Source organism: Arvicanthis niloticus, chromosome Y, assembly GCF_011762505.2.
Source record: "Arvicanthis niloticus isolate mArvNil1 chromosome Y, mArvNil1.pat.X, whole genome shotgun sequence".
In the NCBI taxonomy this organism is placed as follows: domain Eukaryota; kingdom Metazoa; phylum Chordata; class Mammalia; order Rodentia; family Muridae; genus Arvicanthis; species Arvicanthis niloticus.
This window is the reverse complement of record NC_133431.1, coordinates 4,723,619-4,795,707: the sequence shown is the minus strand read 5'-3', so window position 1 is coordinate 4,795,707 and position 72,089 is coordinate 4,723,619. Positions and strand designations below refer to the sequence as shown.

The 72,089-nt window shown below is 39.3% G+C and overlaps 1 protein-coding gene and 1 non-coding gene across 2 annotated transcripts; one reads left to right on the top strand and one right to left on the bottom strand.

Annotated features, from left to right (window-relative positions):
• Positions 1 to 49,073: 49,073 nt before the first annotated feature.
• Positions 49,074 to 49,230, top strand: LOC143437407 (U1 spliceosomal RNA). Its single transcript, XR_013106898.1, has one exon. It is a non-coding gene; the product is annotated as a U1 spliceosomal RNA (small nuclear RNA).
• Positions 49,231 to 54,833: 5,603 nt separating this feature from the next.
• Positions 54,834 to 59,698, bottom strand: LOC143437270 (uncharacterized). The gene is made up of 4 exons (XM_076922093.1): positions 59,684 to 59,698; positions 57,408 to 57,534; positions 57,148 to 57,211; positions 54,834 to 55,991 (listed from the first exon to the last, which is right to left on the bottom strand). Exons 1-4 carry the CDS (start codon positions 59,696 to 59,698, stop codon positions 55,355 to 55,357), a joined length of 843 nt encoding a protein of 280 aa, XP_076778208.1. The 3' UTR covers positions 54,834 to 55,354.
• Between the last annotated feature and the right edge of the window lie 12,391 nt (positions 59,699 to 72,089).

The window sequence follows — 72,089 nt, the reverse complement described above, 5'->3', positions numbered from 1 at the left end:
AAAAAGAAAAAAGAGAAAAAAGGAATAAAAAAAGGAAAAAGAAAAAAGAAAAAGATTGAGTGCCCCCCTGTCTCAGTGAGCAGTCTCAGTGAGCAGTGATATGTCTTTGGAGATTACTGTGACATGAAAAGGCTTTACCACATTGATTACATTGATAAGGTTTCTCTCCAGTATGTGTTCTTCTATGTCTTTGGAGATGACTGTGATGTGAAAAGGCTTTACCACATTGATTACATTCATGTGGTTTCTCTTCAGTATGACTTCTTTCATGCCTGCAACAATAATGGACACATGTGAAAGCTTTACCACATTCATTAGCCTGATCAATCATTTTATCAATATGAATAAGTTATGCAGTTTGTGTAATAGTAAAGAACACCAAGATCTTAAGGTTTTATCACTTTGATGTTCATGGTTATACTTGCTCACTGTGGGTTGCTTTACCTCTTTGAAAACATTTGTGATGGTAAGAGCACTTATTACATGGCTCACAGTTATAACATCCTGTTTCTATATGAGATTTCTCTAAGATATATTTCACATGTCTGAAGATGTCAGGGCAATAAAATACTGATTGCTTTCTTAGTTTTTCCTGTAATGTGATTCACACCACTGCAGCACTGTGAGCCAGAATAAACAGAAGAATTTTCAAACTTCTAGTACCCATAGAGGTTTTCTGCAGTGTGATGTTGGGGATGTTCCCAGTAAAGTCAGAAAACCAATTAGTTGCAAATGTCTACTGATTCAGAAAGTCTACCAAAGGCAGAATACTGCATATCTTCTCATTGTTCTGACGTAGATAGAGGTACGTTGTTTCTATTAGTATCTCTATGCTCACATGGTTTCATCCATTCTGACAATAGATACACCCATTAAAAAGAAGAACAAATGAAAGGTTTCCACATTGAATGCACACACATTGACTTTTTGTTCATTGTACACATGATTAATGTTTTTCCATGACAACATTCTTGACTCTAATAAACCGACCTCGCTATAAACTTAAAAGTTTTACTACAAGTATATGAGTATCACCAACTTTATCATGGAGTGTTTGCTTATTAGAAAGTTATGGATACATGTTTATCACTATTCAGTGTGCAACATGTAAATATTATGAACTATACAAATTGGTAGTTCCACAACATAACTCTAATGGAGATACAAATCAAATAAACTAATTACATAAGGCATTGTTTCCTTCTCTTCTTTCTTACAGAAATGCCTTGCAAACACAATTCAGATAACTGACATTGAGGTACATAGTTTTGGGAAAATATAATCATAGCTGCAATAAAATGACTGATATTTTACACACTTGCTCTCCTTTAGAGCTTTCTCATCATATTAAACTTTTCTCACAGGCATATTTGTATTAGCTTAAACATTAAAATTACCTTTCATGACTTCTAGAAGTTTGATATTGTTCTTCAGTATGATGGACTTCCAAATTATAGCCTGAAACAAAGGTACCAGAAAATGAATGATATGGTATTGGAATTAGGCAAAATCCAAGTTACTCTGAATTTTCACAGCAATGAACTTGATTTATTAAACTCAATATTACTTGTTCTCTATTGAAATAAGAGATGATCATCAGTAATGCAGAAACATTTTTCCCTTATATTGAGAAGCAAAAGAAAATTTACATTCTTACCTGTAGCAGTGAGGTTCCAGTAGGTCTCTAGCATCACATCTTCGTAGAGATTATTCTGGGAAGGATCCAGAAAATTCCACTCTTCTGCAGTGAAGTTCACATGCACATCATCATAAGTCACTGCATCCTAAAATATCACAGATATGTGTCCAACACAAAGTCTGATACTGACATCACTACAAAGTAAATGTATGCTTCCTAGACAATGTAATCATATAATTCAGGTGATTCCTCCACTTATTTGCTAACACATGAATTATAATCACCATGTCTGTTTAGAAGGAACTTGAAATATAAGGTTCACTTGTGTCACTTCTGAACCCTTTGAATAAGATATAGCCTTACAACACAAATGGCAATTGAGAGGGATATGCAGGGGGAAACAGATCAACTGTACTGAGCACACATCAGAAAAATTGTGTGAACAATTACTAACTACAAAAGTGATGGGCAAGCTGTGTGTATTTGCTCATGTCTTTAATCACAGAGGTACAGGCAGGTGTATGTCATTGAGCTGGATGCCAGCACAGTCTATGCAATGAGTTTCAGGACAGCAAAACTTACATGTTAAGAACCTCACTTTGCTACAAAAATAAACCAGGAAAAAAAATGATAGAATGATCTTACAGTTCTTTACTGAAGTTCCTGCAAAGAATTATGCATTCACTGCAGTTCTGTATTCATCTTGCATAAACATAAAGTGAACCAGTTTAAACAGCAACATTAATTAAATTTTACTAAAAGGGGATGCATATTTAAACACTTAAAAATGGACAGATGAAAATATTAGTAATGTATACGTTTTGTTTTATTGGGTTTTTTGTTTTGTTTTGTTTTTTTGAGACAGAGTTTTTCTGTATAGCCCTGTCTGTCATGGAACTCACTATGTAGACCAGGCTGGTCTTCAAGTCAGAAATTCGCCTGCCTCTGCCTCCTAAGTGCTGGGATTATAGGTGTGGCAGTAATGTATATGTTGATCAGAAATAAAGAATGTAGTTCAGGAGATCTAGCTCAGGAATGGAAAGATCTTGCTAGTCTTCCACATAATAGTGGTCAATTTGTAGCATACACATGTGGACCAACTCCTGTCCATTTCTTCAAGATCAGGAGTTCTGAGGCCATCTTCTGACAAGAGTAAAGATGAGGCACATATGATATTCATATTCATGCCTACAGGCATAATACACGTATTTATTCAAAAATTTCACAACAAACATAAGAGTTAGGCAGAACATCATTCACCTGCAATTCAATGAATCTGAAGCATCAGATAATAATGATGTCATGAGCATAAGCCATCCAGAGAAATAGAATATAATCTACATATTAGGCTGAATTTCAAAATTAAGATGTGGATGAAGAGCAGCACAAAAGCATGTGCTTATTGAACAAAAACATGTCAGGTGGCTTTTGTGGTTTCTATATCTACAATCAGGACAGAAAGGGCTTCATAGAAAAATCTTGGTCTAGAAAAACAAAAACAGAATGAATAAATTTAAAAATATAAAAACACCAGATTTGCAAAATAGCATAGGATTGAACAGGAAATGTGTGCACAGTATCTTATGTGATTGAGTGACAGAGTCCAAATGGGGAATGTATGGGAGCATGAGAAGAAAGCTGAAAAATTAGATTCAACCACAACACTGGCAATACCCAGCACAAAATTTATCCTGTCTTAAAAAAATGCAGAAATAAAGCTGGAGCAGAGACTGAAGGAATGACCAATGAAAACTCATTCAATTGGAGACACACATGGACAAGCTCCAATCCATGACATTATTAAGGATATTCTGTGATGTTCCCACACAGGAGCCTTGCATAACTGTCCATTGAGAGGCTCAACCCAGCAGCTGACTGAAGCAGAAGCAGAGATCCACAGTCAAACATTGCATGCACCTTGGTAACTCTGATGGAAGAATTGGGGGAAGGATTGAAGGCCCTGAAGAGGATAGGAACTCCACAGGAAGACCAACAGTCTCAACTAACCTTGACCCTTGGGGACATTCAGAGACTGAGTCACAAACAATAACACACACAGGCTGGACAAAGGACCCTGGCCCATAAGTAGCAGATGTGCAGCTCAGTCTTCATGATGGTCTCAAAACTACTGTAGCAGGAGCTGTCCCTAAAGCTGCTGTCTGTCACTGGAATCTGTTCCCTTAACTGGGCTGCCACATCTGGCCTCAGGGGAGAGGATGCACCTAACCCAATAGAGACTTGATACACCATCATGGATACCCAGGGGCCCACACCCTTTCAAAGGACAAACAGAAGATACAGGAGGGACTCTGTGAAGGCAGGTGACCTAGAGCAGGGTCTCCACTAAGTTCATAGCCATTTTAATCATAACAACTTGAAACTGAAAAGAATCCAGATGCCCCTCAACCAAAATATGAATATAGAAAATGTGGTTCATTTACAAAATGAAACATTATTCAGCTATAAAGTACAAGGACATCATGAATTTTTCAGGCAAATGGATACAGCTAGAAACTATCACCTCAATTGAGGTAACACAGATCTAAAAGCACATGCATGTATGTACTCACTTACAAGTGAATAATAATCATAAAATACAGGAAACCCACACTACACTCCATAGACACAAAGAAACTAAACAAGAAGAAGGGCTCAAATGAGCACAGTTTGCTCTCACTCAGAAGGGGGAGTAAAGCAATGATAGGAGGCAGATGGAAGAGAGAGAACTGGATGGGAGAGCAGATAAGAAGGGAAATTCGTGGAGAACCAGCAACAGGTGTGGTGACAGACGAGAGAGGGCCAGAGGGGGGAAATGAATCAAAATCTGCAGCTGGCTGAAGTGAGGGGGTACATTTAGGATGTGCCAGAGACCATAAATAGGTACCAAGGAGTCTAAGGTTGATCTTAGCTGAGATGTATAGCAGTTAGATATGGATGCTGAAGAGGCCACTTCTGCAGTCAGGCAGGACCCCTAGTGGAGAGTTAGAGACATCAACTAATCCAAAAACCTTTCTACCTCAAATTTGTTCCTGTGAACAAGAATGCAATCTACAACACAGATTCTGTCCAGCAGTAAAATAACCCTTTGATACCATGTTGTTGTTCTAACTTGCTACTCTGCTGCTGTGATTGAATCCTCTAAGCAAAAGCATCTCAGATAATAAATGGTTGTTGTATATAATTCTATCAGATCACAGTCCACCATTTTGGGAGCTTAGATTAGAAACTGAAGGCAAAAAACATGGAGAAACACTGTCTCCTGGCTTGCTCTCTTGTTGGTCACTGTCTCAAGTTCAGCCTGCTCTCTCATTCAGCCCAGGACCACTTGCTTAGGGATATTGCCACCCTCAGTGGAAGAGCCTTCCTAATTAATCATCAACACTATCTCTCACAGACATAGCAACCAGCCATTCTGATGGGGGCACGCCCTCGATTTAAGCTCCTTCAGGTGACTGTAGCTCTGAAATGCTAAGAACTGAAAACAACAATGACACAGACACAATAATAAATGAGGAAGTTGTTACACCACAAAACCAATGATTTAACCATATCAATTACAGGAGCCCCTGCGACCACAAGAGGGAGGTGGAGTTGTGGTTGAGCAAGGACAAAATAGGGAATTCACCTGACTCAGAGCAGGGGAGAATACACAGGAATGGGGAGCTCAGAGGCTATGCTGACCTGGGGTGATCATATTTAACCCTGGGTTCCCAGGCCAGTGCTACCAAAGAGGAGGCTAAAACAGCTGGAAGGTGGACAGAAAAGCAGATTGTCCCACACAACTCAATTGACCACCAACAAAGGACAGGATTTCTGGTCCAAGGAAGGTACGGTAAATTTGTTAGAATTGATGAAGAACGACATTCCATCTTATGACAGCTGCAAGTTCAAAACTACAGAGTCACATATGAACTGGGCAGAGGGTAGTTCAGGTGGTGGAAAATGAGGTCTTTGTCTTTCTACCCTGTAAAACTAGGTAGGCAGAGCCTGATTTGGCCCTGGATGCTGTCTTGAAGAGCTCTCTGTCATGGACTAGTCAATGGGTCTAGGTCCTTTTGTTAAGAAGGATTTAACCCAAGGTGTGGGGCTAGTAACTAAATCGATTAGGATGGAGTCTGTCTCATTTCCTCAGTCAGAGAATAATAAAGTGCCACACACAAAATAGACAGCCACAAGGGGGCGGTAAAGGCTACCCAGCAGATTCATCCACTTGTACAGAGGAGACAATGAAGATAGCAAGGTAGCTGTGAGCCCTGTAGCAGGGTTCCAAGTTGGCTCTAAACTTCCCAGAAATTAAGACCATGGACACATCACCCCCTACACCAGGCTCTGAAACATCTTACAAGCCCTTTGTGGCTTCAACTCTCCAGTGTATCCACTATAATGTGCTTCCACAATCACTCTAGTCATCTCCTTCCAGAAATACAAAAAAAAAAAAAAAAAAAAAAAATCCAAAAATCTAAAATCAAAGCACACAAACAAAAATCTGACAGACAGGGCACTGACACAAAGAACAATGACACATCTTAACAGGCAGCCTTTCAACCCTTCAGCTGGGATTCCAGAGGGTTTTGGGGTTCCAGTCCATGCACCAAGATATTGTGCCCAAGTCACTGGCACCACAGAGACCACCTATTGCAATGCAAATACACAAAGGTCTGTACTATAAGCTCAGTAACAAGAATTCACACCAGTCAATCTCACATCAGGGCCAAACTGAGAGACCAAGTCTAGGGGTGCTGAGTATTTATTGTACTTACAGAAAGATTGGGGCATTAACATACAGGTCAGCAAATTTTTTTTTTTTTTTTTTTAGAAACTTTATGTCTGGCATAATTTGCAAGAACCAAACAAGGAGACAAAACCATCTGACAACTATAATGGGTAGGCTAACATTTTTTTCCTCTTTAAGGTGTATTAGTTATCTATATGTAGCTAAACCCTGCTGTTGTACCTTGACTGGCTGTTGATAAGGGGAATTTGTCATAAGATACTTGCTCAAGTGGACTTTGTGCAATCTCAAAAACAGAATTGATTGTGATTTACAAACTCATCTTTGTGCCTGAGGTCCTGATTATTGAAAGATGCTCCTGATCAACCACAAGCCATGCAGTAGAAAAGGAACTTTGTCCAAACACCTGCCTCATTATTTGTTGCTGCAGATCCTAAGATCAGTTGCACTTACTCTGAGACAGAATACCAGTGGAAATTGCCTCTCCCCCTGTGCATGCCTCTTATAGATAAGGTAGACAATGCCCACCTGCCCTTCCTTTCCTGCCTCATCCCTGTGTCTCAGCCCCTCGTGAGCACACAGTCCCTGTTCAACCACATGCTTTACCTGCCAGGACACAAGGTAAGCTTTCTATAAATCTACCACACTGTCTGTTATCCCAGATGCAATGATCACAGTTTCCCCTAGCACTGTACTAAACACCAGAGGCAGCTTTACCTCTGTCCTGACTATGTCTCCTTGTGGATGCTAAGATCATCTCTTCCTGCCCACCTCTTCTCCCTGCTCCCAACATTAGCAAGCATTCTTTATTGAGGATACCCACCAAACAGGTCACTAAAAGAGGCAACATCAGGCAACTTTCTATGTAAATCCAGACATCAAACAGCAAACCAGGAACAAAATTTCAACACAAGGAAGACAAATCCAGAAATCAGTACCTAAATCAATAATCACGTCAAACCCAGAGGCCCACACACCAGCATAGGAATATAACCGCCAGAAAAATAACTCACCAAAAGAGCCAACCTTTTCTATCACAGCATGTCCTGAGAAATTAAAATATGCAATAGATATGATGCAAAAGATGTTGTTTGGGGGCAGGGAGATGAGTGAGAACCTGGGGAAGGGATAGAGATGCACAAGACGACCTGCAGACAGGCAGACATACAGGGAGCAGAGAGAGAGACCTGAGAGTAGACAAAGAGAATAGAGAGGGGGCATGTGCAGAGAACAGAGACAGGGAACAAGCAGAGAGAGCTGTGTAGCTGGTGGTCCGTGTATATAAAGCACACCTGACAACAGCAGCAGGTGATGGAGGCAGGGAATGACTTAAGCAGCTGCTAAGTCCCTGAGAGCAGAGCATTGAAATTACCTGTGCTCTGACAACTACAGAGACAAGGTCCTGTTCTGTGGAACAGGAAAGGAAGAGAGACTCTCAGACATTAAAGATGAATAAAACAAAATGCATACATCAGTCAAAAAAAAAATGTGGATTCTAAAAGTTTTCTGGCCCTAAACAACCAGGAATTCTGCAACACATGAGAAGGGAAAACTACAGATGACTGGAAGAGAGGAAGAAGAATATCAGCCCAAAGGTCTAGAAAATATTTTCAATGAAATCATAAAGGAAATTTTTTCTAAACCAAAGAAGATAGCGATTAATGTTCAAGAAACATCCAAAACACCCAACAGATTGGAGGAAAAACATCCCTTTACCACATAATAATCAAACACTAAACATAAAAAGTAAAGCAATATAAAAAATTACAATGGAAAAAAATTAACAAAAACTAAGCTAAACAAAACAAAAACAAGTAATGTATGAAAGCAAATGTATTAGATTTATACCTGTCTTCCTAATGTATACTATAAAAGACAAAATGGTTTGGACACATGTGTTGCAGAGTCAAAGTAAGCACCCATGTTTCTACAAGAAAGCACCTGGTCCAAATGTTTTGGGCAGATTTAGAATCAGTCATGACAGTGACATTACTCACAGATCACCTCCTGATCTAACACGTGAGGAGCATCACCAGGGACCTCACAGGTGGTCACATCTGGCTGATGCTTCCCATGCAGCCTCAGAGAGGACCCAGCACCCCAGCTCCCACTGCTCAGCCGCCTGCCCCTACCCATTGTGGGCAGTGATCCTGTGCTCACCATGACAAGATTTCAGAGCTTCCTGAGGTCTCCACGCAGCACACACAGCAGAGCTCAAAGCAGGGCACGGATGACCATTCAAGCCTGCACAGGCACAGCAAACTTGCAAAATAACATGGGGAAAAACCCGCCTCCTTGTCTGATTGGCAGGTCTGCCTGGGAGCCTCAATTGGCCAGTAAGTCTTACCACTCTTCAAGGTTAAAGTGTGCTTCAGGACCAGGGTCAGACCTTTTCCAGACCTCAGGAGTCATTTGCACTTCATTAGCTTTTGTTTCTGTTTTCAAAGAGGAATCTCACTTCACCCAGCCCTGGGGGAGAACCCAGCATTCCAGCTCTGGCTGTTCAGCTGCCTGCTTCTCCCCTCTGAGAGCAATGATCCTGTACCTACCAGGACCTGACTCCAGACCTTACTTGGGCTTTCCTCACAGCACTTGCCTTCTTCCAGTAATCAAGGTGAACAGCTTCCATAGCCCAGTACTCAGTGTGCAGTGGAGGTATCAATCTGACCCACAGGAGGAAGGATGTCCTGGTTATTGTCTTATCATTCTGTCTAAACTCCACCCCACTTACCTGGCAACAGCCAGGTATGCTCCTCCCCACAGTTACCTGGCAACAGCTGGGTTGGTCTTACCCATTGTAAAGGTGGCTGCTTGGTCCTTCCTCTCTCTTGTTCTCTTGCCCTTTTGTTCTCTCTTTTTCTTGCCATCTTGGGCTCTTCTATTCCCCCCTCTCTCTCCACATGCTCATGCCCAGCATCTACCTCTCTACTCTCTGCCTCTCTCTGCCTTTCTCAGCCTCTACTACCCTCTTAACTCTCCTCCCCATGTCCTGAATAAACTATATTCTATACTATACTGTCTTGTGGCCGGTTGCTCCTGGGGAAGAGCTGTCTCAGCATGAGGCATGGTCCCTATGGGTGGGGGGAAGAAATATCTCAGCAGGAGGCATGAGCCTGCTGAGACATCCCCTTCTTCCACACTTCCCACAGATCCATAGAACATATTCCATCTGTCTTTAAAGAGAGGTAAGTATGAGGAGAGACATACCTGGATGTCACCAAGCTACTGTGAGGTAGAGTTTTAAACAGAATGCTAACACCATTAACATTAAAGAGTTATTTTAGGAAACAAGAGACTTATTTTGTGGCTTCATGCTGGGCTCAGGGAAACTGCAGCTCCCTTCCACCCGATGATACGTATCAATAGACCCTAAAGAAAATACAGAATTATAAGGGAAACACAGTTGAGCACTATTGGTAGCCAGCACATCTTCATCAATGACAAAGTGAAGAAAAAAACACAGTTGGATTAGTACATGCTCTGTAGATAAACATAGCTCAAATCATAGAGAGAATGAATCTTTGTATACAGAAAGGCTATTTAATAAAATGTCCCAATAAAGGCTGTTGGACAAGGTAAATTAAAAAAACAAGAGCTGGTTGATTTCATGCTGCAGGATATTACAGCTGATCTTCCGTGTATACCAGAATTCTAAAGAATTAAGTACTTACTAATACCAGTTTTAAAAAGAAAATAAACAAGCAAATCACCTTTGTTTTGTAAAAAAAAAAAAAAAAAAAAAAAAAAAAAAAAGTAGGGCCAAAACAAAAAAAAAACAAAACACCACCCTGTTCAAAGTCCTTTATATATGTACGTTGTCAAAAGAATCTGTAGCCCAGATTAAAGGTGGATCTGAACATCTCAAAAGAGCAAGATTAATACAGGGTTTCTCACTTCAACAGTTGTAATTAAGAAATATGCCCCACAGCAAGCATGGTTTGAGTTAGGGTTAGGGGATTAGACAGTCATAGTTAGGATTAGAATAAGGGTTTTTAGAATGAGGTTTAGGAGGTTAGGAAATTAAGAGGTGAGGGTTAGGATAGGGTTAGGCTCAGGGTTAAGGTTAAGATGGCCACCATTATTCTTGGTGGTCCCACTGTGACAATATTATCCCTATTACAAAAAGAAGAAATATCAGGCCTAAAAGGTGTTCATTTTATATCTTAATGGTTTGTTTTATTCTTATTCTGAGAGCTTCTCTCTTACTTAGAGAAAGGCTTGTCAAGAGAACCTAAAAGTTTTTCCAGCCATTTGACTCCAAAACTAGCATACTAACAAAGGAAGCAAAGACTTTGATATTCACAGAACCCCACAGATAATCAAAGGATAAGTTGCCAAGAGCCACACAGCCTGCTGCCAGCAAAGAACATTTATGCTACCCTATGCTGGGTCTCACTGTCAGCTATTACTGCAGTTAATTTTCCTCTGAGATAAAATGCCCTCAGTACTCTTCTGCTCTAGACATCTCTGGTTTACTTTCTGCCCAATCTACAAATATGCTTACTAAAGATTTCTATGTGAAGTTTTCACTTGACAATGAAAATTCTGAAACAGAAAACCCAGACAAGCAATAGACACAAATTCATGGCTTTTTCAAAATTGACTTTTTATTAATTACATGTAGAGAATACACCTGAGACATGGTTTGTTATTCACATGATGTACTTAATAGCAAATGAATTACAAGTAAATTAAATTTGTTAACTTGACCCTAGTTCATTTTGTTCCTGATGAAAATAAAAATTGATATGAATGGACAAAAATATATTTAATCAATATATCCACACAGGTAGAATAAATATAAAATGATAATATGGGACTGACTCTTTCCTTGGAGTAGGTAACGTAATATAATTTAATTTTAACATCTACTTTTAAAAATATGATACATGTAAACATATGACTCTGGGTACAGTGATATCTCTTTGAACCCTATTCAATTTCTATTACACAACATGGTCTTTATCACTTAAGGTTATAAGTTGCTTTTAAAAAGTTTACTACTCTTAGACCAGAAGATGTTATTAATATTACTCATTGTCTTCATTCATATAATAATAGCATATCTATGGGGTTTTTTTTTAGTTTTTTTGTTTTTTGTTTTTGTTTTTGTTTTGTTTTTTTGTTTTTCGAGACAGGGTTTCTCTGTGTAGTCTTGGCTGTCCTGAAACTCACTCTGTAGACCAGGCTGGCCTCGAACTCAGAAATCTGCCTGTCTTTGCCTCCCAAGTGCTGGAATTAAAGGTGTGTGCCACCACTGCCCAGCCATATCTGTTTTTAATTATGATATATGCATAATTATTTTTTGTTTGTTTTTCGAGACAGGTTTTCTCTGTGTAGCCCTGGCTTTCCTGGAACTCACTCTGTAGACCAAGCTGGCCTCAAACTCAGAAATCTGGCTGCCTCTGACTCCCAAGTGCTAGGATTAAAGGTGGGTGCCACCATTGCCCAGCCATATTTAAAATTTTATGCAGGCATAAACATGTTAATAATTTAAAAGATATTTATATCCAGTAAATATCTTTTTTTCTTTACTGGATATTTTATTTAAATATTTAGGGTTTTTTGTTTTTGTTTTTGTTTTTTTTTGTTTGTTTGTTTGTTGTTTTTTTGAGACAAGGTTTCTCTGTGTAACCCTGGCTGTCCTGGAAGTCACTCTGTAGACCAGGCTGTCCTGGAACTCAGAAATCTGCCTGCCTCTGCCTGCTGGGATTAAAGGTATGTGCCACCACTGCCCGGCTAGTTTTTATTTTAAAAACAGATAAATATACAAATATAGGAAGATCCAGCACAGGGCTTATCTTATCTTCTAAATTAAACCACAACCGTTTTCATATCTTCAGGTTTGTTGAATTAAAATAATCACAGCAGGGCTTTTAAAATATTACTAAACCTCTATTCAAAAAAAGGCGTGACATAGCTGGCCAGTATTTGTACAATTTGGCAGGGGAATAACTATTGAGGTAATGCAAATTTGTCTCCAGATATACTGAATAAAGTATTTTTAATGTGACTGATTGCAGAATGTCTACATTCTCATAAGAAACACATTGCCAAATTTTTATAAGGAAAACCAATTATCTCATTGTTATCTTAGGGTGAACTATGATAATTTTGAAATGTGGTGTCACTGAGAATGTGGAAAAAGGGGATATAAATTGCTTATTTCCCACCCCTGAATAAAATATTCTCACAATAGACTTGTGCTCAAAATCTTCGAAAAGCTCTAAGTACAGGATTGAATTTAAGCTTCTTCTCCCTGCCATCAGGGCAGCTGCCAACTTACCCTTAGCCTTACCCTGTGACTCTCACTATTGAGCTTCAGGATGCTACCCAGGCAGATACACTGGACACCTCTTCTGGCTGGTGGTAGTTGTTTTTGTCTTCTATGGCTGTTCTTTACTTGAGAGAACTCCTGATTCCTAAAATAGAAGCAAGTCTCTCTCTTTTTGTTTTTTGACTCTTTTGTTTGGTATTAAATTAAATATTTTTCTCATTTGTATTTATTATTAGATGCACTTTTCACTTGTTAATTATTCCCATTAGACTTTGTGGATTTCCTTTCCCTAACTACAGGGTAGAGATCCATTAGATTATTTATAATTTTATCCCTAGTACTTAGAACTGTGCCTGGTACCTAATAGGCTCTTGGTAAAAATTTCTAACTAAATGGATCCTGTAGTTGATTTGAACATGTGATGTCTTCAGTTCAGATCCAGCCGGCTCCCATTTACTGACTGAATGATCCTGGATTGGTTAGTGACGTCTGGTGCTTCATTTTTTCAGCTGTATATGATGACTATAGTATTACCTACTTCATAGCATTATAGTGAGGGATTGAGTTAATACATGCTAAAGAACATAGGTCTGAGTTTTCTATGCTGTGTGTAGAGGCCCTAGGACTATGCCCAATGTCTTCCACTGCTCTCTACATTAATATTAGAGTCAAACACTGAACCTGGCCTTGCCATTTTGGCTGGACTGGCTGACTCCTAGGATCTGTGTCTTGTCAGACAAAGTGTTGGAGTTGGATAGAAACAGGCAGCAGTGCAGCAGATTTCAAGTGGATAAGAGTCTGAACTGAGGCCCTCCTGCTGGCAGAGCAGCACTGCACTTATTGAGCACCTCCCTAATCCTTAAAATCAAACAAGCAGACAACCCTAACTTTCAACAATGTTGTTTCTTTTTTGGTGCAGGGTTTTTCTGTGAAACCCTGCCTCTTCCTGAGTAGCCTGTAGATCAGGCTGGTTTCAAAGTCAAGTGATCTGCCTACCTACCTCTGCATCCACAGTGCTGGGATAAAAAGTGTGTTACCATTGCCTGTCTTCTGACAACATTTTTTATTGTCATAAGATAAAATAGAATTCGTCTTTATATTGTTTTTGAGTGAAAGTTTGTTGCCTACCAAAGTTTATTTGACTTTCTAAATAGTTTCTCTGTATGTCTAGAATAAAATAAAGAGTGCTGAGAGTGAGAAAGCCACCAGAGTGGCTTTCCTAGGTTTTGCTTTGACGTTCTACTGGGAATATAATTGTGGTGATGGACAAAGTTACTGGGCCTTCTTGTTTCCAGACAGGAAAATTCTAAGATCTCAGGGAGGTCTGTGTTTTGAAGTGTTCAGGTCAGGAAGGAGAGGTGTTTTATCATCTTTAGTGTGATGTTTTCTACCAGTTTGTACAAGGAGTTTTTCCTACATGTTATATTTTGGTTCTCAAGTTAGAGTGTAAAGCAACCTAGTATATTCTACATACTTACCTTTGCTCTCCCCTTTTTTTCTTTTCTTTTCTTTTTTCTTTCTTTTTTTTTGTTTTTGTTTTTGTTTTCTGTTTTTTGTTTTTTTTGTTGTTTTTTCGAGACAGGGTTTCTCTTTATATCCCTGGCTGTCCTGGAACTCACTTTGTAGACAAGGCTGGCCTAAAACTCAGATATCCACCTGCCTCTGCCTCCCAAGTACTGGGATTAAAGGCATGCACCATCACCGCCCGGCTTGCTCTCCTTTTTTTTTTTTTTTTTTAATGTGTTGGGTTTTTTTTTTTATCATTTATGAAACCTAAACTAAAAATATTTAATAATAAAAACTTTGAGATTATGCATCAAATTATTCTTACAAACTCATGGTTCTGCCTATGTTTATTATATTTCTGTAATACTAGATATTTTACTTCACATTTATTTTTGGCAAATGGCTTTTTATAATTCCTTTTATATTTTGGCCTCAACTTTAAGTCAGGATTCTAAGCGTGTGCTTGACACTTAAAAATGAAAGTGAAACACCGCTGTCTTTTTAACATTTGTTCCAAAATTTAATAATAATTGGTAAATTACTATGTATGGGCTCTGTTCCAGAACTCTTTGCTAAGTGGTTTCCCATTTAATATTCAAAAGCACCATATAAATTCGGCACACTCAGAAACAGGTTTGTAGAGATAATAGTACTTGGTTGGGTCACATGGTACAAAGGAACCAGGATATTTACTTACTTCTCTTTGATTCATGACCCAGGTCCTAACTCTTTTGTGAGCTACATTTTAAAAGGATAAAGTTTTGCATATATTTGTAAGTGTATGTTCTTCCAAATTACAATCAGTTTTTCATTATTTCTGCCTAAGATGATGTTGTCTGATTCATGAAAGCTGTAGTCATGGGTGTTTGAAGGATGCTTTGATTTGGACTCCAGGCCACATGAGTAGCAAGTTATTTTAAACTGGAAACAATCTGTCTAGTCCCCAGAACTGTAGATTATAAAATGTTTAATATAGATTTAAAAGTGGACGTTAAGGGAGGAGAAACACATGCGAGCATGGTAGGCCCGAGGAAAGGAAAGTTAGATGTGGGGAACGAGCTATGTCAACCAAAGACAGAAGTGAGTCTGGGTCAAGAAGAGATGATGGGAAAAACCTTTAATAAATAAATAAAGTAAGTAAGTTAAAATGACCTTATTTTATTCTGTGTATGTATGTCTATATGTGTTCGTGTGCATATATGGAGGTCAGAGGACAATGAGTGGGGAGGTTGTCATTCGACGTGGGTTCTGGTGATAGAACTTGGGTCCTCATGCTTAATGACAAGTGCTTTAACCCTCTTTAAAAATTATATTTATTGGAATGGAGAGATGGCTCAGCAGTTAAGAGCACTGACTGCTCTTCCAGAGGTCCTGAGTTCAATTCCCAGTAACCACATGGTGGCTCATAACCATCTGTAATAGAATCTGATGTCCTTTCCTGGTATGTCTAAAAATACCTATAGTATACTCATGTAAATATAATAAGTAAATCTTAAAAATTACATTTATTATTTTTATGTGTGTGAGTGTGCAGGAGTTGTGTATGTGGATGTTGTAGAAAGTATTTAATCCCAACTCAGGAATTCTACCCTGCCTTTGGCCATCTAGTTCTCAGATAAAAGACACACACAACCTCTGTATTTACAATAAGCCTTAATTAGCATAAGAGCAGATATTGATCCTCTAGCTGTTATGTCTCTATCCCAGTCAATAATCCCACTATATAATTTGCCATGTTTTGTCTGGGCTGCTTTTAACTCCAATTAGCCAACCCACATGGTCATTATTTTATGACTCACCTAACCCATGGCAGCTTCCTCCCTTTATCTTCTTTTCCCCTCCACGTTCTTCTCTGATGCTGAGGAAGTCCTGGAAGGCTAAAAGCTGCTTCGGTATCTTCTGTCCAGGTATCAGGTATTGACTGTTGGAAACTCTATTCAGCAGTCGGAAATAATTTGGGGGCAACATCACATAGCGTCACTTGGGACTATGTGTGGACTCTCTTGTCTCTGGGACAGTTAGGCCTTGGAGGCCTGCAGTTAGCATTATAATACGTAGTGACAGACTAAACCTCAACAAGTGGAGGTCAGGGGCATCTGGTAGGAGTCTGGTTTCTGTGTAGGTTCCAGGTATTGAACTGATTACAGATGTCCCTGGATTCCACTATACTTAATGTCCTCAGTTGTAAGTAAGTAAGTAGAAAACTGGTGGTTAAGATAAGGGAAAAGGGGGCTGGAGAGATGGCTCAGAAGTTAAGAGCATTGACTGCTTTTCCAGAGGTCCTGAGTTCAATTCCCAGCAACCACATGGTGGCTCATAACCATCTGCAATGGGATCTGATGCCCTCTTCTGATGTGTCTGAAGACAGCTATAGTGTACTCATATACATAAAATAAATAAATAAATCTTTAAAAAAACAATGAACTTTAAAGAATAAAAATAAAAAATAATATTAAAAAAAAAGATAAGGGAAAGGGTACTGAGAAGAGAGATAGGACTGGGCCCAAACTAAGCTTATCTCACCTTATCCTCGAGTTGCCACAGGTTGCTTTCTCTGCATTTGTGTCACATCATGAGTTATGTCATGTGACTAAATGTGCACACCCATTAACTCATTGTATATTTGTTTTAGCTAACAAATATTTCTTGTAATTCTAAGTGAAGGTAAGGTAGCACTTTACATCTGGATATGATATTGGATTGATTAAGCATATCTCAGAGGAAGTTGCACTTTCTTATTTTGGTGATTGGTGTGTTTGAGATAGGCTCTGGCTGCATAGCTAGCTAGCCTCTGTTGGCATGAACTTAAAACAGATTTGTAATTTGTTTTAAGGTTAAAGACCTATAAGTTAACTTTTATTCTTTGTTTTATCTCCTTGAACATAGCATGGTTATCAAAAAGGCTAAAGTTCTCTACCCACTACTTTTGTTCTTAGGTGGCTCTCATTTGTATAGTTTATTTCTTTGTGTCCCAGTTGTATTTGTAAATTGACTGTAGAGTAAAAAAAATGTGCTGACATAGTGGAATACAGTTGTTCTAGCCAGTTGCTTCTTGCCAGGGTTACTTCAGTCCACTTCACAGATAAACTAATGTGAGGTTGTGGGTATTTGGCTCCAGAACCCAGTGACATCACATCTAGGCAATCTCCACATTGTTGCTAAGGCAACTGCCATACATTCCCAGAATCCACCTGGCTACCTCACCTTTACCTGGGAGAAGCTCTGTCACCACCCATATAAAACAGGCAGAACCCCCTGACCTCACTCTCTTCTTCCATCTTCTTCTATTTCTCTTCCCCCATCTTTGACCTGAATAACGCCACCCCTTGGAATTGACTGGTTTGTTATTGTGTGTTCTAAGCTGCTAGCGGACTTCTAACAGAGGTGGGGTTTAATTTCTGGGAAACTCGATTTGTTTACTTCTGATTTGTTCTTATTTCTAAGATACTAACAAGCTAATACAGAGATCAGTATATTTGGAAGATTCTTAGACTCCAGTTCTCATTAATTTAGTTGGTGTTTGTTAAAAACATGGCCCACTTTTCAGCCCCTCCTCTGGAGCTGACAGACTATCGATTCTCAGAGGGGAAAGGATCCCATTTGGGAAGAAGTAGCAAATCTTTGTAAATTTTGTTCTCCTCTTATTCTTAACTAATTTCCACTACTTGGGAGGCGTCTTTGCCTTGGGACAATTTTTGTATAGAAAATTCAGTTTTAGTTTCCTATGGGTTTGCTTGGTTTTGTGGGTTTTTTTTTTTTTCAGTATTGACACCAAGCCCACCGCCTCTTGAATGGTAGGCAAGTGCTGCACCCCTGATCCATATCCATAGTCTTAGCATCTATCTCAGTGTCAGACCTGTCTACCCTCCTCACTACACCATCAGTAAGAATTTTCTCACTGCCTTTTCACAGCAGAAACCGTGGTGAGCATAAGGTGCTTTTAAATGAGTTATCAAATGAATTACTATTTTATTTATTTATTTATTTATTTATTCATTTATTTATTCATTTATTCATTTATTTATTTTCGTTTTTCCAAGACAGGGTTATTCTGTGTAGCCCTGGCTGCCCTGGAACTCACTGTGTAGACCAGGCTGGCCTTGAACTCAGAAATTCACCTGCCTCTGCCTCCCAAGTGCTGGGATTAAAGTTGTGCACCATCGATTATTGATCATTATTGGGTATCAATTAGTATTGATAATTATTGATTACCATTTACTGATTATTGATTGGCATCGATTATTGATCATCATTCTATCACCATCATCCCCCTACCTCTGCCTCACTAGTGCTGGGATTAAAGATGAGTGCCACCTCCACCCAGCTGAATTACTTTTTTTTTTAAATTTCTATTTATATATTATTTATAACTGAGACTGTGTTCCTGTAGTCTGGCCTTGAGCTCATTATGTAAATGGGTCTGGCCCTGAACTCCTGATTCTCATTCAACCTCCCAGACACTGAAATTATAGGTGTACTACCTGGCTTTAAATCTGAAGATATATTTAACTATTTGTAGAGAAATGGCATGAGGAGACTGCTCCCAGCTTGCTGGCTTCTAGGCAACCTAGAGTCTTTGTCGTTCTCAGCTGACTGAGACAGAGGAAGCTTATGTTCTCAAGCAGAGAATCCTGGTGTTCTGCCAAGTAAGCTGCAAACCTGAGGAAGCCACCTTCTCGTTCCTTTTCCCATGAGAGAGTAACTTTGTTTACAGTTTAATAGACATCATGATGGGAAGCAGTGCAGCAAGCAGCAGGCATGGCAGCTGGAGCAGAATGCTGGGAGCTCACACCTTCAGCCACAAAGCAGGAAGCAGAGGGAGCAGACTGGATATGACAACAGTCTTCAACCTCTTAAAGCTCACCTCCTAGGACTTACTTCCTCCAGCAAGGCCATACCTGTTAATCCCTTCCAAACAGCACCACCAGCTGACAAGTGTCCAAATATCTGAGTCTGGGGGACATTCTCATTCACGTGACTGCATATAGTTATATTTAAAGGCTGTGACATACACATTAGCAGAATTCTCAAGTCATTTCCTTGTTAAAGGAGGTGTATAGATTCAGAGTTTGAACCAGTAATTTTGTAATAGAAATCTCTTTGACTCTTAAGGGATGAAGTCTTTTTTTTGGGGGGGGTGGATTTCAAGACAGGGTTTCTCTGTGTATCCCTGGCTGTCCTGGAACTCACTCTGTAGACCAGGCTGGCCTCGAACTCAGAAATCTGCCTTCCTCTGACTTCCGAGTGCTGGCATTAAAAACATGTGCCACCAATTATTGATCATTATTGGTTATCAATTAGTATTGATAATTATTGATTACCATTTATTGATTATTGATTGGCATCGATTATTGATTGATATTCCATCGCCGTCATCCCCTTGCGTCTGCCTCCCAAGTTCTGGGATTAAAGGCGTGTGCCACCACCACCCAGCCAGGGAAGAAGTCTTTAGGACTGGCATATAAGCTAGGTAAGGAGAATTTAAGAGAAGCATGGAAATTCTGGGCTTGATAACGAGGACACCACTAAACACCCTTGTGCATGCCTAGAGCAAGTTTAAATGCAAAACTCTTCTGTCTGCAGGATTAGTAATTTATTCTCAGGGTCTTTTACATATGCCCCTAAAACATATAAATTGTCTTTCTCACTCCAGTGACTTAGCTGACAACCTCTGTGTGTCTTTAGCCATTTTTCATGTATATAATATGTCATTAATACAAATATCAGAAAGAGAAACCAAATCAAAGTTGATTTCAAAAACTAAGAGTCATGTGTGTTGATAAAATATGTTTTAAAGACCAGGCAGAGGTAAATAGATGGAACTAGAAAATATCATCCTGAGTGAGGTAACCCAATCACAAAAGTATTTACTCACTGATAAGTGGAGATTAGCCCAAAAGTTTGAAACAACAAAGATTCAACTACCAGACGACATGAAGCTCATGAAGAAGAAAGAACAAGTGAGGATGCCTAGGTCTTTCTTAGAAGGAGTAACTAAATACTCAAGGGAGCAAATATGGAGACAAAGTGTGGGACAGAATCTGAAGGAGAGGTTATATGGAGACCATTCAACCTGGGTATTCATTCCATGTGCAGTCACCAAAACTAGACGCTGATATGGATGTCAGGAAGGGAAAGCTGACAGCAGCCTGATAAGGCTGTCTCCTTAGAGGTCCCCCAGAATCTGACATACCCAGAGGCAGATACTCGCAGCTAACCATTAATCTGATCAAAGGTTCCCAATGGAGAAGTTAGAGAGTAAACTGAAGGAGCCTAAAAGGTTGGTGGCCCCATGAGGAGAGTAACAATACCAACGAACCAGAGCTCCCCAGGGTCTAAACCACCAGACTAGGAGCACATATGGAGAGACACATGACTCCAGCTGTATATGTAGGGGAGGATGGCCTTGTTGGGAATAGGTGGGAGACGAGGTCATTGGTACATTGAAGGTTGAGCACTGAGGGGGGGGAGAATCTGAGGGTGGGAGGGGAGTGGGGGGTAGGTGGGTAAACACCCTCATAGAAACAGGAGGAGGGGGGTTCCTGGATGGTGGGGGGAATGCAGTAAGGGGATAAAAATTTTAAATGTAAACATTATATCCAATAAAAGAGGGAAAAATAAGAAAATTGGTTAGAACCAACATCCTTAATAAAATGTCAGTCCTCTTTAAAAAAAAACTATCTTGATACTAAAATTTGTTTTGAGAATTGTATATTGCAGAATGATCAGCCTTGGTGTATCTACTCAACAAGCAAGCTGGGCAGACTTGCTCAAACCTCTGAGGTCCGGGAATTCCATCAGGAGGCAGTGAAGACACAGCATCAGAGGCTTGCCAATTTGCCCTTCCCCCCACTCCTAATATCTCAACGCCCATAATCAGCTTGAAGAAGCTAATGAAGAGTCAGAGCCCCTATTCCCTGGGCTTGGGGACTAAGGTGATAAATGTTGGGCTGTCTTTCTGGGGAAAAGTAGTGGTTTTGTGGGAATAGAGAGGATTAGCTAGGACTTATTGCATAGCCATAACCTATTAGTAGAAATCTGTACAATTATTACCAAGATGAAGATATAAATTCTTAAATGGCACCAATTTACTTTGATTACAAATTTTAAGGTTTTCATTGGTACGAGCTTCTTATTGATAGAAAAGTGAGATGAATATTGTTGCTCTCATAGGCATTGTACCAGTATAACACATGTAGGAATACAAGGCTTAGACCCAGTCCTTCTTTAACTTTTTTTTAACTGACTTGAGATGGACAGCCTGTGAGTTAAGAGACTATAGCAAATTCATGGCTTGGAGTTTCTTGTTAGGGTGGTGTTTCCTATGTCTTATTTAGAGATAGTGGAGTGGAGTTAACAGACAACAGTCCAGATTACCTTACATGGATAGTTGTTTTCTTTTTTTTTTTTTTTTTTTTTTTTTTGAGACAGGGTTTCTCTGTATAGCCCTGGCTGTCCTGGAACTCACTCTGTAGACCAGGCTGGCCTCGAACTCAGAAATCTGCCTGTCTCTGCCTTCCAAGTGCTGGGATTAAAGGCGTGCACCACCACACCCGGCAGTTGGTTTTCAAAACATCAGAAATCCACAGAATTGACGAGACAAACATTTCTGTATTAATGTTCATTTTGATTAGAGACCTGTCTGTTCCTGACAGTTCCTATATTTAATTCTAAGAAGAAATTGAGCATCTTTGGAGTTACTCCAGTTGTGGTGAGACAGCCACTAGACAAGAATTGCCTCTTCCCATCTACAGACAAATTACTGTCCCGAAAAGGACACACTTGCAGAATAGTCGACTGATTATATCTGCCTAGACAGAGTAATCAGCCCTTAATAATTCTGCAGCACTAAGGTCTGTCAGATGATCCTGGGCCAGAAAGTGGAAGAACAGATGCTCCAATGTTTTGAAGTACAGGGAGTGTCCAGGTGTTCAGAAGTCTCTATAAATTGGCTAGGTTTTAGAAGCTATGCTTTGTGCTTCCCACAATTATAGTTACCTCAGTCATTCTGGATTTCTGACGGGGTTGAAAACTTATAGCCTCATAGCCAATCCTGGCTATTTACCTTGAGAGAAAAGATTTGAGTGGATGGTCGTCAGCTGACATTCATCCTAAAGCCAGGTTCAGAACTAAATGTTTTAGTTAGGATAGATGACAGAGGTGCTGGTTAGTCAACAAAACGATGGACTGGGTATTAGGACCATCTTATACCTCACTGCTACAAGTCGGCATATTTATGCTCTAATTGTATTTTGAGAGTAAAGTTTCATTTTAACAGGAAGGGTGATATGTAGGAGTTGCTAAGGTGGGAGGAGTAAGGAGAAGAGGAGGAAAAGAAGAAGAGGAGAAGCTAGGTGATGAAAGTGAGAAAGAGGGGGGAGACAGGGAGGCAGATGTTTATATATCTCCACCAGTCAAAGATAGTTGATATATCTAGGTTGGGTAGCGGGTTACACCTCTGATTGAACAATACCAAACTTATAAAGCCTATGATTAACATTTTTTTAAAAAAGTATAAATGAAAAAAGGAAAAGGGGGCATGGGATACGGGTTATCTAAGGGGGGGAATGGGGAAAGGGGAAAGGGGATGGCATCTGAAGTGTAAATAAAATATCTAATAAAAATGAAAAAAATTAATGTAATAACATATATTTATGTTCAAATATATGCATGTATCCGAGTCGGTCCAGCTTTGTTATTTGTCTGTATGTAGTTTCAGGAGTGATTATTTTGTACTGAATAACCATAAGGGGCTCATCTTTGGATCTGGATAATTCTTTCTCTCTTATCAGTCGTCAATTCCTTGTAGTTGATTGTCTGGGGATATGCTCCATTGAAATTTTATCCTATCCCATGATAGCATATGAATTGTTATTTTCATTTTCTGTTCTTATTTATGCAACCATTTATGAGAGACTGTTTCACAGCATTCTTGCCAGTATTCTGGCTCTTACAATCTTTCTTCCCTCTCTACTGCAATTTTCCCTGACATAGGTACACATTCTGTGATGTAGCTGTTGGTTGCATTAGCTCTTGGTTCTCAATGGTTTAATGATCTCTGCATTGTGTAGAGCTGTGGTCTTTTGTTATGGTGTCCATATGCATTTAAAAAAAGCTTCTAGCCGAAAATGTAATTAAAATGGTATTAAAGCAAAAAGGAGGAGGGGGAATGGGATATTGGAGATCTAGCAAAGGGAAATGGGGAAAGGGGATGGCATATGAAATGTAAATAAATACAATATACAATAAAAAAAGGAGAAAAAATATGTTTTAAAGATTCTCATAAATCTTACCAAAGCCAATTTGACTTTCATAGTGTATGTAAGGCTTCACATAATAATCTTTGATATAAAATTACAGAAATCTATGTGAATATTGTATTTATGAACCATAATGCCTAACTTGTAGCTAGAAGAATTTGACTTTGTGCCTCTTTGGATCTAACAATGACTTAACTGGCTTACTAGTTAGTCCCTAAGCCTGAAGCTTGAGACAAGTCAGCATTTAGTAATCATGGTGTTGTATGGCACAGTGTTGCCTTACGAATGCCAGTGTTTTCTGTCCTCTGCCCTCCTCTTCCCTTCTCTGCCTTCCTGGCTCTGCTCTTATCTGTCTGCCTCTACCAAGTCTGCAGGCCTCACGCCTCTCCCTTCTCCCAATAAACCTCTTTATACCTGACCTCTTGCATGTAGTAGTTTCTCGAGAGCGCATCTTGGCGTGGGGCTGCAGTAATACCCCCTTGCTGTATTATATTTCAGCCTCATGTATTAACTTTGTTATCACAATAATCAGCCCCTTATGATGTGTTCTTTTAATGAACTTCTTGGGGGATGCATGTCATTTTGTTTTATTTTGTTTTGTTTTGTTTTGTTGTTTTTCAAAACAGGGATTCTCTATGTAGCCCTGCTGTCCTGGAACTCACTCTGTAGACCAGGTTGGCCTCGAACTCAGAAATCTAACTGCCTCTGCCTCCCAAGTGCTGGGATTAAAAGTGTGTGCCATCAATTATTGATCATTATTGGTTATCAATTAGTATAGATAATTATTGATTACTGTTTATTGATTATTGATTGGCATTGATTATTGATCGTTATTCCAGCACCGTCATCCCTCTGCCTCTGCCTCCCAAGTGCTGGGATTAAAGGTGTGCACCACCACTGCCCAGCATATGATGTGTTCTTTTAATGAACTTCTTGGGGGATGCATTTGTATGGTGAATGTGTTATACTGTGTGTGTTTTCTTGAGTGCCTAGTATGACACGGTTTAAGGCCTGTTTTAGGTCAAATGATAAAGGGAATATTTTAGTAGATTGTTTAACTAGTTAGTGGTAAACAGTAAGTGACTGTTAGTGGGACTTATCTATGTTTTATGCAAAGTGAATGTTAAGTGTTGTCATTCAGGAGGGCATAGATTCTTTCTCCATCGACCCCTCTGACCCAGTTGAAAAATTGAGAAGTGTTTACATATGAGGCTTAAATTTTAGGGAGCATGTTCTCGGGACAGATAGAACAGATAAAGCAATCTGAAACAAGAGTGAATTTTGATAAGGTTTATTTGGCATTAATCTTTTGTCTTGCATTAATTGGACACTTAAATTATCAAATTTCCCGTTTCACTTGATAAAAGATCAATGAAGAGTACATTATGGTATAAAATTGAGTTATTTTTTCTCCCATACAGAAGCTCCACCTGCCATGGGGCAGTGTTGCAGGAAACAAGCAGAAAATGATGCTGGGAAATAGGTGTGTTTTAATGATTAAAGATATTTACATGTCTAGATAATTTTTGTTATTTTTATTTTATGATATGGCTTCAGGTATAACATGTGACTTTATACACCAACTCTGTATTTTCACTGTTCATAAACTTTAACCCTTAAAGTTTATTTTACTGTCAAGGATTTTGTCCTGAGGAAGTAGATATTCTTGCAGAGAACAATTTAATAAATTTTAGTTTATCTCAGCATTGCTAGTAATATTGAGAATTGGGAAAAATATATAAGTATCTAGTACATAGTGTTGTCAGTTAATCATCTATACAGAGTAAAACATTTTCTTTTTCATGTGTCTATGTGAATATTGTATTTATGAACCATAATGCAGTGATAGCCTAACTTGTAGCTAGAAGAATTTGACTTTGTGCCTCTTTGGATCTAACAATGACTTAACTGGCTTACTAGTTAGTCCCTAAGCCTGAAGCTTGAGACACGTCAGCATTTTGAGAAAATACACGGAACATATAAAATTTTAATAATCTGTAAAAACAAGTCGTTTGCAGTTTGGACAACACATACCATTGTTGACACCTATAGCTTTACTTTAAAGACATGATAATCAAAACAGGGAAGCCTAATTATTTTAGGTTTAAAAAAGTGAGACTGTATTTTTAAATCTGTCAGGGGTCTTTTAAGTTAGTTGTGTGGCAGGGAGCTGTAACTGTTGTTTATTGTCTTGCCTTTTTTTTTGGTTGTAGGATCAGTACATGGCTGATAAGATCCAGATGCTGGAGACGCACTTCTGCTATGCAGGAGGATGGGACACTGTCTGAAATATTTAGTGGAATACAGAGATTGACTATGTTTTACTTTTTTGGTGCCCAATTTTATTGTGAACTTTTTAGGATTAAGAAAAAAAAATTGTTTTAATCCTCACTTATTTATAGTCTGTATTATTTACTTTTTAAAAAAAGATTTATTTATTTTATGTATATGAGCACACCATTGCTTTCTTCAGACACATCAGCAGAGGGTATCAGATCCCATTACAGATGGCTGTGAGCCATCATGTGGTTGCTGGGAATTGAACTCAGGCCCCTAGAAGAGCAGTCGGTGCTCTTAACCACTGAGCCATCTCTCCAGCCCCTTACTTTTCTGTTGCTGTAAAATAAACATACTATGAACAAGGCAATTTATGGAAGAGATTATTTTGCCTTGTGCTTCCAGAAGGATGAGACCATCATGGCAGGGAGCTGAGAGATCACATGTTAAACCCCAAAACATGAACAGAGAGAGTGAACTGGAATTGAGGCTAGTCTACATACTATCCTCAGAGACTGCCTCTAGTGAAGTGTAGCCTGTTAAGTCACTACCAGGATTCAGATATTTGAGCCTATGGTAGACATTCTCATTCAAACCACTACATTCCACTCCCAGGCCCCAAAGGCTCAGAGGCCATTGTGATAATGCAAAGTGTATTGAATCCTACTTCAGAAGCCCCCATAGCCTTCCACAGTCTCAACAAAACCCTGTGAGTTCGAATAGTGAATCAATTTCAGCATACAATGGCACAGATATACATTACTATTCCTAAAAGGAGGAATGGGGGCATACAGAAAATGCTGGCACCAACAAGACTGAAAATGCAGCATGTAATCACCGAATGCCCAGCTCAGCAATTCCCATCTGTGGGCCTTGACCCAGCTGAAACCAGATATTTACATGACAATTCATGACAGTAGCAAAATAACAGTCATGAAGTAGCAACAAAAATAATTTTATAGTTGGGGGTCGCCACAACACAAGGAACTGTATTGAAGGGATACAGCATTAGGAAGGTTGAAAACCAGTTCTCTAGCTTAATATCCAATATCAGAGGGCTTAGATGGCTCCATCCCTCCATCTTTTCTGCCTGCAGAATATGTCTCTAACAGGCTGGTTTCACTCTATGTAAGCCAATCTCCCTGACAGATGTCTCACAGCTTTGGTGCCTCCAACATCTTGGAGTCTGTAGAGCTACCTACGCTTCACTTCATCTCTCAGGATCTTCATGCAGGGACTCAGAATTAGGGTTGAGGTCCTTTGCGGTACATGCTTGTGATTTCCCTGAGAAGGGATCTGATGTTCTTTTTTTATTGAGAAAGGGTACAGACACAGCAGTAACCATTTGGTTTTGCCAAAGAAGTCAAAGAGGGCCATATTCTCAGTCTGGAAAGGTTATCACCTAATTACCCCTTTGTTTTTGCTGTCTCTTCTACCAGCTCTGTCTACTCTTCCTGGGTCTAATCTCTGCAGTGGTTGAGTAGTTTGTCTTGTGGGTTGGTGAAGATATCTGGAAATTTTAATTTATATGTAGTTTTAGCTATGCACTTCCTGTCTGAAGACTTATCTACTGTGATGGTTTGAATAGGAATGGCCCCCAAAGGTTCATGTATTTGAATGCTTGTCCCATAGGGAGCTGCACTATTCGGAGGTGTGGCCTTGTTAGAGTATGTGTGGCCATGTTGGAGGAAGTGTGTCATTGTGAAGGTGAACTTTGAGGTTTTAATAGATGTTCAAGCTGTGCCCAGTGTGGACACAGTCTCCTGCTGCTGCTTACAGACCAAGATGTAGAACTCTCACCTCCTTCTCCAGCACCATGTCTGCCTGGATGCTGCCATGCTTCCCACCATGATGATAATAGACTGAGACTCTGAAACTGTAAGTCAGTTCAATGAAATGTTTTCCCTGTAAAAGTTTCCTTGGTCATGGTGTCTCTTCACAATAATAAACTCTAAGATACCTACTCACCCACTTTCTTTTGCTTGGTGAGACTGTTCCATCAGTTTCTGTCCCCACCCCCAAATTATTTAGTTATTTAATTTTATTTTCCTTTTTTTTTTTTTGATTCCAAATAACCTCTTTCTGAGTTTTAATTCACCCAATCTAGATTCTTTCCTTTCTGATCATTTTAGCACTTGTTTTTGTTTAGTGGGTATTACTCCCCAATTTTTTCTTAATTTTGAGTCTTCTTATGGTCACATTTGTGTATGTTTATCCCCACAGCAAATTGTTCACAATACGTATGTCAGTATTACATTTTTTTTTAACCTGTGCAGCTGGCTGATACATGTTTAGTATTTAAGATCTCTGTTCATACACCACTGCTCAATTGCCTGGTTTAGATGATTTTACATTGTTTCTCTGGAACCAAGACTCTTAATGTATGTGCATATTAGCACTCTTCAGTCCTTAGTGTAGTTTCTTGTTATGTAGACAAAAGCTGGAGCTACATTTTCATTACTGTGGTATTGTACTGTTGTCTCTGTGATGACTGAATCATTCAGGACAGGTTTGTTAAATTAAAATTAAGTACTAATCAATCAAAATAGTTGCTTTGCTTAATGAGGGCAGATGATACTGTTTATTGATTGATTGATTGATTGATTGATTGATTGATTTTTTTGAGACAGGGTTTCTCTGTGTAGTTCTGGCTATCCTGCAACTCACTCTGTAGATCAGGCTGGCCTCAAACTCAGAAATCCACCTGGCTCTGGCTCCCAAGTGCTGGGATTAAAGACTGCCTGGCTAGCTGGCAGTGGTGGCACATGCCTTTAATCCTAGCACTTGGGAGGCAGAAGCAGGTGGATTTCTGAGTTCGAGGCCGGCCTGCTCTACAGAGTGAGTTCCAGGACAGCCAGGGATTCAGAGAGACAGCCTGTCTTTAAAAACAAAAAAAAAAAAAAAAAAAAAAAAAAAAAAAAAGACTGTCTGGCTAGATCATACTGTTTATAATTACAAGTTTTGCTGGTAAATGTTACTTTAGAGTTGATCCTGGTACAGTTTTTAGAGTTAATCTCTAGAATATGCAAAATTTTCTTCAATGTATCTTGGCAAATTTAATTTCTTCGACTTTGGGCACATATGCTCTGAGAAACTAAGAATGTTACAAACAAAAACACCATCACTGTTTTTTAAATCACTAATTAAGAAACTCCTTTCTATAGCACCTTACTCACCTGGGAGGAAAGGAAGGAGGAAATGATTGCAGTAATTACTATTTTAATTCTTATTATTTGGTGTCTTTGTTTTCCTGTGGTGTTTGGTTTAGGACTTAGTGGTCCTTTCTGATTCTATTAGTAGGGAGGTGCTGACTGCACAAAGACCCTTGGCTTTTGTGGTTGTGAGCCATCTGGGTCTTTTGTCTGGGCTATAGCCTGGAGCACATGTATTGATCTTAGGCAGCCTGCGGTGTAACCATTTGCAAGAGCTGGTTTGGCTGTCCTGTGCCCTCATTAGAAGTGTGTGGGGGTTGGAAGGGATATCTGAAATCAGAAAGTGTGCACAGGAAGGTTGACTTAGGGCAGAGATGCCTAGATCAGCTCTTTGTGTCTGTGCGAAAACTTTGGAAAGATAGCTGCTGTTTTTTCAGATGCTGATCTCCAGTTGTGAAGGCTGCTTCTCTGGAAGCCTTGACTTTGGGTCCCTGGTTTTTCTTTCAGGGAACCCCAAATATGTTGTGACATTGGTACCACCTTGTGTCCCAGCTCAGGGTTGGGATGCTACCTCTGGATGCCTAGGTTTGCTTGGAGCTTGGGGAGGGAGCCTCTCAGTCAGCTCTCTGTAGACTTCTTAGACTCATTGCATGCTTAATTTCCACCCTGATGCAGCTTTAGAGTGAAGCCCTTGTTGTTTATTTTGTAGGGAATTGTGGTAGATTTTCATCTCAGAATAGTTCGGTTCTAAGCTGGATATAAGGTGCTCCAATTTGTTGCTAAAATTTCCAACCCTAATAGCCCATATAAATGATACACAATCCAAATATTTTAATTATAAGTCATATGTAAAGATTGGGAAATCTAATACAATACTAATTCATTTCCCAACGCTTATTACTTGTGGTTTCTCCCAGCCATGTAGTTCTGGTTCATAGTGGCTTCCTCTTCTCTTCTTCTTTCTCTCTTTTTCTTCCTCTACCTGCCACCCTCTTTTGAACCTCCAGTCCCACATTTCTGCGCAACTATCCAATCACATGTTCTAACCTTTTATTGACCAATTAAAATAGAGAGAAAGTTTACATGGCATCACCTAAGTACATGATGGTCTGCTTGTGGGGTCTGACTTTTTAATACAAATCCAAATAATGTTAGTTATTTAAATGTGTGTTACACAGCTATTTCCCACATGTGCATTTGTCTAATCTGCTGTAGCAGCATAGAACATGTATTGTTAATGGTGTATTTTCTTGCCAGTAATACATGCATTTTTTTGTTGGATATGCTACTATTGATTATCTAAAAAGTCATAATGGCTTTACACAGGAAAGCTAATTGTCAGAATTTTGTTTTGTTTTTGAGTCAGGGTTTTCTGTATAGCCGTCACTGTCTTGGCACTCACTTTGTAGACCAGGCTGCCCTGGAACTCACAGAGATCTGCCTGCCCTCTGTCTCTGAGTGCTGGGGTTTAAGTCCTGCACCTGGCTTGATTTTTTTTTAAAATACTTAAATCATTTTGTTAACTTCTGGGTGTTTGGTGAGGGCTAGTATAATTTGCACTTTAAATATATTTAAGTAGATCTTCACTTCCTGCTCTATCCTTTATCATATCAGGCAGGCTACCTCTGATTTGAGACTAAATAGGCTTTCTTTAATTTTTTTCTAGTTTGTGTTCTTCTTTCACTGGCCTTTTATGAGAGTTGGATGTACTCAGAATTGGCTGTCATAGTGCCTGAAAGATTCAGCCAGAGCCCGAGACAAGTAGAAACGAGTGGGGATTTTGTTTGATTGTTTTTGCATCTATCCTCCATGATTTTTCTATGTAGTCAGACCATCATTACCAAGAAGGCAAGTTGACACTAGGGTGAGGACCTTAAGCCAACATCTGGTAAGGCTGTAGTCTGACCCGCAGTCTGCAGTGGGAAATATAATTAGAGTAACTCTTTAGATAGACATTTGAAAGAATGAATTACTGATGTAGTCCAGTTTTGGATATTGTTACTCATATGTCTTTATGAAGACAAATGAATTTTTTAATTAATGTTACTTAAACAGATTTTGTACTTATTAATGCTACTTAAAAAAAAAAAAAAAAAAAAAAAAAAAAAAACTAGGTAGAGTAGCCAGGATGTGAATTTAGTATAGCATTGTCATAGATCCTGCATTTGTAAGCCTGTAACCATATTCAAATATCCAAATAGCCTTTGGACACTTGTAGCATCTAAATGTACATTTTTGTGTTAATTGTTCAAGTGTTCTCATTTTTCCTGTAAAAAGTTTTACTGAGTTAATACTGCATACTTGATTCTTACATCATACTGTCTGGAATAGTAGTCAGCCAGCTGGTTTGTGGTTGAATACAGGACTTCAATCGTATATGAGGTGGTATAGGGTTTAATGTGTTAGAAAACGGCTTCTATAAAAAGCAAATGTAAAACCAGGATCAGAGACTCAGGAAAAAAGTATTGGTCATTTTATGAAAAACATAACGTTATTCACATAGTAAATAAATGACAACTCCTATGTTAGAGATGATAGGTTCTAGTTAATCTTGTAGAGAAAGTTACAGAACACCAGTGGATACACCTCTTTGTGCTTGTAATTTCAGTACTTGATAAATGTCAGTAGAAGGCCATGGAAGTAGTAGGAAATTTAGACCCTATTTTGAAACTAGATTAAAAACAAGAAAACAAAGAAAATGTTCATGTCTTTAGTTTGGACAAGAATTATCCTTTGGTCAAACAAACGTAATGTTTATGGTTTAGCTTTCTAGTACTTAGGAGGGAAACAGTAAGTAACAGAGAACTTGTATTTTAAGCTTTCAAGTCAGATACGTTAACTTAAATTCTTATTCTTTAGAAATCACATAATTAAGAAGATTGAGACAGAAAATATAGGGAAAGCAAATGGGCTGAGCATCTGGACTGTTTTCACCTGATATGTATAAAAGAAAACCCTTGAGGTTCATTATTGTATATGAAATATTTACATACTATGCATATGTGTGCGCATGTATGGATATAGTGTATAGGTGAGATTATCTAGTTACACTGGCATAGTTTCTGAATATGAGGAATAGGAAACCAAAGTTTCTAAAAATGATTAGTAAGTTATTGTTTAATCAAATGGCCGGCAGAAACTAGAAATTTCTGTAACATATTAGTTTTAAGGTCTATAGAATCTTCTTGTCTGTTCACTGTTTTCCTATTACAGTGAGCTGCACAGCTCTCCTAAGGCATGGGGGATGGACTGCATCTCCCTCACCACTTTTATACTTGCCGACCTCAGGGATTATGTGTTACAAGATAATAGGATGTTTTACATTTATTAAAACAGGACAGTTTGAGTTTATTGTGACATGTTTTTATCTTAACTATTGCTGTAGAGTAAAAAAAAGAAACAATTTTACTAGTTTTTATACTAAATATAGAAAAAATTGCAGTTCATATAGGTGTTTGAAACTTAAAAATTTGCACCTGAAAATAATAGAAACCATATTTCTTTAATAAAGTTTAAGGAAAATAAATTTTAACATAATGATTAAATCTTATTTTAATTCAGATACACCATAATCATCAGTAAGGGAGAAATTAGGTTCTACACAAAGATACTGCATTGAGTCTTTTTTTCAAAAGCTGAAATTGCTTCTTATAGTTATGAAGGCAGGTGTGGAAAAGCTAAGTGAGTTCTAGTTCTTAATGGATAGTCAATTCTTATATATTTATAGAAAGATTATGTGTTGCAAGTCAATTCTATGATTTCTACATATTAAATACCTATCGTGAAAGGAAATAATTTTAGCCTGAGTTCTTCATTTTTACTACTATGTAAATAATTTTAAATAACATAATATTCCCTAATGATAGAGCCTCCAGTAAAAACCAAAAAAAAAAAAAAAAAGCAGGCATTGTCATTGTCATGTTTATTTCTTTTCAGGTATAAAAAGGTAAGAAATCAAAAGCTACATTTTCTTTCTTTTTTATATTTTAATGGCATTGTTGGGAGCCTTATTTGTTCAGTCTTTTTTTTTTTTTTTTACAAATAAGAAAAACTTTCCTCACAACTGTCCATGACTGCAGTTCTGCATGGTTCATCTCTGTAGGATCCCAAAGGGCTGGCTGAGACTTTCCGTATGCTACTGTCTGCTAAGTAACATTCTGCAGTTTTTCTAAGAACAAAACAGCCTTTTGAAGGATGATGCCCCAGGAAGGGACTTTACATTTGACATCCTGTTGCCCCCCAGTTGAGTTCCTGCTTTTTCCTGAGTTTGTGTTTTTCCTTCCCTGGCTTGGTGTATATACTGAACCTGCTCAGTAAAGGCGTTGGCATTCTCTCACAGTGAATGACCGAGTCTGAGTCTTTCTTTAATCCCCCAGGTCTATGCCTGAGCTCGGTACTGCAGGCAGCTCCAGAGCTGTCAATCTCCTACACAGTTCTGTCTGACAGATGATAATTTCAGACTTTCCCAAGAAAGTAGGCAATCTGCATAATGTCTGTCTGTTGCTTAAATGCACACTTTAAATATAGTGAAACACTTGTCACTTCCAATCTTGAGACTATGGGGATATTCCGAAAGTCAAAAGTAAGGCTTTCATTGCACTTTCAGACCTAGTAATCTTACTCCCCAGAACAGTACAGTTGCCCAAAGTGCAGAGATCCATAAATCTATGCAGCTGGTGCTGTCCTCCCCTCCACAGATCCCCAGGCCTTTCCCACACTCACCTTCTATCTCTGTGTAGCTACTATACTGTAGTGTATATGTCATATACCAAAATATCCACATTTGATAATCATGCAACTGTTGTAAGTCTAACCTCATGGACTATGAAGAAGCCATGAGGTGAGTCATAGAGGCTGTGGGCTTAGATGATGACAGGGTTCCAGCTGGGTATAGACTCACAGGATCACATAGAAACTACCAGGACCACCTGTAGAACATTTTCTACAAAACAAAGTTGAACTGTGATAAAACTAATATTAATATTTTCATGAGTATTAAGGGAGAGAGTCAACAGAGAGAGTTTTTAAGAAAGGACAGTTTGGCCTCACATAGACTTGGTGCAGGCTTAGAGAATTTCTCAAATAAAGTTACATAGGAAATCATTTTAATGATACTGTAATACTTTGCCTGTTGTACCAAAGAACTATAATAGTGTGTTTATAACAGAGATCTCTCTTTTCTTGTCATCTTGTTTGCAGTTTATTGAATGCTTTGCTTCCAGCCCTAAAAAAACAGTATTGGAGATTGAAAGAAACTGGCCTGTCAAATGCTGCTTTTGATTCTGACTTCAAAGATGTTGAAAATTTAGTAGAGAGAAAAAAAGTGGTGGCTTGGGCTGACCAAACTACCAAACATTCAAACCAAAGTGATCTTCCAGGGATTTCTCTTCCTGTGACCTTCCCACAGCTTGGACCAATTCAGTCTATTCCTTGTTGTAAGTATTTTTATTTTATTCCATAAATGGAAGCTTATTTCTAAGTTTTTTTTTGTATTCCAATCTACAGAACAGTTGGTTTCTTTTAAATAGATTTTGTTATTTGATTACCACTGACAAAGAATCTAGCTTCTAAGTAATTTTAATTAACAAGAATCTCCCAGGACCTACCAGCATCTATATATTGATGTTCTGAATAACTAGCAGTTTCATTTCCTTCCCATTCTTATTTAAATTTTAACTTCAATTAAGGGCTAAAGTATATAAAAATATTCTTGCAATTTATATTAACTTAATCTTAAAATCAACTAACACTACAGAATTCTCTGTTTCTATTGACGTTTGTTATCTCTTATCTTTCTACAGATTGTGAATAAGATATTTTCATTGCAAAGCTGACACATAATCTTGGTTTAACATGATACTTTTTGCAGTGTAGAATGTAGCATTGTGGGTTGCCTTGTCTTTGAGATAGCCTGTAGAAATGTGGATTGCCCTGTCTTTGAGATAGCCTGTAGCAATGTGGATTGCCCTGTCTTTGAGAGAGACAATGTTAGCAATTTGTTATGCTTATGTCCCCTCTGACTTGCACAGTCTGTCTTCCCTTGAGCTCTCTGGGTTTGTTTCACAAATAAATTTTATTGGTTAAGCCTAGGTTTTGTGAGGTTTCACTTGAATATTGGCACATTTTGTTCTGCAATTGTTACCAGTTACTTAGCTTACTGTAAACAGTTTAAATCTACCTATATCAGGAATGTACTTCATTTAAAAGTTTAAGAACTTACAAAATAAATTTGCAGTGATTTAATCAGGATTTTGGTGAGTGTGCATCAGATTTTTTTTTTTGTGGGTGTTACCCAATACCTAAGAATGGATTTATTTTGGCCAAAGATTTTGCAAAGGATCAGTCCATAGTCACAGGGGCAGATCATACTGTGTGAGTTGAGGCCACATTCTGGAGAAGTTGACAGAGAGAGAACAGAGAATGAGGGAGGCCAGAAGACCTTGAAATTCATGTTCCTGCCTCTTCCACTGATGCCACACATCCTCCCACAACAGCACATACAGCTGGTTTAACACGTGAACCTGGGTGAGACATTTTATATTTATTATTTATTTTATTATTATTTTATACTCACACCATAGCCATGTATATTTGCTTTCATGCATTCATAGAACATGATTTGAAAAACCATGATTAGAAAACCAAAACTTTTTTTCAATTTAAGTACTTTATTGATATTTTGGCTCCCCCCAAAATTAATTTTCTGGTTGTAGATACCTACAATGTCAGATGCCTCAAAACTGAAACTGAGGAGCCCATATAACAGTCAGAAATGTTGACTGTTGGATCATTTTGTGTCTTTGAGATACACCTCTATCAAAACTTTCCAAAATAAAAAAGACAGTGGCTGAACAATCGTGGCCTCTAGTGTTTATGATAAAGAATGCTGTACCTAGTGCTTAGGAGGGCATATGTTTAATTTTTTAGCAAACTAAAATAGTAACACATTCTTTTTTTTTTCTTGGATTTTTTTTTTTTTTTTTGGATTTTTTTTCTGTAGACCAGGCTGGCCTGGAACTCAGAAATCTGCCTGCCTCTGCCTCCGAAGTGCTGGGATTAAAGGTGTGTGCCATCAATTATTGATCATATTGGTTATCAATGAGTATTGATAATTATTGATTACCATTTATTGATTATTGATTATAGATCAGCATTGATTATTGATCGTTATTCCATCACCGTGATCTCCCAACTCTGCCTCCCAAATGCTGGGATTAAGGGTGTGTGCCATCAATTATTGATTGTTAATGGCTATTTATTAGAATTGATTATTGATTAGCACTGAATGCTGATTATCGATTATTGATTATCATGATAATCGATCGCTTTTGGTTATTGAACAGTGTTGATTATTGGTCATTGATTGGTATTTATTATTGATTGGCATGATTATTGATCATTATTCCATCACCATCATCCCCCTGCCTCTGCCTCCCAAGTGCTGGGATTAAAGGCATGCGCCACCACTGTCCATAGAATGTGTTACCATAGTAACACATTCTAAAGCAAGACATTTCTTTAGAATGTTACTACTTAGATTGCCAGTAGCACTGATACATCATCTCTTACGTATCTTTGTATTTGAGTTAGTTACTGGGGGGTTTTGTTCTTATTTTGGGTTTTGGGGGAAGTTTTGGTTTTTAGACAGGAATTTAACTATGTAATTCAGACTTGACTGAAACAAGGCTGTCCTCAAACCCGAAATCCTCCTATTTCTGTATTCTGAGTGTTGGATTATGGGTATATACCATCATGCCCAATGATTTATCAGTACTTTAATTTTGCTGGGTTTTTACCTGGATGTATCCAGTATGGAGAATTGTCTAGTGTCTGGCAGCCTGAGGCTCTTTATTACTCCTGTCCTCGGTGTCCCCAGTGTCGCTGAGCTTTCTTGACAATGTCCTCTGGCCATGGTGCGATGGCTTTTCTTGGTTGTCAACTTGATGCACCTTAGAAGAGTGTAAGGAGCCATAATATAATCTGCCACCCCAAGTTGGCGCTAGCCTCGAGTCTTCTCCAGATGTAAACAATTACCTGCGCAGCTGCTAGGCAAAAAGGCGTGCCAAAGTCACTGAATGTTAGGTGGTGAGCGAACAGCCAATCAGAAGTGAATACGTCACTCTAGACTGTACTTAAGCCAGGCCCCTTCCACAGCTCTCCCCTTCAGCGCCTCTCTGCGTTTTTCCACATGTGTGTGAGACAGATTAAAAAGCCTCGTTTTGCAGTAACTACCCGATCTCTGCGTCTCGTGCTTTCTCTCCCACAGATGCTAGGCTCGGGGGTGCACGTTAGAGAAGAGGGACTCACGACCAAAAAAACAGCCTCTATTGAATTGGACAATGGCTGACCAGACCCGCAGGTCTTAGTTATTCTTGGGGATCGAGGGGGATCTCACCTGAAAAGGAACATGGGTGAGAGAAAGAATTGAGACCAAGCAAACAAAGACTTTTCTGGGTCTGATTTTGAGGCGAAAGCAACACTCAATTTATACAGTTCCTAAAAAGGAAATGGGGAGGGAGGACAATATGAAAAAAAAGGAGCATATCGAAGTCAGCCGTACATTCCCAGAATCCACCTGGCTACCTCACCTTTACCTGGGAGAGACTATGTCACCACCCATATAAAATAGGCAGAACCCTCTGATCTTACTATCTTCATCCATCTGGGGAGACATCCTGTGGTCTTTTCTCATATCGATGTCAACCACCTGGAGGGACGTCCTGTGGTTTTTCTCTTTCTGGTACACTGCTGTTCTGTTATCAGGAGCAGGCAGCAAGCTGCAGTTAATGAACTGTCAGAGGCTGCACTTCGTCAAGCAAATATCCGTGGGAAGGTTTCTACTAGTCTCTAGCAAAGGGACATGTCTATGAGACATTTTCTTCCTTGCTAATTGTTGGAGGAGAACCAGGTCCACAGGAGGTTGTATAAGGAGTCTGGCTGAACAGAAGTAGGGAACAAACCAGTAAGCAGCATCCTTCTATGAGCTCTGCTTTAGCTCCTGCCTCTGGGTTCCTGCCTTGAGCTCTTCTCTAGGCATTGATAGATGATGGACTGTAAACTGTAGGCTAAAGTCAACCCTTTGCTCCCTAAGTTATTTTGGTCAAGTGTTTATAACAGGAACAGGAACCAGACTTAAACAAGCAGCAAGCAGCCGTAGAGAAAAAATTGGCTGTAATTTTAGAAATCCTGAGTTTCCAGCTTCAGCTTTCACTTGTGTCTCTTGACAGATTTTTTTAGCAATCCAGTGCTTTAAAACTGATGTTTTGGGAGGCAGAGGCAGATGGATGATGGTGATGGAATAACTATCAATAATCAATGCTAATCAATAATCAATAAATGTTAATAAATAATTATCAATACTAATTGATAACCAATAATGATCAATAATTGATGGCACATGCCTTTAATTCCAGCACTTGGGAGGCAGAGGCAGGGGGATGACGGTGATGGAATAACGATCAATAATCAATGCTGATCAGTAATCAATAAATGGTAGTCAATAATCAGCAATACTAATTGATAACCAATAATGATCAATAATTGATAGCACACGCCTTTAATCCCAGCACTCGGGAGGCAGAGGCAGGGGGATTTCTGAGTTCGATGGTCTACAGAGTTACAGGACAGCCAGGGCTACACAGAGAAACTCTGTCTCGAAAAACCAAAAAAAAGAAAAAAAGAAAAAAAGAAAAAAAGAAAAAAAGAAACTGATGTTTTTACTTCGTAACAGATTCTTTAGCTGTCTTCAGAAGAAAGATTGGCCTAGGTTAGGTCCATCTATTTTACTAGCAGAAATTCTCTACTTTCTTTTTTTTCAGTCAGAAAAATGTTCACAAGCACGATATTGATCATGTTTCCCTACCTCCAACTTCTCTTCATTCCTGTCCACCTCACTCACCACACATCTCCATGTTCTTTTGGTCTGAATACACTCAGTCTTGCATGATCTCAGGACCTAAGTAGGATCAAGCCTTGTTAGTATTGGGTGGGAGCTCTCTATATTTTTACATTAATATATATGTATGTAATATATGTAATATGTATATGTAATATATAATACATATGTAATATATGATATATGTATGTAAAATATGTATTAATATATGTAATATATGTGTAATATATATAATATACATATGGTATAAATTATATATATATATATCCAGAGTATCTAGAGTTGTTTTCAAGTAGAAAACATGAGCCATACTAAGTCACAACATGGGGATTCACCTCACTTGTTCCAAGAAAAGGTACAGTATTTTTAAATCTCTCAGTTTCATTCTCCCCTCTCTTTACTTTCAAATAGGCTTATATACAAATATTAGTCTGTTTTCTTTGCTGAAGCATTATCACCGGTAGAATTTACCTAGGTGAGATCTGGAAAGCAATACTTAAAATATAATTTCATCTTTTGCAGTTGCTTCTTTATAGTGAATTGAAGATGTTGGGAAGGAAGTGGGGTTTTAGCACCAAGACTGAAGACTATTAACCAATCTATACATTTATATATGTGTATGCACATTCATAAGATAAAATAATGAACAATAATCATCCAACAGCAGGTTGGATTAATAATATTGATAATATCAATAATATTAATATTATATAATAATATTATATATAACATAAAATGTAATAATATATAATATATTATATTATTATATATTATATATTAATATATTATATATCATATAATACTATCATATATTATATTATATTATATTATATTATATGTATACCCTAACCCTGATTATATATAATATATAATGTATTATATATTACATATAATATAATAATATTAATGTTATTAATTAATATTATTAATCCATATCTCACATAGACATACTTGTACAGATTATGTCAGCAAAAGGTAAAACATTTATTTGGCTATCTTTCATGTTTTAAAAGCAAAGACGAAATGTTGTATTTTACAAACATGAATTTTCCCTTAGAAAAATACCCAGTAGGTTTAGTGTTCAGTGTTTTTCTATTGGTTGTTTTGAGTATTTACTTCAACTGATTTCATAGATTAAGTAATTGCATGTATTTTTTTTCCATGAGATGTACATGTTGCATCTATATATACAGTCTTAGAAAGATAGAAGAAAATATGCCTGAGGCTATTTATAAACACACTTATTAATCTTAGATATATTCAATTATGTTCATGGAGAGGGACAATCAGTTCAGTTTAAGTCCTGTGTATAATCATAAACATTATCAACTGGTTTTGTTCTTAAGTTTACAACATACTGAATAGTATTAAGCTTGACTTTTTTCAACATGTTTAAGAACCTTTAAATCAGAGGCAGTATTTTTATTTAAAGCATGTACACGACATGCTTTCAAAAGCTGATTAGATTAACCATAATAAATTTAACTTGTACTCTTATTAAACATCTAAAATAATAAATGATAGAAAATAATATTACAAAAAGCAAGGATTTTGATTTCTCCTGGTGTTTATGTCTAAAGAAAGAAAGCAGAGTCCCATCTGCTTTCTTCTACCTCAGCTTCTCCAGGTTATTCTGAAGTCAATCTTACATCTATATTTTTTTCATTTCTATCATTTGTCTCTAAGTGGAAATGTCTAATGTCTATACACCTAGTGTTATTTACTATATTATCAGTGTTTACATTTCCCTGTCACAGAAGTGACTTGTTTCTGTACTTGAGGTACAAAGTCAAAAATTGAGGTAGAAAGTCAGGCAAATGCTTTATTTCATCACTGATTAATCAGCCTCTTGTAACTCTTTTTGGCCCAGGGTCTTATTATGTAACCCCAGCTAACCTAGAACTGGCTATGTAGACCAAGCTGACTGAACTCACAGATTTGGACTCCAGATCCCCCTTCCAAGGGCTGAGATTAGATGTATACAGCACCAGTCCCAACCGTACTACCTTTTAAATCTCAGGTTCTGTTGCATTTTTGTATTTGGTAATTGTGTGTTGCTCATTGTCTACTTAATGGACATTAATATAATTCACATTTTTAATTTTTAATTTAATATTTAAATATACTTTTTAATTTAATTTTACATATGCTTCTTATATAATTTACATTTTTTTCCTTCTTACCATATGTGATTTCTTTTTCCATTGCCTTAAGAGTCTCTTTTCTGTGAATTGCCTACTAATTATTTCAGCACTTTTCTTGTACAATACAATTGCCCTTTGCAAAATATTGTTTACAGACACCTAGCTGTGAAGACATTTATCTGTTCATTTTATAATACTGAATTACTAAATGTAAATTACTTAGGAAATATTTATGTGCTTAGGAATATGCACACGGGCACACACAGAGGCACACGGCAACAACTAGATTCATTGAGGAAATGAATAAAAAGTAAAGAAGGACAGTATATAGGAGAAAAGGAAAGGGGGAAATGTAATTGTCTGAAAAAATTTAAAAAGGACAAAAAGAAAGTGCAGCACTGTGCAGTACAAGCCCCTGCAGAACTGCACTGATCCTCTAATAAGGAGCATAGGTCACTCCAACAGAGATTAGGAGTAGGTTGCAGGTAATATGCTGTTTTTAAAAACATAGTCTGTTAGTTTTCACTAATAAATTTGAAGAATCTTGCATATATATTATATATATGTAATATATATGTATATATTATTATATTATACATATATTAATGTATGTGTGTAATATATAATATATCTGTATGTAATATATGTAATATATATGTAATATATAATATATAATTTATATATGTGTATATAATATATGTAATATATGTAATATATGTAATATATGTAATATATAATATATGTGTAATCTTTAATATTTATGCACGTAATATGTGTAATATACGTGTAATATATAATATATCTGTGTATGTGATATATGTAATATATATGTGTAATATGTGTAATATATGTATGTCATATATGTAATATATGTATGTAATATATGTGTAATTTATACAATGTATGTAATATATAATATATGTATGTAATATATGTAATATATATGTGTTGCCATATATATATATATATATATATAGCCAGAGTATCTAGACTTGTTTTCAAGTAGGGGAAATGAGCCATACTAAATCATGACATGGGGATTCATCTAACTTGTTCCAAGAAAGTCAAGAATGTAACAAATAAAAGTAAACGCTAAGAATATGAGTTAGAGAGAAGGCAGATCACATGCGATTATTGTCAGGAATTACACATTTATTTTGAACGATACATGTATGTTGAGCATGATCTTATCATAGATGTGAGCTTGGCTGTGTATTAAATCTGACAATGTTGATCAGATCATAATGTGGTCAGGAAACGTCACAGCATTAGGAGAGTATTACAGGAGCAAGTAAAGATGGAGTTGCCTCAGGTGAGAATTAGAATTGCTGAGAATGGTATGGCTCGTGAGATTTTTGAGCCTGAAATAGAAAAGGACGGGTTCATGTTAAAATGGTTGGAAAAGACTTCACATGTTACAGGTTTTCAGAGTCAAAATAGTTTATATACAGGAGTTTGGTTAGTGCTTTGTTAAATTTGCCTTAGAATAGATCCGAAGTGGAGATGTCCTAGTGCACAGGTAAAACTCGGCCATTCAGGAGAGAGGTCTGGTAGTGAACTATATCTTTGATGGTTAGTGACATTTACATAATATTAAATAATAATAATTGAAAATAATCATTTAAAGCTGAAGGACGGGATGAGGAGGGCAGGGATGTTAGGTCTTTTCTACATAATATTAAACAATAATAATAATTAATAATAACAATTTACAGCTGCAGGACTGGATGAGGAGGGCAGGGATGTTAGGTCTTTCCTTCAGTTCCACCCTCACCTTCACTGGATTTCAGCTGTCAGGATGTCCTTTCCGGTGCTAAAAATTTAGTTGAACTTTTTCTAGATGCCTTTAGAATCATTTCCCATCCATAAATTTTACATTTTGTCCTTTCCTAATTTATTTTAATATAATAATCTTATACATTGCTTTCTTTTTTTTTTCTTTTTTTTCTTTTTTTTTCTTTTTTGGTTTTTTGAGACAAGATTTCTTTATGTAGTACTGACTGTCCTGTAACTCACTCTGTAGACCATCGAACTCAGAAATCCCCCTGCCTCTGCCTCCCGAGTGCTGGGATTAACGGCGTACACCATTAATTATTGATCATTATTGGTTATCAATTAGTATTGCTAATGATTGATTGCCATTTATTGATTATTGAATATTGATCGGCATTTATTATTGATTGTTATTCCATCACCGTAATCCCCCTGCCTCTGCCACCCGAGTGCTGGGATTAAAGGCGTGTGCCACCATTGCCCAGCGGCTTTAATACTTTAAACACTATCATGTCTTCACATTCTTCCCTCTTTTCCAATCACCTTTAAACTTGTTAATCTAAATTGCTACCATTAGAAAAGCCCGCCCCCTCGCGGTCATCCTAAGTAAATACAGTAAAACATGCTTTCATTTCTGTGGTCTGCTTAAAGCTGCCTTTCCTTCCTTCCTTCTTTTCCTCCCTCCCTCACTCCTCTCTGTCTCTTCTCTCTTTTCTCCTCCTCTTCTTCAATTTACTTATTTTCATGTGTGTAGATGTTTTGAACGAATGCATGCATGCATGTGCCTAGTGTCCACGGAGGTCAGAATAGTGGGCAGATTCCTAGCTAAGGGCTAAGCCAGAACTCTAGTGTCTGTCCTAAGCTTTTAAGTGGAAACTGCTGAGCTTTGGAGACCAGACAAGTTAACAATATAAAATATCTATTATAAGATGATGTTATTAACAAACTTTCCAAAGTTCCGACACAATTAACATTGCTTATATACCACCCCACTTTAATGCATTTGTGCACAGGAGTCATCATAAACACAGAGACCTTCCCTATAGAAAATTCATAAGATTTGGAGTCCTGGGATGTAGGCCTTCATCTCCATAATCACTGCATGGGTTTATCCGGCCACTTCCAAAGAGCAAGGGTTACAAAGCATTGCTCTTAGGACTTGTCTGAGACCCTGCAATGCTGATGTATATTCTGAATTTACAAGCAGTGACTCAGGCTGGAGAAATGGCTCAGCAGGTAAGAACACCAACTGCTCTTTCAGAAGTCCTGAGTTCAATTCCCAGGAGCCAGCAACCACATGGTAGCTCACAACCATCTGTAATGGAGTCTGGTGCCCTCTTCTGGTGTGTCTGAAGAGAGCAATTATGGTGTACTCATCAAATATATATATTATATGTATTATATATATTATACATTATACGTTATTATATATTATATATTTTAAACCTTTAAAAAAAAGAAGTGACTCTAGCCTCTTAAGACCAGTCTGTGGCAGACCCATCTTCCAGTATTCTGCAACACTACAGTATTCCATTGAATATTGTTGAAAATGCTGGTCTGTGGCACAAGTAAATTTGGTAAGTATTTTTACATCCTCTCATTGCATTGAAACAATCATCTCTCATTGAAACAACCCATTGAGAGAATTTCTTATGTTACCCTCAAGCTGAGTCTGAGAGCAACAGCATAGCTCACCTAAAGTCAGAAAGTACTGGAGTGAGGGCAGAGCCAATAGTTAGGGTGACTATGGGAAATTTTTGTTCAAACTCATATACCGTTGAGGGAAGGGCTCTAAAATTCACTGTGTGGCTGTGAACTTAGTGTGTTTGGTAGGGGGATGCCACGGTGTACATGTGATGGCCAGAGGGCAAGCTGCAGATGTCAGTTCCCCTTCTACCCTGTGGAACCTGGGAATTGGTGAAACCCAGGTCATCAAGTTTGGCAACAGATGCTTCATTTATCTCTCACCAGACCTTAATTTTTGAAATATTTATTTTTCCCCCCTCAAGGAGAATTTTACTGTATTGTCATATAAAATCTATTTTCAAAAATGAACCTTTGAGCTGGACAGTGGTGTCTCAAACCTTTAATCCCAGCACTTGGGAGGCAGAGACAGTCAGATTTCTGACTTCAAGTCCAGCCTGGTCTACAGAGTGAGTTCCAGGACAGCCAGGGCTATACAGAGAAACCCTGTCTCGAAAAACCAAAAAAAGGAAAAGAAAAAAAAAATTTTGTCTTTATTTGTGATTTCCCTTGGACCTCTGTTTCGTCATTTCCTTATGGCCATTTTTCTTACTGAAGTGTCAGAACACTGAGACTAACACCTGATGTGATCTGGCAGGTACCCGCTGGAACAAAAACCACAGCCCAGTTCTGCCAATACTCTTGTTCTTTCCATTTTGAGTCTGGGAAAAAAAAAGTTATTTTAGAAAGAAGTATGTGGTACTTTGGTACATCATCTTGAGGTGGGCTCAAGGGATATTTGTATAAACAATGCCCATTTCTGAAGGAGTTGATGTGAGTGTGAAATAAAGTAAGAAGTAACTGTATCTGTCTTGGTACCAGATTCATAGCAGTTTTATTCAATCGATGATGATTAAGTCTTGAGTGGAGGGGTCTATGAAACACAATGGAGATGAAATAAGAAAGAAAGACACCAAGTTCTGAAATTACAGCCTTAGGAAACCACTGTTGGTCACCCCAGAGCTAGAACAGCCTGTCTGGATTGAGGCTCAGCCCAGTGGACTTGATGGATTGGCAAGACTGTTCTATGTAGAGAAAGGGGGTAGAAAATTCTAGGCAAAGCTGAGCAAAGGCTCCGAGTAGTGAATATGTGGCCAGCATGTGCTGTACTCCATCACTACAGGGCATATTCTAGAGAGACACTGCCTGGTTTGGGATCACAACTCTACTGCTTTACATCTGAAATCTTATGCGGTTCTTTGTTCCTCCACTCTCTCAACAGAAAAAAAAAAAAATAGTACTACAATAGTAGTTGCTCTTAGAGTTGTTGTAAGGCTTAATTGACACATCCAAAACACCAGAGCTTACAATAATAGCTGATGAGAGAAAAGACATGAAATAACACTGCTGTGAATACAGCAGTAAACACTGCTGACAATGATGGTAGAGAAGGATGGGAGTATAGCAACTACATTTGGTAGTCGTGGTGTCCTTATCTGCCTCAACTGCAAAACAAACCATCTAAGTTGAGTGACAGATCCTGGTGTTGAGTAGGCAGTCACCCACTTCCTGGATGAATAAGCAGCTAAGACAAACTTGGGAGCATAGGACAAAATGGTGGTGGCAGGGCCATGGGGCACATGGCAAAGTCTGCCTCATCCCTTGGTTTCCTTCCATATCTAGCATCCTGTTCCAAAATGTTTCTTTTTTCATTTATCCTATTTTACCTTCTACATGAAGCTTTAAGACAGGCTTTGGGGCAAGATTAACTATTTCATGCCATTTATGGGTCCTTTTCTCTTTCTCTCTCTTTTTATAGGAAAGAACAACTGGAAGCAGCAGCCAGGTACATTTTTTTTTATTATGAATACCCTCCCCAATTCACCATTGTTTTGCAGGGAGGATTCAGTCCTGCATGATGGAAAGCTGCTAGGTAGCCATCTTGGTTACAAGTTAGTCTTTGGGGCTTACTCTGTTGCTGGCCTTCAATTCCTCTGTCATTTTCATGTGAATTTAGTCAAAGACAACTTTATATGGATAAGGGAAACAGCTATGATGTACTGAACATCTATGTCCTCAGAGCTAAGCTCCATAAAGGTTATCACAGCTGATCTGTACAGTCACCATGTAAGAGAAGTCCTAGTATCCTCCTTTGTGTATAAGAAGACCAAGGCCCAGAATGGTTCCTCTACCCCTTCTAAATTCTCATAGGAATTAAGTAGCAAAACGAAAAATCAAAGTCAGACCTGAATGTTAAAAGAATGTTTACCGTTGTACATTTTTCTGTTTGTTCATTGGGCTCCTAGATGGCATTTCTGAAAGCAAATCCTGACTGCAATTCATGATCCCCATACACCTGAGGCTTTTCAATAAATGATAAACACTGCAGACTGCTGCAGAGGCAAGAAGAGGTTCAGGCTTGTGTATGACTACTTTTCTCAGCTTCCTATCATGATGTCAAAGGTGCCCAAGGTCTGGACCCTATTCTAGTTTATAAAGCAAAATGGATGATTCATTTTGACAAAATAGTGTGATGTGATAAGAGGTGACAACATACAGATAAGAACAGTATTGATTTAAACTTATGGAGTGTTTTCTGGATGTTTCCATGTAGCATTGTTTGATTAGAGCTGACACACACACACACACACACAAACACACATATACAAACACACACACACACACAATTTTCTGAAGTGGACTATAGTTGCAAGTAACTGAAACCATGGATAAGTGTACTAAATATTACTCCAAATATGCCTTAAAATTTCTGCTTCTGGTTCAATGGGTAACCAAACTAAACTCTGCTCCTCTGCAAGAGCAGCAAGCACTGTTAACAATTGTGCCATCTCTTAGCCCCAGCTTATTCTGAAAGTAGAACTTAATAGATCCCTTGCCCTTTTCCCCTAAATAACAAATAAAACAACTCAAGTGTTAGACACTCCACAGGTTACCTCACCAAGCAGTAGTAACATTGTCTAAGTGAAATTGCCTTTTACTGGTTAACGGATTGCTAATTCTATTTAGATGGCTTTTTTTCTGCATGTACCCTTGCATGCCAGCAGAGGGCATCAGATCCATTTGTCGTGAGCCACCATGTCTTTGCTGGGACTTGAACACTGGTTTTCTGAATGAGCAGATGGTCTGTAACCACTGAGCTATGTCACCAGTATCTGTTTACTGGTTAACTGTCCAAAAAGCAAGGACTTAAAAATTGGATCAACTAGTTAATCAAAAGCTCTCAAGTTAAAGGCCAGCCTAGTCTACAGAGTGAGTTCTAGGATAGCCAAGGCTACCTAGAGAAACCTTAACAAAACAAACAAATAAACAAAAGCCTGGTGTGTGTGTGTGGGGGGGGGGGCTCACACCTTTAATTGAACCACTGGAAAGGCAGAGGTAGGAGACTCTCTGTAAGTTCAAGGCCAGCCTGGTCTACATAATGAACTCCAGCATAGCCGGGGCTTTGTTGAGAGACCCTGTCTCAGAGAGAGACAGAGACAGAAACACACACACACAAACAGACAGAGAAAGAGAGAGAGAGAGAGAGAGAGAGAGAGAGAGAGAGAGAGAGAGATTTCAAGGGGCCAGAGAGGTGGCATAATAGGTAAGGGCAGCTGCCATCAAGCCTGACTGAGCCCACACTGAAGAAGGAGATCTCACTACCACAAATTGTCCTCTGACTTCCACACGCAAGCTGTGGCACACACACCCGCTCCTCCTTCACACACACAACACAGACACACGAAGAGTACTTCTTTATTTTGCATATATGTGTGTGAGTCAGAGGAGGTCCAGAGAGGGCATATTGGATCCCCTGGGCCAGGAACCCAGACTTGAGTAACCCCACATACTGACGTTACAACTCAATGTCAGTTTCATGATGTTTCTGTATAAGAGAACACAGAAAGTGACAGGTAAATAAATCAGGAGACCTTTAAACTACGGCGGTGGAGACAAGTCGGAGCAGCGCAGGGAGGAGATAAATAAATAAATAAATACATAAACAAATGCATAAATAAATACATAAATAAATGAATAAATAAATAGTTAAATAAGTAAATAAATAAATAAATAAAATCAAAGACAAAGGAAGCGACTATCTTCTTCAATTCTACAGAGAATCCAATGAGTTTTTGATGAAAGAGAATGGATGGCCATCCATTGAGTCCTGTGGCTGGGATTCAGAGAGGGTCTAGCCTTGGGAGATCTTTGTAAGGAGGAGACCTCTGCGGTAGGGCTGGCTCCTGCACTGCCTGACGACAGTCTCCGACTTGGAGCAGATGGGCGTCCGTTCGTCCATACCTCAGTCAGCCACAAGGATGCTGGGACCTGGGGAGGTATGCGGGGGGAGGGAAGGTCGGCTAGTGAGGGATGGGAGACGATGCAAGATGATTCATCTCTGGTCCTTCATCCCTCCAGCGCTGCGCAAAGCGAGAAAGTCCAACAGGGCCCGCGAATCGGGCAGCGAAAGTTAGGGATGTGACTGTCACCTCTGAGTGCTGACAGGGGCGGGGTTTATGCAGATGAGGGTCGTTCAGGGCCCGCCCCGGCCGCAGCCGCTGGGAAAACGCGAGAGATTTCGCCAGGGTGTGGGAGAGAGAGCGAGTCCGCGGGTGTCAATGGAGCTCAGGGATCGCGTGTGCGTCGGGGAGGCCGCCACGGGGTGGGACGAAGTGACCATGCGTTAAGGGTGGAGCGCCGGCGGGTGTGAGTCTCTTCTGGGTGTCAGGAAGGCATACTTACCTGGCAGGAGAGTTACTATGATCAAGAAAGTGGTTTCCTCAGAGCAATGTTCACCCATTGCATTCACACGCGGCAGTGTTCTGATCCCTGCCATTTCCCCAGATACATAATTTGTGGTCGTGGGCGAGCTGCACTTGTGCGCTTCCCTGGTGTATAAAAACAGAGTTGTGTGTTCTGTCCTTTCTACTATTTCACTGTTTATTTACCAGTTTACACCAAGCAAAACCAGGAACCTTTAGGTGTGCTGTGATTCTTGGGTCTTAAGGTTTTTACTATCAGTGTAAACAGTCATTACACTGGCAACTTACTTGTTTTACCCTTGACCAACAAACCAGAAAGCTAAGTGGTCACTAACTATACTAGACTGTGCACGCTGGAATTGACTAGCTAGAGTGTGCACACTGGAACTGGCTAGCTATAGTGTGCACGCTGGAAATGACTAGCTAGTTTCATGTCGACACAAATGGGTTATCTGAGAAATACAAAAATTAAGGAGCACTTTCTTGTTTAATGATTGGTGAGTCCTGGCAGTGGTGTCGCATGCCTTTAATCCCAGCATTTGGGAGGCGGAGGCAGGTGGATTTCTGAGTTAGAGGACAGCCAGAGCTATACAGAGAAACCCTGTCTTGAAAAACCAAAAAAAAAAAAAAAAAAAAAAAAAAAAAAAAGATTGGTGAGGATCTGGGTCACCAATGGGCTCACCTCTGAGCAGGTAGTCCTGGGATAAGAAAGGCTAAGCAAGCCTTGAGGAGCAAGCTTGAGTAAGGAAAAATATATTTGACTTTTTAATTTCAATTAAATATTAGCAGAAAGGTACCGAAATGTTAAAACAGGTTGCTGCAGAAAAGTTCTCAAAGCTTCAGAGGCCTCCGTGGAGGACAGTGCATGTTTTGAGCATGGCAGACCGACAGAAGGCATGGTGTCCCCAAGCTCTGTAGCTTCCCATCCTAACTCAAGCCCAGCATCCTTACACTCTACCACTGACATCTCGGTGACTTTGGAGCGAGCTCTAGCATCTTCAACTTTTTTTTCATTATGATACTTAAAACTTTCAAGCCATAACCATTTCCCGATTTCCAAAGGCACAAGCTCTCTGCTCTTCATCTTAAGTGTAAGAATTTTTAAGTTTGCCGGCCAGTGGTGGCGCACGCCTTTAATCCCAGCACTCAGAAGACAGAGGCAGGGGATGATGGTGATGGAATAACGATCAATAATCAATGCTAATCAATAATCAATAAATGGTGATCAATAATTAATTATCAATATTGGTTATCAATTAGTTGATGACCGATAATGATCAATAATTCATGGCACATGCCTTTAATCACAAGTCCTGTGATCATGTGAACCTGTGGAAATCTCCTCACATACCCTCACTTTTTCAAACTCCTTTTAGGTAGCACTGGACACCTTTCTTCCGTATCCTTCATTTCAAGCAAGCTGTTGACAAGTTCTTCATAACAAAATGCTTCAACTGAAGACCAGGCCACATCAGGTCTTAGAGAAGGAACCAGCAAAGTAAAATATAAAAGAATATAAAATATAAAGGTAAATATAAAATATAATAAATTATATATAATATAATATGAATATAAATATAAAATATAAAAAAATTATATAAAATATAAACTAAACTAAAATTTAAATTTTAATATGTACAATAAAATATAAAATGTAAAATATAAAACATAAATATAAAATATAAAATAAAAATAAAATATATAATACATCAAATATAAAATATAAAATAAATAATAAAAGTAAAGTAAAATATAAAATTAAATATAAAATATGAAATAATTACATACATAAAATATAATATAAAGACATAATATAAAATATAAAATTAAAAAAATAAAAAATATATAATATAAATATAAAATATGAAATATAAAATACATAAAATAAAGAAAGGGTCTCTCCCGTGTCTTATAACAGGCAAGAAGGTGGACACACACTTCAGGATGCCTTGGCTGTCCTGAAACTCACTCTGTGGATCTTCTGGCCTCAAACTCAAAGGATTTAGCTGATCTTTATAGGAGTAGGCTGTGTGTAGGGAGGTTGACTTTAGGCTGTGACTATCTGGGGGCTGAGGGGGAAGAATGCCATGATAGACATTTTCTGCACACACTATAACATTTGCATTAGATTCCCTGAGGAGGAAAGGCCTCTCTATCTCTCTGAACTTAACTAGGGGCAGGCCCACCTCAGGACTTCACACATTCAGAGCCTCCTCTGATCCCACAACTAGTTCTCCATTTTCTGTAAATTATAGGGTGATTTGTGTAACACATGTACTCTTGGCAACTTCTTTAGTTTTTAGTAAGCATTCTGTATGGCAAAGAGGAAAATAATCCCTCAGAGTCTGGTGAGGATGGGGATAGGACACTCACATTTATTGAATACTGTACTTTCATCAAACTTAAAGCAAATTTACATATCACAAATTCAAGTAATTTACTCCTGTAACTGGCATTTTACTCATGATACCAGAATATAAACCGTTTAAATAAATTGCCAACTACTGTGTAGTTTGTTGGTGCAGAATCAAGATTTATGTCCAGAACTGTATTCCTGACTCCCCCCCCTTTCATATAACCCCACTGGTTTTGTTGCCCAAGGATGGATTGAACTCCTAATACCCTGATACAGAAGAACACCACCACATCCAGCTTTAAGATCTGCATTTATTTCTATCTCTAGGAAAGTACTTGTGAGAAAACTTCATAAATTAGTTTTCGTTTCTCAACAAATACATATAAATGCATGTGGAATGCTTTAGGTGGTAGATATGTGTAGACACCCAGGGCGTGAGGGAAATAAGGCGATCCTTTTTCAGACAAAGATACTCAACACTATGCAAACGTCTCCCTTCAGGTGGTTGTGGCGCATGCTTTTAATCCCAGCACTAGGGAGGCAGAGGCAGGCAGATTTCTGAGTTCGAGGCCAGCTTGGTCTACAGAGTGAGTTCCAGGACAGCCAGGGCTACACAGAGAAACCCTGTCTCGAAAAAAAAAAAAAAAAAAGAACATTTGTCATTGTTATGTGTTATTCATTACCTGAAAACTAAGAATAATAAACCTAAAACTAAGAATGAATAATAAATCTAAATAATGGTATCCAGAGTAATGGATAGCTACACCAAAGCCTCAGAAACTACCTCAAATTCACACTAACGAGACATGCAGCCTTAAAAAAGAACATTATTATGCCTGGAGTGTCCACAAGTGGCAGAGGATATTGCCTTTCAGGTACATATCTCACAGCTGACCTCTGCAAGGTCATGATGGAAGAGACACTAAGGATGCTGGGGGAGAGCGGTTAACCAGAGTGAGAAGGCGGGGATACCTTGGAGACCTCAGGAACTCTTACATCTTAAAGGAGTCTGAAGGATGAAGGAACTTAGACAACCTGGATAGGTGCCACAAGGTTTGGCTCTCGGAGCCTGAACTGATCTCCAAGATTTACCCACAATGCACCTGTGCTCTTCCAGTCCTGGACGCTCATTCTTCTGCAGTCCTGTGAAAATCGCAGACATCCCTGATTTTCTCATAGCCTTTTGTTTCAAGTGTCTATCAGCTTTATCTACACAATGCCTCCTTTTGTGATTTCTTAATTTTGAGCAAAAGGCACTGGAGATCTGTTTAACACCAGACTCTAGATTTACCCTGGACATCACTGAATTGTCCTTTTGTTACCCATTTCCTTTGATCTTATGGGTCTGTTGTCAAGAACCAGCCAGAGGAAGGATGGAGAACCCACCATTAAGTCTGCTTCTATGTTAGGACGTTTGGTTCATCCAGATGAGGTTATTGAGGGATCCACCCTCGGGATGAAGTCAGTGTCCTGAGACTGAGAAAATCCCAGAGAGCGACCCTTCCCTACTCTGGGAGGTCTGCTTTATTGGGAATAGAAACCACCACTGGTATTAAAAAAACACAATTTTTTTTTGTTTTGTTTTGTTTTGTTTTTTTTGAGACAGGGTTTCTCTGTGTAGCCCTGGCTGTCCTGGAACTTACTCTGTAGACCAGGCTGGACTCGAACTCAGAAATCTGCCTGCCTCTGCCTCCTGAGTGCTGGGATGGGCATGCACCATCAATTATTGATCGTTATTGATTATCAATTAGTATTGATAATTAACTATTGATTAGCATTGATTATTGATTGCTATTCCATTACCATCATCCCCTTGCCTGTGTCTCCCAAGTGCTGGGATTAAAGGCATGTGCCATCAAGGAGGGTTGTCAGGATGTTGTGCAGCAGTCTGGAGCTTGTGCACTCAGCCTCAGACCTTGGAACAAGCCCAGCTGCATGACTGCCCTGGCTCTGATGTTCGTGATGAAGAATGGTTCATTTTACTAGATTTGACTTCCTTGAAAGAAAGAACTCCATGGTCCATACTTCTTCCAGAGACCACGCTGATCCTTGGCTCTTGCTTTGATAGCCATAGTGATGTTCGCAGGTTGTACTGCCACCAGAGACCAAGTTCTTAGTCCGTGCTGTTGCCAGAAAGCATGTAGAAGCCCAGGATTTGTGCACCCGCTGACTGTAAAGGGCAAGGAACCTACTCTCGAAGTAGTGTTGATGTCTGCAGATGCATAGTTCAAAATGAGGACTGCAGAAGGCTTCAATGACAATCCCTGTCTCCACCACAACCCAACCACTAAAAAAAAAGATCCTAAAAAGGAAACCATCAGAGAACTCAAAAGGAGTTTTTGTTTGTTTTGTTTTTTAACTCATTTCAAGTGAGTACACTGTTGCTCTCTTCAAACAGACCAGATGAGGGAATTAATCATTACAGATGGTTCTGAGCCACCATACTGTTGGTAGGAATTGAACTCTGATCCTCTGGAAAAGCAGTAAGTGCTCTTAATCACCGAGCCATCTCTCCAGCCTCAGAGAACTCTTAAAAACTGTGATAGGGTGTTGAAGCATAGCTCTCCACATTGATGGCTTCTGGTGGGAGGCACAGTTGGAGGATTCATCTTCCCTTGGGGGGCTGCCACTGGGAGTCCGTCCATGCTCCAGTGAGTGTATACGACAACACAAAATGGACTTGGGTTTTTCCATTTATTATTTTCCTCTTTCTTTTTGTTCTTTGTAGGGGTGACGTCACAAGGGAAGGGGAGTGGGAACAGAAGGATTGGGAAGTAAACGTGATAGTGATTGAGGTGCATGATTGGAAGTTTTCAAATAGTTAATAAAGTATTATGTTGGAAAATATTGCCAAAAAGACTTTTTTTTTTTTAAGTTAGAGTTTAAAAACTTACAAGAGAATGCACTCCAACAATCACTTGGGAACACAGGGTCCTAATGCTGGTTCTTGGTTTTAGGGGGGAAAAAGCTTTTTTTTTTTTTTTTTTTTTTTTTTTTTTTCTAACATTTCCAGATGGTAACTTGAGGACAAAGACACTTGGACTAGAGAACTAGGAAGAAGATTATTAGATATTAGGCACTTAGAACTTGGAAGAAAGAACTTGGAACTTGGAGGCACTAGGGACTAGGAACTAAGGACTAGGAACTCAAGACTTGGGACTTAGAGAGAAGAAGAGAGACTGAAGAATAAACAGGATTGAATCATACTCTGTCTGGTCTCCATTCTTTATGCCCATCCTCACTCTCTCTCTTGCTGAACCCTGACCTGAGGACCGGAGTAGCTTGGGGCAGTGTGGGCACTAACAACTTAGCCCCGAGGGCTTTTGGTAGTGCGGGTTCCAACATTGACAGAGCAGTCTGTGACATTTTGGCCCCCAAATGTGAGGTAGTGCAGTTCTTAACATTTCCACACCCAACGTGGGGCAGCTCAGGCGCAACACTCTAAGGTTGTAAAAAGTCTTTACCACATTGATCATATTCATGAGGTTTCTTTTAATATGGGATCTTTTATGCTTTCGAGACTAGTGGGACATGCAAAGGTTCTAGCACATTGATTACATCCATGCTTCGGTCCAATATGGGTTCTTTTATGTTTTGCAGAAAAATCTTTATAAAAAGTCTTTTACCACAATAATTACGTTCATAGGTTTCATTCCAATAAGAGTTCTTTTATGGTTTGTGAAAAAAAAAAAAACAAAAAAACAAAAAACTTTGTGAAAAGACTTTTACCATGTTAATTACATTAATACAGTTTTTCTCTAGTATGTGATCATTTATGTCTTTGGAGACTTCTCAGTTATAAATGGGTTTTTCCACACTGATTACATAACTAAGTTTTCTCTCTGGTATGGGTTCTTCTATGATATTGGAGATGACCTTTTGTGTAAAGCCTTTACCTCATTGGTTACATTCATGGGGTTTCTCTCCAGTATGTGTTCGTTTATGATATTGGAGATGACTGGATCTTGCAAAGGCTTTACCACATTGATGACATTCATAGGGTTTCTCTCCAGTATGTGTTCTTTTATGATTTCGGAGAGTACTGTGACATGAAAAGGCTTTACCACATTGATTACATTCATGGGGTTTTTCTCCAGTATGTGTTCTTTTATGATATTGGAGACTACTGTGATATGAAAAAGCTTTACCACATTGATTACATTCATAAGGTTTCTCTCCGGTATGCATTCTTTTATGTCTTTGGAGATGACTGTGATGTGAAAAGGCTTTACCACATTGATTACATTCATAAGGTTTCTCTCCGGTATGCGTTCTTTTATGTCTTTGGAGATGACTGTCATGTGAAAAGGCTTTACCACATTGATTACATTCATAAGGTTTCTCTCCAGTATGTGTTCTTTTATGATATTGGAGATGACTATGTCTTGCAAAGGCTTTACCACATTGTTTACATTTATAGGGTTTTTCTCTGGTATGTGTTTTCTTACGATGTTGGAGATTACTGTGACATGAAAAGGGTTTACCACATTGATTACATTCATGTGGTTTGTCTCCATTATTACTTCTTTCATATCTGAAACAATAATTAGCACATGTCAAAGACTTACAACATTCATGAGCCTGATCAATCATTTTACCAATAAGAATAAATTTTACAGTTGGTCTAATAATAAAGAACACTCAGATTTTAAGGTTTTATCACTTTGATGTTCAGAGTTGTACTTGCTCACTGTGGGTTGCTTTACCTCTTTGAAAATACCTGTGATGGTAAGAATATTTATTACATGGCTCACATTTATAGCATCTTTCTTCTATATGAGATTTCTATATGACGTATTTCACATGTCAGAAGAAATATGGAACAACTCAGAGTAGTAAAACACTGATTGCATTCTTAGATTTTTCTGTAGTGTGCAACACACCACAGCAGCACTGTGAACCAGGATGAACAGAGGAATTTCCAAACTTCTAGTACCTATAGAGATTTTTTGCAATGTGACTTTGGGGCTGTTCCCAGTAAAGTCAGAAAACCAATTAACTGCAAACACCTATCATATTCAGAATGTCTACCAAAGGCAGAATACTATATATCTTCTCATTGTTCTGAAGTAGATAGAGGTACATTGTTCCTTTTAATATCCCTAGGCTCACATGTTTTCATCCATTCTGACACTTGATACACCCATTAAAAAAGAAGAATAACTGAAAGGTTTTCACATTGAATGCACACACATTGACTTTCTGTTCATTGTAGATATGATTAATGTTTCTCCATTAATCCAGTCTCATTCAAGACAACATTCTTGACTCTCATAAACTGACCTCATTATAAACTGGATTTCACTACAATAATATGAGTATCTCCAACTTAATCATGGAGTATTTGCTTATTAGAAAGTTATGGACACATGTTTATCACTATTCAATGTGCAACATCTAAATAGTATGAGACTATACAAATTGGTAGTTATGCAACATAGCTCTAATGGAGATACAAATTGAATAAAGGAATCACTTAAGGCATTGCTTCCTTCTTTTTTTCTTACAGAATTGCCTTGCAAACACAAATCTGATAACTGACATTGAGGTACGTAGGTTTGGGAGAATATTATAATCATAGCTACAATAATAGGACTGATATTTTACACACTTGATTTCCTTTAGAGCTTCCAGATCATATTAAAATTTCCTCATAGGCATATTTGTATCAGCTTAAACATTAAAATTACCTTTCATGACTTCTAGAAGTTTGATGTTGTTGTTCTTCAGTATGATGGACTTCCAAATTATAGCCTGAAACCAAGGTACCAGAAAATGAATGATATGGTATTGGAATTAGGCAAAATCAAGTTACTCTAAATTTTCACAGCAATGAACCTGATTTATTCAACTCAATATTACTTGTTCTCTATTGAAATAAGAGATGATCATCAGTAACACAGAAACATTTTTCCCTTATATTGACAAGCAAAAGAAAATTCACTCTTACCTATAGCAGTGAGGTTCCAGTAGGTCTCAAGCATCACATCTTTGTAGAGATTTTTCTGGGAAGGATCCAGCAAATTCCACTCTTCTGCAGTGAAGTTCACATGCACATCATCATAAGTCACTGCTTCCTAAAATATCACATATATGTGTATGACAAAAAGCCTGATACTGACATCACTACAAAGTAAAGTTATGCTTCCTAGACAATATAATCTTATAATTCACGTGATTCATCCACTTATTTGCTGACACACAAATTATAATATAATCACCATGTCAGTTTAGAAGAAACTTGAAATATTGACACTTGAACCCTTGACATAGGGTTCACCTGTGTCACTCCTGAACCCTTTGAATAGGATACAGCCTTGCAACACAAATGTCAATTGAGAGGGATATGCAGGGGGAAACAGATCAACTGTACTGAGCACACATCTGAAAAGCTGTATGAACAATTACTAACTACAAAGGTGATGGGCGAGCTGTGTGTATTTGCTCATGTCTTTAATCGCAGAGGTACAGGCAGGTGTATGTCATTGAGCTAGATGCCAGCTCGGTCTATGCAATGAGTTTCAGGACAGCAAAAATTACATGTGAAGAACCTCACTCTGCTACAAAAATAAATCAGGAAACAAAAATGATAGAATGAACTCACAGTTCATTACTGAAGTTTGTACAAAGAATTATACATTCACTGCAGTTCTTATTGATTTCCAATGAACAAAAAATGAACCAGTTTAAACAGCAACATTAATTAAATTTTATAAAAGGGAATGCATGTTTAAACAGTTAAAATGGGCAGATGAAAATATTAGTAATGTATATGTTGATCGTATATAAAGAACATAGTTCAGGAGATATAGCTAAGAAGTTGAAAGATCTTGCTGGTCTTCACATAATGGTGGTCAATTTCTAGCATACACATGTGGACCGACACCTGTCCATTTCCTCAAGATCAAGAGTTCCAAGACCATCTTCTGACAACAGTAAAGATGAGGCACACATGATATTCATATTCATGCACCCAGCCATAACACACTCATTTATTCAAAATTTCAAAACAATCACAAGAGTTCAAGAACATCATGAACCTGCAACTCAATGAATCTGAAGCATCAGATAATATCGATGACATGAGCATAAGCCATCAGGAGAAATAGAATATATTCTATATATTTGTCCAAATTTCAAAATTAAAGATGTGGATTAAGAGCAGCACAAAAACATGTTGTTATTGAACAAAAATATGTCACGTGGCCTATGTGCTTTCTATATCTAGTATCAGCACAGGAAGGGCTTCACTGAGAAATTTAGTCTAGAAAAACAAAAACAGAATGAATAAAGTTAAAAATATAAAAACACCAGGTTTGCAAATTAGCATAGCATTGAACAGCAAATGTGTGCACAGTATCTTATGTGATTGAGGGACAGAGTCCAAATGGGGAATGTATGGAAGCATGAGAAGAAAGCTGAAGGATCAGGTTCAATCGCAACACTGGGGACACCCAGAACAAAATTTGTCTTGTCTAAAGGAAATGCAGAGGTAACGCTAGAGCAGAGACTGAAGGAATGGCCAATGAAAACTCAGAGCAGCCAAGGATACACTGGAATGGGGAGCTCAGAATCTGTTCTGACCTGGGGTGAGGCGTCTTTAACACTGGGTTGCCAAGGGAGTGCTACCAAACAGGTATCTAACACAGCTGGAAGGTGAAGAGAGAAGGACGTTGCCCCATAGACCTGGAAAAGACCACCAACAAAGGACAGGGGCTCTGATCCAAAAAAGATATGCTAACTTTGTTAGAATCGATGAAGAACAACCTTCATCTTATAACAGCTCCAAGTTCAAAACTACAGAGTCACATATGAACTGGGCAGAGGGTAGTTCAGGAGGTGGGAAATGAGGTCTTTGTCTTTCCACCCTGTAAAACAAGGTAGGCAGAGCCTGATTTTGCCCTGGATGCTGTCTTGAAGAACTCTCTTTCATGGACTAGTCAATGGGTCTGGGTCCTGTTGTTAAGGAGGATTTAACCCAAGGTGTGAGGCTAGTAACTAAATCTATGAGGATGGAGTCGGTCTCATTTCCTCAGTGAGAGAATAACAAAGTGCCACACACAAAATAGACAACCTCAAGGGGTTGGTAGAGGCTACCCAGCAGATTCCTCCACTTGGACAGAGGAGAAAATGAAGACAGGATGGCAGCTGTGAGCCCTGTAGCAGGCTCCAAGTCTGCTCTAACCTTACCAGAAATTAAGAACAGATGCACACCATCCACTATACCAGGCTCTGGAACATCTTCGAAGCACTTCAGGGCTGCAACTCTCCAGCATATCTACTGTAGCAGGGTTCCACGTTCAATTTAGTCATCTCCCTCCACATATACTCAAGAAAAACTCGAAAACCCAGGCACACAAACACCAATCTGGCAGACAAGCCACTGACCCAAAAACAACAACGGTGCATGTTAACAACCAGCCTTTCAATCCTTTAGTTGGAAGTCCTGAGGGTCTTGGGGTTCCAGTCAATGCACTAAGATGTTTTGTCACAAAACAACCAACAACCAACAAGAAGCCTATTACAATGCAAACACATGGAGGCCTTTATTATGAGCTCTGTGTAATAAGGATTCCCGCCAGTCAGCCTCACATGAGATCAAAACTGAGAGACCAAGTCTAGGGGTGCTGGGTATTTACTGCAGTTACAGCAAGTTTGGGACATTAACATGCAGGTCAGTAACTTAATATTGTAAAAAGTGAATGTCTGGCATAATCTGCAGAAACCAATCAAGAAAACCATCTGACACCCATGATGGGTTGGCTAACTTTTCCTCTATAAGGTGTATTAGTTATTAGTTATCAATATGTAGCTTAACCCTGCAGTTGTACCTTGACTGGCTGTGGACAAGGTGGGCTTGTCATAGGATGTTTGCTCAAGTGGACTTTGTGCACTCTCAGAAACAGAATTGATTGTGCTTTACAAACTCATCTTTGTGCCTGAGGTCCTGATTATTGAAAGATGCCCCTGTTCAACCACAAGCCATGCATGGCAGTAGAAAAGGCACTTTGTCTAAAGACCTGCCTCACTATCTGTTACTGTAGATCCTAATATCAGTTGCACTTACTTTGAGACAGAATACCAGTGTCTCTCCCACTGTGCATGCCTCTTATAGATAAGATAGACAATCCCCACCTGCCCTTCCTTTCCTGCCTCATCCCTGTGTCTCAGCCCCACTTGGGCAGACAGTCCCTGTTCAACCACATGCTTTACCTGCCAGGACACAAGGTAAGCTTTCTATAGATCTACCACACTGTCTGTTATCCCAGATGCAATGATCACAGTTTCCCCTAACACTGTACTAAACACCAGAGGCAGGTTAAACTCTGTCCTGACTATGTCTCCCTGTGGATTGCTAAGATCATTTCTTCCTGTCCACCACTTCTCCGTGCTCCCAATATTAGCAAGCATTCCATCTTGAGGATACCCACCAAACATGTCAGTAAAAGAAGCAAAACTCAGGCAACCCTCTTTGTAAATCCAGACATCAAACAGCAACCCAGGAACAAAACTCCCACCCAAGCAAGACAAATCCAGAAATCATTACCTAAATCAATAATCACGTCAAACCAAGAGTCCTAGATACCAGAAGAGAAATATAATGAATAACAACCAGGAAAATATGTCACCAAGAAATCCAAGATATCTTATAACAGCAGGACCAGAGTAATAAAAACATGTAATAGATATGGTACAAAAGAGGTTGTTTGGAGGCAGGGAGATGAGTGAGAATCTGGGGAAGGGATAGAGGCACAGAAGAGGACCTGCAAACAAGCAGACAGACAGGGAGCAGAGAGAGAGCCCTGAGAGTAGAGAAAGAGAATAGAGAGGGGCATGTGCAGAGAACAGAGACAGGAACAAACAGAGAGAGCTGTGTAGCTGGTGGTCCGTGTATATAAAGCACACCTGACAACAGCAGCAGGTGATGGAGGCAGGGAATGACTTAAGCAGTTGCTAAGTCCCTGAGAGCAGAGCATTGAAATTGCCTGTGCAGTGACAACTACAGAGACAAGGTTCACCTAGGGAACAGGAAAGAAGAGTCTCAGACATTAAAGATGAATATGACAAAATGAATACATTGGTCAACAAAAATGTGGATTCTAAAAGTTTCCTAACCCTAAACAACCAGGAATTCTGCACCATATGAGAAGGGAAAACTACAGATGATTGGAATAGAGGAAGAAGAATCTCAGCACAAAGGTCTAGAAAATATTTTCAATAAAATAATAATGCAAATTTTCCTAAACCAAAGAACATGCATGTTAATGTACAAGAAGCATCCAAAAGGCCCAAGAGATTGGAGGGAATAAAGTCCCCTTACCTCATAATAATCAAACACTAAACATAAAAGTAAAGCAATATAAAATTCTGCAATGTAAAAAATTAACAAAAACTAAAGAAAACAAAAACAAGTAATGTATGAAAGCAGATCTATTAGATTTATGCCTGTCTTCTTAAAATCAGATTTTGTTTTTTGTTTGTTTGTTTGTTTTTGAGACAGGGTTTCTCTGTGTAGTCCTGGCTGTCCTGGAACTCACTCTGTAGACCAGGCTGGGTTTAAACTCAGAAATTTGCCTGCCTCTGCCTCCCAAGTGCTGGGATTAAAGGCATGTGCGACCACTGCCCGGCTCTGCCTGTCTTCCTAATGTATACTATAAAAGACAAAAGGGTTTGGACACATGTGCTGCAGAGTCAGAGAAACCACCCGTGTTTCTACAAGAAAGTAACTGGTTCAAATGTTTTAAGCAAATTAGGAATCGGCCAAGAAAGTGACATTACTCACAGGTCACCTCCTGATATAACACGTGAGGGGCATCACCAGGGACCTCACAGGGGTCACATCTGGCTGATGCTTCCCATGCAGTTCCAGAGAGGACTGAGCACCCCAGCTCCCACTGCTCAGCCGCCTGCCCCTACCCATTGTGGGCAGTGATCCTGTTCTCACCATGACTCTATTTCAGAGCTTCCCTGAGGTCTCCACACAGCACCCACAGCAGAGCTCAGAGCAGGGTACAGACGACCATTCAAGCCTGCACAGGAACCGTGAACCTGCAGAATGGCACCTGGAAGAACACACCTCCTTGTCTAATTGGCAGGTCTGCCTGGGAACCTCAATTGGCCAGTGAATCTTACACACCTCAAGGTTAAACTGTGCTTCCAGACCAGGGTCAGAACTTTTCCAGAGCTCAGGAGGGGTTTGCACTGCATTAGCATTTGTTTCTGTCTTCAAAGAGGAATCACACCCCACCCAGCCCAGGGGGAGAACCCAGCATTCCAGCTCTGGCCTTTCAGATGCTTGCTCCTCCCCTCTGAGAGCAATGATCCTGCACCTACCAGGACCTGACTCCAGACCTTGCATGAGTTTTCCTCACAGCACTTGCCTTCTTCTTCATGTGATCAAGGTGAACATCTTCCATAGCCCAGTACTCAGTGTGCAGTGGAGGTATCAATCTGAACCACAAGTGGAAGGATGTCCTGGTTATTGGTTAGCATTCTGTCTAAACCCCACCCCAGTTACCTGGCAACAGCCAGGTGTGCTCCTCCCCATAGTTACCTGGCAACAGCCAGGTAAGCCTGGACCCCCTGTAAAGGTGGCTGCTTGCCCCTTCCTCTCTTTTGATCTCTTGTTCTCTCTTTCTCTTGTCCTTGGGCTCTTCCCTCCCCCTCTCTCTCCTCATGCTCATGCCCATCCTCTGCTTCTCTACTCTCTGCCTCTCTCTGCTTGTTTCTGCCTCTACTACCCTCTAAACTTCCCTCCCCATGTCCTAAATAAACTATATTCTATACTATACTTATCCTGTCTTGTGGCTGGTTCCTCAGGGAGAAGAGATATCTCAGCCTGAGGCAAGACATCCCTTTACCGCACACCTCCCCCCACACCCATAGAATACATTCAATCTCTCTTTAAAGAGAGAAAGCTGTGGGGAGCATACCTGGCTGTCACCAGGTAACTGTGAGGTAGAGTTTTAGACAGAATGTTAACACCATTAACATTAAAGAGGGATTTTAGGAAACAAGAGTCTTGTTTTGTGGCTTCATGCTGGGCTCAGGGAAACTGCAGCTCCATTTCACCAGATGACAGTTATCAATCAACCCTGGAGAAAAGCCAGAAACATAAGGGAAACACAGGTGAGCACTATTGTTTGCCAGCACATCTTCATTAGTGGAAAAGTGGAGAAAAAACAGAGTTGTATTAGTACAGATTCTGTAGATGAACATAGCTCAAATCAAAGAGAGAATGAATCTTTGTATATAGAAAGCTTATGTAACAAACTGTCCCAATAAAGGCTATTGGACAAGGCAAATTAGAAAAATCAAGGGCTGGTTGATTTCATGTTGCAGGATATTACAGCTGATCTTCAGTGAATACCAGAATTCTGAGGAAATAAGTACTTACTAATACCAGTTTTAAAACACAAATAAACAAACAAATCACCTTTGTTTTGTAAAAAAGTAGGGCAAATACTATAAATAAAAACACCACCCTGTTCAATGCCCTTTATATATGTAGGTTGTCAAAAGAATCTGTAGCCCAGATTAATGGTGGATCTGAACATCTCAAAAGAGCAAGATTAATAAAGGGTTTCTCACTTCAAAAGGTGTAATTAAGAAATATGCCCCACAGCAAGCAGGGTTTGAGTTAGGGTTAGGGGATTAAACAGCCATATTTTAAAATTAAAGATGTGGATGAAGAGGTGCACAGAAGCATGTGCTTATTTTATTGTATTGATATTGATAGAGTCAATGCATAGGAAATGTGGCAATACCTCGGTGTTACAATAGCTTTAGCATTGGTGATAATATATTGTTTGTTGTGCATTATTAAAGAGCAATTAAATATCAAACCTCTGTCCCTGGCATACTCTCTCCCCTCTCAGGGAACTGACCATCTCTCTGTCAATCCTGTATATGATTCCTGAGTGGAGAGGACCTGTCCCTCCTCTTCCCACAGGGACCCTAAACCCTTATCACAACCTGCTCATGACAGATAACATACTGGGCTCCAGACACCTTGTTTGTTGTTTTAATCCTCTACCTCTTCTTCTACTAGAACCTTTAAAATGTTAAGGTTTAATGTATTTTCATAATATTAATTCTTAACACAGTTCACAACTGAAGTGACCCATTGGTTTAAACATTTTTTGTTTGTTTATGTTTTGTTTGTTTAAACTAATGTATGTTTTAAGCCTACAATGTAAATTGGCTCCTGAAGGTTGCAGAATGCCACAGTTGGCAGCTCCAGGCACTGAGAACTTCAGAAAGGATTACCTCAACCTTCTTATGTTCTGAAAGTGTTTTTATTCTTTAAATGTGTTTGTGACAAGCTGAACTCCTTATTATCTATTTGCCCAAAGTAGCAGTAAATCTGTCTGAGATTCCCATTCACAGCAAATTGAGTGGACCAAGGCTGGGACTTCTCAGAGCTGTCAGCTTGAGCTGGACCTGTGCTGCTTCTTAGGCAGAGTGTATACACATCAACACCTTACCTGGTATCGGACAGCAGAGTCAAGTTCTTTTGTATCCTTGTATCCAGACAACTGGCTACATGACCAAAGATGACCTTGAACTCTTGATTCTCCTACATCTGGGACCCCCAAATTGTTGAGATTACAGTCATGTATAGCCACTGAACAATTTCATGCTTTCTTCACTTGAAGATGAAGTAAATAAGAGTAGAAGTAATACTTTCCCAACTCTTATTTTCCAACAGAAAATATGATCTAAAAATAAATGATCCAGGTGGTGGTGGCACAAGCCTTTAATCCCAGCACTTGGGAGGCAGAGACAGGTGGTTTTCTGAGTTCGAGGCCAGCCTGGTCTACAGAGTGAGTTCCAGGACAGCCAGGACTACACAGAGAAACCCTGTCTCGAAAAAAAAAAACAAAAACAAAAAAAAACAAAACAAAACAAAATGACACTTCCAGTGATCACTATTTCATGAACAACCATCTAACTTTGTATTTACAGGTATATTTCATCCCTCTCAGGACTCTTTGGCTTATCTTTTTTAATAGAATGAAGGACAGATAACATTGCATTGAGTGCATGCTTTTCCAAACATTTTCTTTTCCTGTCTTTTCTTTTCTTTTCTTTTCTTTTCTTTTCTTTTCTTTTCTTTCCTTGTTCATTTGTTTATTTTGAGACAGGGTTTCTCTGTATAGCCCTGGCTGTCCTGGAACTCAGTCTGTAGACCAGGCTGGCCTGGAACTCTGCCTCTGCCTCCCAAGTGCTGAGATTAAAGTTGTGCACCACCATTGCCTGACCCAAACATTTTCAAGTGCCAGGCCTGGTGCATTTCTTGTCATTCATGTCATCATCTGCCAGTATTATCAGGGCACATAGCAGCTCTGGGGAGGAGAAAACCAGCAAGCTCTGCTGGCATATGAGAGCTACTTGCTTTGTTATATTAGTCATGTAGAACTCTTTGGGAGATAGAAGGACAGTTAAAACTTTTGGTGAATGTCTCTTAGTACATTGACCCTGAATGCATATGTCAAGTTTTTGTACAGAGGTGCTACAATAGACACCTTGTCTAATTCCAATCCTAGGCTGCTACTTGGATGTTTTTTGCCACATGTATAGAGACAACATTTATCTGAGGTTGCTGGTTAGAACTCCTTTCTCCTGATGTGGTACTTCAGTTTATCACACGATGAGGATGACTGCTGCAACCCCAAGACTAAAGAATCAAATCCATCATTTTGGGTATCCCCATTTTCCTGTTACCTGCAAGGCTCTGGATTCATAGTTCCATAGTAGAGTTTTTGCCTGAAAAGTTGAAACTCTAGGATTGCAAAAATTTGGTATGCTCGTTCATATCTTTGAGAATTAGAATCAGGAGAATCAGAAGTTCAAGGACATCCTCAGCTGTATAAAAATTCTAAGCCAAGCCTTAGTTATGTGAGAACCTATCCCAAACAAACACAGCAAGACTGAAATAGACCATCAGTATACAGATACAAGAATAAGAATGCACTGGTTTCTGTGTGTAGAATGTTAAACACAGAAGAAAAGGAAAGCCTGTCTCATTCAAGTACTGCTGCATGTGGAGTAGTGGCCACTCTCCAGGGAGCCTACCTGTGTGAACTGTGAGGACACAGTGTTCTTTTCTTTAGTTTGTAAATGAAAGATCAGATATGTGTCACACAGCAAGTTAGCAGGAGCTAGACACTGGACCCTTCACCTCATGATTTTCTCTTTCCCAACTGCCAATAAGTTGAAGCCCATGTTTGTATATTTTGGGAAATACCTTCAGACTCATCATTAGGGAGGTCGAGACATTCTCTTGCAGTTTGTATTCTGGTCTGGAGGTTGTGTTCCGGATTTCAAAAAGCTTTTGGACATGCAGGTGATGACATCATTAACATTTTTTTATCCTGCGCTCTGGCTTGCATTTGCTTCCATTGGAGGTAAATAGGAGGTTAAATATCCAATTTTCAGACTTTCCATTTTTTTTAATCAATAAAAATCCAATTTTATAATGTCTGTTTTGTGTAAACTCTTCCATGAAGTGATCCAATAACTAGCACATCTCTAATTTTATATTTTTTATTATTTTATAATCATCAGATAAGACATATTAATGTATCAGTTGTAGCTCTTCAGAACTGCTCACAAAATTACTTGTTAAGCCTCTGTACATGTGGAAGCCAAATTATGCCCCTGTCAGAGTCCAAAGAGTAAAGCTGTAGAGTTTTTGCCTTTTTTCCAAGGGAGCACAGTAGTGTGAACCCTTGAGTTCATGTGACATGAATCAAGTCCCAGCATATGTGTGGCCTCAGTGAGAACTGCTGTTTGGCCTGATAAACTCCTAAATCCATTGTGCTGTGATACTGTGACTCATCTGTGTAAATATGCTACATTTTAAAAATCATGCTGCTTGTACCTTATAATAAGGCTGGCTGAGTGCAGTGGTTTAAAGTAGGATGGAAGCCGAGTTACTCAGAAACATAACTACATGCAGTGTGCACAAAACACCTCCCCTATTTTTCTATTTTAATCTCATTCTCTTGTTTTTTTTTTAAATAGAAAGAAATCCTGTCATCTGCTAAACCCCCAGCTGATGAATGTGTTACTTTAGAAGCTTCTTCTGGGATGATATGCCCTGTGAAGGTTAAACCTGCTTGTCACTTTAAGCAGTTTGAAACACACTTGAACTATTCCCTATGAGTCTGTGAGGGAATTTCCAGAAGCAACTGGAACATGGCTCAGGAAGGAGTGGGATGGTACCCACCCCATAGGCACCATCCATGGATGGAGTGGATACAAAAAGAGTGGAGAAGCTTGCACAGGAGTCTAAGTTCTGTTCACCTACACTGGGGTCTGGGTCTGTTGCTCCATCACACAGACACCTGACCTGAGTATGTAGCAATGTCTCAGACTTCTCATCCCATTCCCAATGTTTAGGCTTCAATAAAAGTGGGTACTGCATCTCCAGCCTGCCTTTTTCTGAGGTTTCCTGCACTTTGAACTGAGTTACTGTTATTTAGCCTAGATCTCAAGCCTAGAGTTGGCCACTAAAGGACTCCTCACCCTCTCAAGTATAGGTCAGTCTCATCAAGACTACATTTTGGGAGAATTTGGGGAAGGGGAAAACCTGATCAAAATACATTGTATGAAAATTTAAAAAATAAATAAAAAGATACAGTCAAGAATCCACTATTAATTTAGGAATTCTTGGCTTGATCACATACACACAGTGATATAAGTCTAGGAAGAGGAGAAATCGGTTTCTCAGAAAGTGGAGTAAAGTGAGTCAAGTGGTGGCTGCAGTTTGTGGGGGATGGGGGTGGTGGGGAACTTAAACAAAGGAACACAGGGACTGGCTGGGCTCACAGGTGCTAGGATCCCCTGCTGTGAAATGAGACAGGATGTCTGCTCTGAGGCAGGGAGCCAGATGTGAAAAGCTAAAGGTTCCTGCTTTTTTTTTTTTTTTTTTTTTTTTAAAGACAGGGTTTCTCTGTGTAGTCCTGGCTGTCCTGGAACTCACTTTGTAGTGCTGGGATTAAAGGAGTGTGCCACCACACTGGTGCCTGCTTCTTACAAGCAGGTAATCAAAAGATAGGATTCTAAAGTTTGATTTAATTGTTCTTAAAGATAGAAGGGAATACAGATTTTGCCTGAACCACATGGGGAATTCTTCCTGTGCTTTGGAACTATTAGGAAGAGCTGCCCACAGGCGCTGGGAGTCCTTGCTGTGCAGAGACAGGCTGTTTGGTGGAAGGCAGAGGCAGACAGTAAAAGGCTGCTGGCCTCCAAAAAGCAGGAAAAGGACAGCGATAAGGAAAATTGATTTAATTGGTTTTAGGGACAGAAGGGAGTATAATGGTAATCATTTAAGTATACAGAGATATTAAGCTCCACAGAAGAGAGACTGAGTGAAAAACTGCTTTAGAGAAGACTTGAAAAGGTCTTGCCAGGATATACTCAAATTCTTTAAAAGTTGGTTCTTTGGGAATTGTGGGATTGATTTCTGGCATGACAGATAAGAGGCCTAGGAATAGACTTATACAGTAAGCAGAAGGGAATTTAATTGTAGATATTAAAATATTGAGGCATTTGATCTTTAAAAATTAGATCAAAGGCAGAAGATAGAGTTTCTAGCCTATTCTCAGACAGTAGAAATTTAGGCCACTGGCCGGCCACTAAAAGTATTTTTGAACACAGGGAATCAATGTGTTCATCTGAAGAATGAAAAATTATAAAAATCATTTTTATAGAATATATACATATATAGATGCTTTTCAAGTTTTTTTAGGGACATGGAAAATTTTCTCTGAAACAAGCCAGGCCAGTTCCAGGAACTGGCTGTAAGGAGTGAAAGTCATTCAGGTAGTAAAAACACAATGACAGGACTGTGGCTTTCCAGCTGGAGCTAGTGAGAATATGTCGAGAGCACTTATTCCCCTAGACTGCCAGTTGGTTCTGACAGGAGGTGCCCTTGGGGTAGACAATAAGGCAAAGAGCAGCCGTCAGACTGGTTTTCTAATGCTTTAATTCCACACTCGGGGTCACACACAATTGTTGTGGTTGAGGAGCGGACCTCCTCTTCCACTATCACACACAGACAAAAGAATGTAACTGCTGTGGCTAGTATTCCTAACAGAAGGATAGATAACATGTCATTACAAGACCTGACCAGCGCGTCTCAGGCTCGGGCTCCGACGTCTCGGAATCACCTCTTTGCATTCAGCGAGTCTTGCTCCGATGGCTCGGGTCAATTCTCTGGGCCTACTGATGATCAGTTGGTGGTCTGTATCTCGTTCATTCACTCGTCTGCCTGAGTGGACTGCAGACCGGCGAGGAGTTCACAGGCAGGTCATTTTGGACCGACTTTCCTTCTCTGGTCAGGGTTCTTATACTCTATCCTACCCTTATCCATCCTTAACACTTTACTGCAAACGTCACACTTCTTAATCTATACACAGGCTCCTCTGCTGGTTATCTCCTCCCAGCCTTGGCTGGGCTGGTCTTATCTTTTATCCTGGATGTCAGCTGCTTCTCCTAGCTGCTTCTCCTAGCCTGGCTGTCAGTAGCTGCCTTCCATGTTCACTACAGAATAAATAGTTGATAAATGACAATGTAGGGCAGTGACTTGGTGAAACCACATTTTTGAGAAAATGATTGTACTGGGTAATTTCCATGGCCATTAACCTTTTAGGGTGGGTTTCTTTGGAATGTATCACTATTCTCATGTTATGTATCCTTGGCAACCTCTTACCCCCTCCCCACTTTCCTGGTTTGTGGTTTTGCTCTTTAAAAGACCCTGGTACCCATCACTCAGGGCCAAAAACCCTGCTCTTGGAGCTAAAGAACTTGTCGTTTTTGACCGCCGGCTCCTCCCCTAATAAACCTCTGCTGATTGCATCCAGGTATGGTTTCTTGTGATTTTTGGGTGGTCGCGATCCGGAGGCTTGAGGAAGGGTCTCCCGAGTTCGGCGGTCTTCACATCCATTGGCACAAAGGCATGGTACAGTGAGTGGTGGACAGAAGCTATGCTATAACTAATTTATTGGGTTATAATGAATTTTGTGAACGGTGTTGGAACATGTGCATTTTTCAGTCTCAAAAATAAACTTTGTTAGTTTTCTTAGTGGAAACAACTGCTGTGTAGAGACAATTTTAAAAATAACAATTTTCCAAATCTTCAGTTTCTTTCTTTCTTTTTTTTTTTCCTTCCCTTTGGCATTTCATGACATGACGTGCTGGTGGTACATCTAGGAGCTCTGTAACTCCTGAAATTAAGCTGTATCTATCTTTTTCATGTGGGTCCAGAGAAACATGGAGCTTTCTAGGGATGGGGATGTAATACCGAAGTTGAATTTATGAAGGAGAGTGAAAAAGAGGGAGATCCAGAGCGATTTTTATTTGAATATCTCCTGTCTTTCTGGGGGGGCGGGAACGTCAGGTTTGCAAAGTCAGTTTTGAAAAAAGTACTGAGTGTTTGCAAACTCTTTCAAATGTCTAAGTTGGAGGAAGTAAAGTGTTGAACTTTGGGAGAGGAGTTGGTTGGCTTCGTGTTTGAGTATTCCAACAATAAAGATTATTGCAATAACAATGGAGTCTCTGATTGGATACCACAGAGGCCTCCTTTGCCAGCCAGCAATGGACCACAAGGCTATGCCATCCCCAACTCGGCTGAAGGACCAGGACTGTGTCGCCTAGCTCTCTGCCCTAGCAACTCCTGTAAACTGTGCATACTGAATTCGAGTAGCTCTCACAAAGCTGCGCAGTCACTCAGAGGATGGGTGCAGGGCGCTAGAGAAGCCTGGTGGGGGGAGGAGCGGGGCGGGGCCACTGTGGAGGTGCCAGGCGGTGCCAGACTGAGGAAGCGACGGCTGCAGCGCGGTGCAGAAGGTGCTGCTCGGAGCCCTGCTGACTGGTTCCCTACTCCGGCATCCTCCCGGCTGCGGTGAGGGTGGTGCGGTGGCAACAGAGAGGCCCAGGTGTGATGTGTTGAGGCGTTGTGGAAGGTGATCTACCCTCTCGGGGACCGGCGGGTCTGGAAATGGAGGGGAGCTTGGAGGCCTCGTTCTGCCACGCTGCCCTCCAACCTCAGGCTGCCTAATAGTGTAACCGAGACCCCCGGTTCCCTCTCTGCCGCAGTGCGCCACCCCAGCTCTGCTGCCTGCACTGCGTGGTTCGCCGACCTGTGCGCCCACGGGCCTGCCTCTGAGCCCCCGAGACAGTGTCGCAAGTCACTCTTTCCTCCAGCGCTGGTGCGATCCAGGCCATTCATTCCCTCTGTGTGGGAGCATCTGCTCCCCCAGATTTTGCAGATCAGGGCAGGTGTGCCAGGGGCCTGCACTGCGGTTCTCCAGCTTCCTATCACAGCTCACCTCCGGTGTACGGTTTCTCTCTCTGCCTTGCATAGTTTCCATAAATAAAAACCAAAATAAGTCACAGGGTAAGTTAAGCAGAATATTGGAAAAAAAAGCAACCAAAAATACTTTTTCCTTCTTTTAACAACAATGCCAACTGAAACAATGTGGGTATTCATAGATATTTAGAAATGTAATTTTCTTTGAACAGAACTTGAGAGTATGAGAAAAGTGATTATTGAGAGACAAGTTGTAGGTTCTTTTAATATCTCATCTCCTTGTAAACCTTATACAAAAGCGAGTCTTAAGTT

Coding starts and splice junctions, on each gene's coding strand:
- LOC143437270 (XM_076922093.1), bottom strand. Junction 57,212..57,407: donor CTGGAACCTCACTGCTATAG/GTAAGAGTGAAT, acceptor CCTTGGTTTCAG/GCTATAATTTGGAAGTCCAT. Junction 55,992..57,147: donor ACTTCTAGAAGTCATGAAAG/GTAATTTTAATG, acceptor TTATTGTTTCAG/ATATGAAAGAAGTAATAATG.